This window comes from Gossypium raimondii, chromosome 1 (assembly GCF_025698545.1).
Source record: "Gossypium raimondii isolate GPD5lz chromosome 1, ASM2569854v1, whole genome shotgun sequence".
Classification (NCBI taxonomy): Eukaryota; Viridiplantae; Streptophyta; class Magnoliopsida; order Malvales; family Malvaceae; genus Gossypium; species Gossypium raimondii.
In genome coordinates this window covers 33213785-33285873 of record NC_068565.1, presented here as the reverse complement: position 1 = coordinate 33285873, position 72089 = coordinate 33213785, and the positions used below count along the sequence as shown (strand labels likewise).

Here is a 72089-nt window from a genome sequence, read left to right as displayed (position 1 = left end):
TTATGGTAGATGTGCATATCTTCTTGAGAATTTTTTGTGTGTATGTATGGTTATATGTTCTCTGTGAAGTATTCATATGTAAGCTTTGAAGTGTATGATGTACTACATGAATATGACAATGTGTGGTAAGTATGCATAGGAAGTTATATGTTAGGAAGTATGACTTTGTTAAGATTATGAATGAAATCTGTGTAGATGCATCTATTATGTTATTTGAGTGGTGCATGGCAATGTATGTTGTCGTTAAGGGGGTTCGAGCAGAGTATTGGGAAAACATGATATACAATAATGGACCCCACAGTGGCGCTTTGGTGACATCCGTCGGGATAGTAAACACGAGAAAAGACCAATGTGACAATCATTATCAAAAGACCATGACCATAGCATATTCTGTGAAGCCTTTGTGGTGAACTTTCTATGAAGGCTTGGTGAAAAACTCTCTGTAAAATCTTTGTGGCATATTATTCAAAAAGCCTTAGTGGCGGGATAATCTGCGAAATACTTGTGGCAAGTTTTCTTGAAGGTCTATATTGTTAATTTTGCAACGCCTAAACGACGAGTTGATATTCCACCCCTGTGGCAAGACCTGGGCATGTCTATGAGGCATTATTTGAAAGATTTCTCGATAGTGTACCCATTTAATGATTCCGGCATAGTGATCCGCCATGTTAGGGAACTTTGTGTATTTGGAATATTGGTGGTGCAAGTGTCCGTCAAACTTGAAATTTCTTAAGCTCTGTACTGAATGTCATCTAAGATTCTATTTCTTGAATTAAAAATCTATATTTTTATAAGTTTAGTTGTCTGGACTGATTTGAAAATACGATGTAACTGGTGTTCTGATAATTACTAGATCCTATAAAGGAATCTATCAAGAGTAGCATTAGTTAGGTATCATTCTGAGAAGTGCATTAAACTACTATTTGCAAAGAAATTGTGTAATGGGATTCGGAATATGGGGTGAATTTTGTGATCCGCCAATTGGATGAAATGTGTAAAATATGGTTAAGTGTAGAGATTGACATATGATTATCTGCCAACAAGGAATCAAAAATGTATTCGCCAAGGTCTGAAAGGAAGTCCAAAATCTCAAAGTCAAGGATTTCAACAATAACATTAAAAGGTAATGTTGGTTAAGACTTGTTCAGTTCCATTGAACTTATGAGTGTTTATTTGCAATGCAAGTTATTAAGTCTGAACTAGTTTGCCAGAGGAAACCAAACCAGGAATGTGCCAATGTGGATGATCGAAGAGCGACATTATGCATACAGAGGGACACTTTCGTACAATGTTTTTAAATGGAAAATTGAATTATACGCCACAATTGAGTCTGTTTTAATAAAGTTTTAAGAGATATTGTCTTATACTATCATTGAGAATCAGTTGTAATCAAACAAAAGTTTACTTTCAAAATCTTTGACTTAGAATAAAAATAAATAGGTAAGAAGCAAGTTCAGTGAAGTCTTCTCCTGTAACACCCCTAACCTGTCTCCGTTACTGAAGTAGGGTTACAAAGTGTTACTGTACAAATCAGAATATTTAATATCAAATAGAAACAATTGTACAGATTAAATGATAACATCCAATAATTCATTTTTTACTAAAGTAAAAATGCACTTACGAGCCTTAAATTGAACTTATGGGTTCCTAAAAACAGTTTAAAAACGTTCAGGGATCATTTTGAAACTAAACAGTTTAGAAACAAGGGTCACACAGCCATGTGAGTATTCATGTATGGGACAAACAGTCGTGTCCCAGCCTGTGTCCACCCATATGGGTATTTGAAATAGGGTTACACGGCCCTATCGCAGGCCATGTGCCAGACCATATATACATTTGAAGTTTGGTTACACGACCATGTAACCAGGCCATGTAACTCTCTAAGACCGTGTGGTTCATCCTACACCTAAAATTTAAATGACAGATGGCCGTGTGGGGTGGCCGTGTGTGGTGCACGACCGTGTGGCAGCCCATGTCCCAAGTCATGTACTCCCTATTTAACCCCTAATGCAAGCCAAATCAAGCATCAATTCTTGCACACCAAGACACACCATACCTAGCTTATTTCACATGGTTAAAAACACATTCAAGCGCACCAAGAACATGCCAAAAATCATCCATCCTATGTCTAACCAATATGCCATCAAAAGGCACCACAATTCACATATGAAACTTAATCCAATTCAACATCTCAAGTTCAGTCACTTAACATAAATCATAAATACCAAACAATCATTTCATTTGCTTAGCATACAACCATAATTTAACTACTTTAAACAAAAACATGCACAAACCCAACGTCATCTATTTATATCATCATTTACAAACCAACCACAACTAGGGCATTTAACCACAAATAGGCTTAGCACAAACTCAAAACAACCAAAGGACCAAGATAACATTTTAGCCCTATACATGCCATTTATAATCATTTTCCAATTTAACCAAAAACTACCAAAATGACAGATGGATAATGTGATTGTGCTCCAACGAGATTCCAACCGATCGAGCTTTTCGATGATCTACAAAATAAAGGAAACAACTATATAAGCATTTAGTGCTTAGTAAGCTTGTATAAATGGTAATCAAACTTACCGAACATATTATGATTTAAACCAAGCATAATTTCATTATATCATGAGTAAAATTTTCTTCTCTAATGCTCCACCTCACAAGGTTAGTAGGTGAGTAGATAAGCATATAATTTCATCCCATTTCATGAAACATAACTCAATAAGCAATCATTATACATATCATCCATCATGCGTTCAATTAATACCTTTTTCATTTTAAACACATACACCAACATTTTCCATTCCATCTTATAATAACATAAACCTTTTCATTTACATACATATTCAAATTAAACCTTCATCACCCGTTGAACCAAATAGAATATCATCGGATACTTGAGAAATGCTCACACGAGTTGTGACTGTAACCTGCAATCATATATGCTCACACGGGATGTTAAATGGGTCTTCTCACACGAGCTGTGGGTCAGGATGTTAAGCTATACGATGCTACTCACATGAGCTGTGGAGAATCCACAACAAATGCAGGACCTCAGCCATCGGTAGGACATCCAAGACCTACACTCGAATCCATATAACCTCTAATGGCATGTCATTTGTATCCTAAGTATTCTTGAGGGTCAAACGGGACATATTCCATATTAATTCCTTTAACTTCTTTCCATTATACCTTTTCTAATATAAACATTCATGAAACTCACATTTTTCACAATTATTCATCAATTGAAATGACATTACAATTTAATCCAACTTACTAATTAACAAATTTGTATTCAATAAAAGTTATACAAAGAATAACCTTAAACAATCATCTATCTAAAATGGAAATTAACAAGTTTACCATTATATGAACTTACCTCGCTACAACATTGCAAAAACAGAATCCACAACTAATCCAATACTTTAGCTTTTCATCGATTTAAATCTAATTTTTTATGCTTTTTTATCTAAATAATAATTTCATTTAAATAATACCATTTCAGCACTTAAATAAGAAATTTTACACAATTAAGCCTTTACACGTCATTTTTACAAAATTACCAACTTTTATACAATTTAGTCTCTAAATTCAAACATACAATTTAACCATAATCATTGAAATACCATGCTAAATAATTTTCATAGGGTCCAATACAGTCCATATTTTCATTATTTCACCATATTTTCCTTGAATTTTACCATTCATATAAATAAGTCCCTAAACCTTAAAATCATCAAAAATCACTTAACAAAATAAGTCTATTTAACAACCAAGCTTATAATCCACCATAAAATTTCAAAAACACATCAATGGCATAATCTATAACATTTAACAGTTTTACAAATTGACCCCGGGTTAGCTAGATTAAGTTAATACGAACTCAAAAACATAAAAATTACTAAAAATGGGACAAAATACCATACCATGCATGTGAATTTAACCAAGGCCGAAAGCTGCCCTCCCCTTTCAATGGTGTTTTGGTTCAACAAGGCAAAAATGAGGAAGATGACAACTTAATTTTACTTAATTTACATTTTTATTATCTATTTACCATTTTACCCTTATGTTATTAACTTAATAATTAACAAAAACATGTCCATAATTGTCCACTATCAATATGTATGGTATAATTACCATCTAAGTCCATTAATTTAACATTCTATAATCATTTGACCCTTTTAACTAATAGAAATCAACTTTTATATCTTTTACAATTTAGTTTTTTTACTTAATTAACTAACTAAAAATTAATTTTTTTAACCATATTTAAATACAAATCTAATAAAGACACATAAATATTAAATAATTAATAAAATACTAACTTGCTCATTGGAATCGTGGTCCTGAAACCACTGTTTCTGATACCACTGAAAATGGATTGTTACATCGTCCATTTTAAAATTTTTGTTAAGTGTTTAAGTCTTATGGTATCCTATATTCGACTTCAATAAATTGGGTCGGGTATAGTGTGTTACAAAGAGCTATTTTGGCACTAATCTTTTATTTCATTTCTTCGACCTTTACATTCTTATTAAACCTCATTCCTATTTTCTAACGAGATTCAAATACACAATCAACTACTATTTATGAAATTACTCCCTCAAAATGAACGTATATGAAGAATTGATTATTCATCTTCGATACAATATATATTTTCTCTTATCCTACTAAACACAAATCTTTCCTTATTTTTTCTCTCTTGAACAGATTAAAAAAAAGTTCAACAAAAACCGAAACTCATACAAATGTTTTTGACGGACTAATGGCGTATATATATTGGGTGGTGTCACTCGATGGTGTCACTGGACCATCGGTGCCGCCTAACACACTGACTGCACCAAATTTTTTTTAAATTGACACCAATGTCGCCTAATAGACCGATGACACCCATTAAAAAAATTAGTTTTTCTCTTTTTTTTCCTCCCTGAAGACTCATATTTTAACGGGTATTTTGAAAAATATATACTGATTCCACCTAACACATTGGTGGCAGCCAAAAGTATTTTTTTTTAAAAAAGTCGATGATTGGCTAATGATGAGAGGGAGGTGTCGCCGGTCTATCAGGCAATATTGACGGTCATTGTAGATTTCAAATCATTTTCGTATATCATTTTTCCCTTGAATCATTTTCATAATTAATTAATTAATTTAAGTTATTTAAAAAAAAAAGCGTTTGTACACATTTTGAAAACACATATTCAAGATATCTTGTCCATTTGCAAATAATGACCAAAACAATAATTAGCGAAAAATAAAAAGCCATATAAAACAGACTAATTGATTTTATTTTTGTTGTAAAATTATGGTAGCCAAACCAATTAAGATATAACACAGAATACTACTGGCTCTGCAAAAGGTGTTGGTGGGGTGACGTGAAAAGTCTTAAGGAGTCTATCCAGCAAGGCGAACACGCCGGCGTTGAACCACAACAACGAGGAGATCCCATCTCCGCTGCCAACGTCGCCTTATCAGGGGACTGCTCATAGTAACCGATGGAGCATTTGGAAAGACTGTCTCCATATACCTCCTCGCAATACCACTCCTTGACAACATACAACTGACTCTCTTGATTAAAATAAATAAAAAATTGATTAATATATTTTTAATATTTTTATCTATATTTAACTTTTTTATTAGTTATTGACGTGGCAACAGCATCACTTTAACAATGAATGCATATGAACTATCATGCAGTATTCTAGTCGGCAAATAAAGACATTTCTTTTCATCCAATTCTGATATTTTTATCATAATTCAAGGGTTAGATTAAATAATGCGCGAAAAAACGAAAACATTTTTTTTCTATATATTTTGAGGGCATAATTTTTTCTACCAATAATAAATTATGGGGTTCTTTTTATAGATATATCTATAGACTATATATAAAAAAGCCCAAGTCTCCAGGTGTTACGTTTTTACTTATTAAGTTATTATCTCTATTCAAAGTTATTATAAGATAGCAATTAAATGGTACGTAACAGAAATGGAGAGTTCACCGGAGATAAGAAGGGAAAGAAAGAGAGAAGAACAGGGAAGAAGGAGCAGGAGAGAAGAGATAATTAGATGAGAAATTCAGTCATGTATTTTCATAATCATCCTTGCCATTTGTTTGGGGGCTAAATAGCAAAATAATGGATTCAAGACAACTGTACATTCCAACTAGTACGATCCGTTTCATTAAACTGTCCTAAGGGTTGCAAAATGTATCGTTTTGCACCATAGCCTTCCCCACCCAACCAAAACACCCCGTTTTATTTAAATACATTGAAAAGCACGATTACAATTGAAAAATGCAATTAACAATAATTAATAGAATTTTAAAAGTGGTAGACCGTTGTTTGACTTTCCTTTCGTCCCATAACAATTGCCCACTACTCGAATTAGATCCTTGTCTTCAAGGATCAAAATCTGGAAATTTCCATTGGTGCTCCTGTAGGTTCTCCCAAGTAGAGTCTCCAGCAAAGGTATTACCCCATTCAACTAGTACTTCAGTAGCAGCATGATTCCCCTTTTTCACCATTCCACGGTCTAGAATTCTCACTGGCTCCTTGAGTAGTGCCCCATCAGTACCAATTAAGGGAAGGGTAAGAGAGGAAGGAGCTTTACGAATGTGTTTTTTAAGTTGAGACACATGAAAAGTATGATGAATTCGAGCGCCCACTAGTAGAGCTAATTTATAGGCAATCGTTCCCACTTTAGCTTCCACTAAAAAAGGTCCAAAGAACTCAGGGGAGAGTTTTTGGGTCTTTAACTTTCTCACAGTATGCTGCCTATAGGGTTGTAGCCTTAGATACGCCAAATCACCGCATTAAAATTTTGATTAGACCGCTTTCGATTAGCTATCTGATTCATCCTCTCTTGTGCTCTTTTGAGATGAAATTGCTATAGCTTCCTGGCTTGCTCACAGTTTGGAAGACTTTGATCAACCGTTGCTACTGGTGAGGATCCAACGAGATAGGGAATGTGTAGTGAGGGGCTCTGACCATATAGCGCCTCATAGGGAGTAGTCTGAATAGCCGAGTGATAGGTGGTGTTGTACCACCATTCTGCTAGTGGTAACCACAATAACCATTCCTTAGGGCATTCACCTATCATAAAATGCAAATATCCTTCCAAACAACGATTCAAAACCTCTATCTCTCTATCTGTCTGAGGATGGTAAGCAATTGGTAAATGCAGTCTAGTCCCCATCTGTTTGGACAGTTCTTGCCAAAAATTACTAACAAAAATTTTGTCACCATCTAACAATATAGACTCTAGGGCTTCATGCAATTTGTAAATATGCCTCATATAATCCCGAGCAACAGTCAGTGCTATGAATGGGTTAGCAAAGGCCAAAAAGTGCACATATTTGGTTAACCAATCCACCACTATAAGGATCACATTTTTGCCTTGAGATTTTGGAAGACCTTCTACAAAATCCATACTAAAGGCCTCCCATGCTCAATTCAATATAGGGAGGGGTTGTTAAAGCCTTAGAGAAGCAAACAAATTAGCCTTACAGATATAGGGTTGCGCGCGGACCAAGATCGAGTTACTAAGTTACGGGAAACTCCTACGAAAACCCTAAACAATTAGATCTGAAACGAAACAGAAAATTGAAAGGTTAGAATTTTGAATTTCCAGATCTGAAATAAAATCCCCAAAACAGCAAAGAATCAAATTGAGAATAGAAATAAGTGTTAATAACGGTTCTTGAAACCCTAAAGGAGATTGCGATTCTGCCCAATTGAACACCAAGATAGTTTTCCCCAAATTTCGACAATCTAAATTCACCCAAAAAGAGTATGGAAGAACCCTAGAAATTGGGAGAACCCTAGAAATTGGGGATTTTTGGGTTGATTCCTTAAGATAGAAAAAGGCTGAAAACACAATAAGAACAGAAAATAAATTAGATAAAGATTCAACACAAGCAGAAATAAAGAAAGAATTGACAGCAAGAAATTAAAAGATAAGTCCTAAGAAGCCTTGAAATCCCGAAAGATCTCACAACTCCTTCAAACGGCTCTAATCTCCCTCCAAAGAATATCAATGGCAAGAAGAAGGTCAAGATGGCTCCCACAATCAAAAGATTGTTAAAACAACTTCTAAAGAAAACTCAAGAGAGAATTCTTGGAGAAAAACTCAAAGAGAATTTCGCACTTAAACAAATCGATATTTTGATATAATTGAGAAGTTGTTTACAAGGTGGCTAGCCATGCCTTTAAATAGGCCTTATAACTAGTCCTAATCTAATTAGAAAACTAAAATAAAAAAACTCTTAATTATTTTAATATGGAAATTCACCAAGGGTCTTTATTTGGGACTCGGGACTAAATATTTACGAAAAATTAAACTAAGTAAAATAAATAAATAAATAAATAAATAAAATAAAACTTTACAACTTGGGCCACTTTGACAATTTGGCCCGATTTTCAACTAAGTATGGGTGGATTTCTTGATTGGGCTTGGAATCTTCTTATTGGGCCTTGCATTCAAGAATTTGGGCTTGTGATCCATCTCCCATCGAAATTGAATCGTTGATGCTCGAACGGAGATCCAATGCGCTTTGGCTGCAAGATTTGGTTTCTTGGACCAAGATTCCCAATATTTGAAATCTTGATTTTCCCGTTCTTTCATGTACGCATCTAAGGCCTTGCTAACAAACTCCTGAATGGTCCCATTTAGTTTGGAACGCATTTTTCGGGCCTTTGATCTCGTATCATTCCCCCCTTCCTCAAAAAGATTCGACCTCAAATCTAAAAAATCAAATGGGGACAAGTCAGCCACATTAAAAGTGGAACTTACATTGTACTCACCAGGTAGATCAATTTTATAGGCATTGTCGTTGATCCTCTCGAGTACTTGGAAAGGCCCATACCCCTTGGGTCCAACTTGGTCTTTCTTTTTGTAGGAAATCGTTCTTTACTCATATAGACCCAAAGCTAATCTCCGGGTTCTAGGGCAACCCGTTTGCGCCCCTTGTTTGCTTTGTTGGTGTTGGCATCATTTGTTTTGGCTATTCATTGCCTAGCCTTCTCATGTAAGGATTTCACCAACCCAGCTTTCTGTTCACCATCTAAATTAACAATGTGTTCAAGTGGTAATGGCGCAAGATCAAGTACTGTTAGTGGGTTAAAACCATAAACAAGTTCAAATGGAGAATAACCAGTTGTAGAATGAATAGATCTATTATATGCAAATTCAACAAACGGTAGGCATTCTTCCCAATTTCTAATGTTCTTTCCCACAACAGATCGTAATAAAGTCCCTAAGATCCGATTAACTACTTCGGTTTGGCCATTAGTTTGGGGTGACATGTAGTGGAATAAAGTAATTTAGTACCAAGCTTACCCCACAATACATTCCAAAAGTGGCTAAGGAATTTGACATCTCTGTCAGAAACAATTGTTTTAGGGATGCCATGAAGTCTTACCACCTCTTTAAAGAATAAGTCTGCCACATGTGTAGCATCATCTGTTTTGTGACAAGAAATAAAATGTGCCATCTTTGAAAACCTGTCAACAACAACAAATATATTATCTCTTCCTTTCTTATTTCGAGGCAAACCTAGAATAAAATCCATGGATAAATCTACCCAAGGTGAAGTAGGAATCGGTAAAGGAGTGTAAAGGCCATGAGGCATTACCTTAGATTTTGCTTGTTTGCATGTAATGCACTTGGAACATACCTTTTCGACATCCTTTTTCATATGTGGCCAATGGAAGTGTTCTTGCAAGATGTCTAGTGTTTTGGCCATTCCAAAATGTCCCATCAAACCCCCACTATGGGCCTCATGAATCAATAAGTCTCTCATGGAACACTTTGGTATGCATAACCTGTTTATACGAAAAAAGAAAGCCATCTACAAGATAAAATTTTTCAAAAGTAGTATGTCCACAATTCCTATAGATATGACTGAAATCAGCATCATCATCATATAGCTCCTTAATATATTCAAACCCTAAGACTTTAGCATTCAATGTAGTTATTAAAGTATATCTTCTAGACAAAGCATCTGCAACTACATTATCTTTACCTGTTTTATATTGTATCACATAAGGGAATGTTTCAATGAATTCTACCCATCGGGCATGTCTTTTACTTAACTTACCTTGTCCCTTTAACCATTTAAGGGATTCATGATCTGTGTGTATGACAAACTCATTAGGCAGCAAATAATGTTGCCATACTTGAAGTGCACGAACCAATGCCAAGAGTTCTTTGTCATAAGTTGAATAGTTTAACTGTGCACCATTCAATTTCTCACTAAAATAAGCAATAGGTTGCTTATCTTACATTAAAACGGCGCCGATTCCAATTCCTGAAGCATCACACTCAAGTTCAAAAGTTTTAACAAAATCAGGTGATTTAAGCAAAGGAGCAGAACATAACTTAGCTTTTAGAGTTTGAAAGGCCTTTTCTTGGGTTTCACCCCATTTGAAACCCACTGATTTCTTTATAACCTCTGTCAATGGGGCAGCAATAGTAGAGAAATCTTTCACAAATCGCCTATAAAACTAGCTAAACCATGGAAAGATCTCACCTCGCCATCGATTTAGAGTCGGCCACTCCTTAATTGCCTTGACTTTGTCCTCGTCGACATGAATACCTTGAGCACTAACTATGAAACCTAAGAATATTAGTTTATCACAATAGAATGTGCATTTATCAAGGTTGGCAAATAATTTTTCAGCTCGCAGAATATCCAAAACGGTTCGAACATGGAAAACATGATCATCTAAAGTCTTGGAATAAATTAAGATATCACCAAAGTAAACTACTACAAATTTACCCAAGTATAGCCTTAAAACATGATTCATCAATCTCATAAATGTACTAGGTGCATTAGTAAGGCCGAAAGGCATAACTAACCATTCATACAATCCAAATTTTGTTTTAAAGGCTGTTTTCCATTCATCCCCTTCCCTCATTCGAATTTGATGATAACCGCTTTTTAAATCAATTTTTGTAAATATTATTGAACCATGTAATTCATCAAGCATATCATCAAGTCTAGGAATTGGATGTCGATATTTTACCGTTATCTTGTTGATTGGGCGACAATCAACACACATATGAAACGTACCATCTTTCTTTGGTACCAATAAGACAGGAACAGCATAAGGACTTAGGCTTTCACGAATGTACCCTTTATCTAGTAACTCCTCAACTTGTCTTTGCAATTCCTTTGTCTCCTCGGGATTGCATCTATAGGCTGGTCGATTTGGAATCGAAGCTCCGGGTACTAAGTCAATTTGATGTTCAATCCCTCGTAAAGGTGGTAAACATTTAGGGGCCTCACTAAAAACATCCTCATAATCCTGCAAAAGAGACTGAAACACACTAGGCAAATTTTCGTTAACGTTAGATAAAGATAAATAATTTTGCCTAAACCTCACAAGGATACAAGGCTGTTTGTTGAGTAGGGCTTTCCGCACATCTTTTTTTGTTGCTAAAAGATTTTTTTCGCTCATTTTACCTCTTGAGGATTCACTCACCTTTGGGCTTTTTAAATTGTGACTTTTTTCACTATTAGCCTCTTTTCTCTCTGTCTTTTGTACTTGCCCTTTCTCCCTTTCCCCCTCACAAAATTTCATCATCCTCTGTTGATCTTTGTATACATCAGCTGGATTTAAAGGAGCAAAAGTGAATTTCTTACCTTTAAATACAAGGGAGTATCGATTAAGTTTACCTTGGTGTGTAACATCACGATCAAATTGCCAAGGTCGTCCAAGGAGCAAGTGTGCTGCATGCATTGGGACCATATCACACCAAACTTCATCTTCGTAATTGCCGAGCTTAAAAGTGACCAAGGACTATTTTGTAACTTTTACTTCGGAACATTCATTAAGCCATTGAAGGTGATATGGCTTAGGGTGTTTGGTACAAGGAAACTTTAAAGAATCCACCAAATAGCTACTCACTACATTCGAGCAACTCCCACTATCAATAATGAGTGAACATAAGTTACCTTTAATAAAACACGGAGAATGGAAAATATTGGTCCTTTGGCTATCATCATCTTTTATCTGAATGTTAAGGGTTCGGCGAACTACAAAGCAATGGAAATCAAGAAAGTCCCCTTCCTTTGGTGGTTCGACCAACTCGTCGCCATTATCACCATCATCCACAAGTTCGCATATCCGGATCTCAGATTATCGAGTCGGAAGTGTACTCACCGTTATCTTTTAGAAGAAGCAATCTCGTGTTAGGGCATTCTCTACTATAATGACCACGCCTTTGCACTTAAAGCATTCAATCTCACGAGTCCTCTTCGCACTCGAATCACCTAAATTAATGCTTAGAAGGTGTTTGCGTTTTAGCAGGAGCCCCTTTTTTCCAATCTGATTGCTTACTTCCATTACTCAAAGAAGACTTGTTAGTAACAAAAGGGGATTTCGAACTCTTAAAATTAGAATTGGAGTTGTTACCTCGGTAATATTGTGAAGTCGAGAATGAACCAAACCTTTGTTCCTTTAGTTGTTGCTCGATCTCAATGGCTTTATGAACTGCTTCTTCCAAATCAATGTAAGTTTGTAGCCTCAATGTATTAACTATCGGCCTGTTCAAACCATCAATAAATCGAACCATAGTTGTTTCCTCATCCTCCTCCACATTAGCTCTCTGAATGAGCATCTCCATCTCCTTAAAATATTCATCCACTGTCCTAATACCTTGAATAAGTCTTCTAAGCTTTGTTTTAATCTCCCTATAGTAGTGAGGTGGAACAAATCTTTTTCGCATAATTTGTTTCAACTCCTCCCATGTCGAAATCTCACCTTCATAATTCCGATGACGATTTAACCCAAGTTGAGTCCACCAACTTAATGCATAATCTGAAAATTCCAGCGTTGCTAACGCAACTTTCTCATCATCCGGACATTTATAATACCTAAACATTAGTTCAATCTTAGATTCTCATTCACAATAAGCTTCTGGATCATTCTTACCATGAAATTGGGGAATTGTGAACTTTGGTTTTGTCAAGGAGGGTTGCCCACGATCATGAAAATCAACATCAGTTCTAGGGACACGTCAAGGACCGCGTCTATGAGTAGGAGGTGGGTTATCCCTATCTTCTGTAATTGGATCCCGATAATGAGGATCTTGATTCAATCTCACCTCATTGAAAGCGGTACTCAAGGTGCGAAGTGTGGCGTGTTCATCTAATTGTTGTTGGAGTTTTGAAACATGTCATAGACATCATTATGGTCAATATCACCTTTAGACATTTTCCAAAACCCGCAAAAATAAACACTCAACACTCAAAAATAAAAGTTAGCAAATCTCACCGTTAATCACTCAAAAAGAAAATTCAAATTCTCAATGAGGTAGAATTCAGTCTTGTGAGTCCTTTAGGAGAGTTTATATCAACCAATTAGAGAGTGGATGAACCGATCTACCAAAGAATCCTAATGTGCACTAGGATGCCAAAAACTGACGAGACACCAATTGATTCGTGTTGCACCGAGGAAGAATTGGGCACACGTTTAAATCCTACTAACACAAGAAACAAGAAGGTGTTAGATAGCGTAAAGGAAGAATAAAGGCAAACAAATGAAAACCTACAGCTAAGAATCAATAAAAATTGCTGAAAACAGAAAACCCGAAAAACTGCGGAGTAACTTGACAACTTCATTCGAGATGTTCCTGATCTCTAAAAATCACGAAAATAAATCTGAAATGTCCTTATATATTGAAATTTTGATCTGGAAAGTTTGAGCACCAAATTCAACCCGCTGAATATTTTTTAAAATTTTTATTGGATTTCGTCTTTTTTCGATTTTTTCACTTTTTCGACTAATTTTTTTGCGGGAAATATTTTTTTCTATTCAATAACAGAGCCACAAATATGTATGTAAAATTTCAGATCAATCGGACAACTTTTACCCACTCAAATGAATTTTTTTCAAAAAAATTTTTCTGGGTAAAACTGTTGTTTGTGCTTTAAAAAAATTGAGATCAGTTTAGAAATCAACCAAAAACACCCAAAACGCCCAAAATCTGATACCAAATGATATAGGGTTGCGCGCGGACCAAGATCGAGTTGCCAAGTCACGGGAAACTCCTACGAAAACCTTAAACAATCAGATCTGAAACGAAACAGAAAATTAAAATATTAGAATTTTAAATTTTCAGATCTGAAATAAAATCCCCAAAACAGCAAAGAATCAAATTGAGAATAGAAATAAGTGTTAATAAGGGCTCTTGAAACCTAAAGGAGATTGCGATTCTGCCCAATGGAACACCAAGATAGTTTTCCCCAAATTTCGACAATCTAATTTCACCAAAAAGAGTTTGGAAGAACCCTAGAAATTGGGAGAACCCTAGAAATTGGGGATTTTTGGGTTGATTCCTTAAGATAGAAAAAGGCTGAAAACACAATAAGAACAGAAAATAAATTAGATAAAGATTCAACACAAGCAGAAATAAAGAAAGAATTGACAGCAAGAAATTAAACGATAAGTCCTAAGAAGCCTTGAAATCCCGAAAGATCTCACAACTCCCTTCAAACGGCTCTAATCTCCCCTCCAAAGAATATCAATGGCAAAAAGAAGGCTGAAGATGGCTCCCACAATCAAAAGATTGTTAAAACAACTTCTAAAGAAAACTCAAGAGAGAATTCTTGGAGAAAACTCAAAGAGAATTTCGCACTTAAACAAATCGATATTTTGATATAATTGAGAAGTTGTTTACAAGGTGGCTAGCCATGCCTTTAAATAGGCTTTATAACTAGTCCTAATCTAATTAGAAAACTAAAATAAAAAAAACTCATAATTATTTTAATATGGAAATTCAGCCAAGGGTCTTTATTTGGGACTCTGAGACTAAATATTTACATAAAAATTAAACTAAGTAAAAATAAATAAATAAATAAATAAAAATAAAACTTTACAACTTGGGCCACTTTGACAATTTGGCCTGATTTTCAACTAAGTATGGGTGGATTTCTTGATTGGGCTTGGAATCTTCTTATTGGGCCTTGCCTTCAAGAATTTAGGCTTGTGATCCATCTCCTACTGAAATTGAACCGTTGATGCTCGTAACGGAGATCCAATGCACTTTGGCTGCAAGATTTGGTTTCTTGGACCAAGATTCCCAATATTTGAAATCTTGATTTTCCCGTTCTTTCATGTACGCATCTAAGGCCTTGCTAACAAACTCCTGAATGGTCCCATTTAGTTTGGAACGCATTTGTCGGGCCTTTGATCTCGTATCACTTACACTTTTGACAAGTAAGGTATTCCCTAGTCCACATCTTCACATCCCTGGACAAGCTTTTCTAGTAGACTAATCTTGATAATCGGTGCCTCATAACATGTACACCCGAATGACCTCCCATAAGGCCACTGTGAAAGTACTCTAACAACTTTTTTCTAATATCAGGATCATTACCTACTATTGCCTTCCCTTTCCTTCTAAGCATTTTTCCATCCCATGAGTATTTGGGATGGGAATGGGATTGGGGGTCCCGTTGAAGTTCCTGACATATTTTTACAAGTGTGGATTAGTGAGACATGATTCCTTAATTCGAGTCCACATGTCTGGCCACGATGTGCTGCTGATGCATTGCAAAAACTGCCCTTCATGAACCATTCGAGACAAGGTATCATCCACCCTGTTTTGGCTAACTTTCTTGTAGGATATATAATAATCGTGCCCGAGCATTTTCACTACCCATTTTTGTTGAAATGGCATGATTAGTTGTTTGTCAACCAAAAATTTCAAACTGTGATGATACGTTCTGATCTGGAACCTCCTACCCACCAAGTAAGCATGCCATTTTCTCACTGCCAACAAAACAGTTAGCATCTCTTTATCATAAATGAAGACTGCTTGATGTTTTATCCCTAACCCTTTTGCTAAAAATACTACAAGCCTCCCTTTCTATTGCAAAACTACCCCTATACCCTACTCAGAAGCATCCAAATCAACACAAAATTTTCTTTGAAATTTGGAAGTGAGAGGACTGGTGCTTTACAAACTACTTATTTGAGCATCTCAAAAGTATTGGTAGATGTAGTCCAATTCCAAGGAACGTCCTTCTTGAGTAAATCTATAAGTGGACGAGCTAAAATTTCATAATGTTTGATAAATCATTTATAGTAGCCTGACAACCCAAGGAACCCCATCAACTCCATCATCGGCTTAGGAGTAGGCCAATCAAGAACTCATTCTACCTTAGTTGCGTCCATAGTAACTGATCCCCTAAAAATTACATGCCCAAGCTACTCGATCTGGTGGATACCAAATATGCACTTACTCTACTTTGCAAAGAATTGATTATCCCTTAAGAGTTGTAACACCTCCTTCAAGTGGATCAAATGATTAGACCAGCCATGGGAATATATTAAAATATCGTCAAAGAACACTACTGACTTCCTCAACAACTTCTTGAAGACTGAGTTCATCAGTAACTAAAAGCTTGAGGGAGCATTGGTAAAGCCAATGGGCATAATCAAAAATTCATAATGCCCTTCATGTGTACGAAAAGTTGTCTTAAAAATGTCTGAATCATGCATTTGGATCTGATGATATCCTGATCGTAGGTCCAACTTAGAGAAAACCAGAGCTTGTCCAAGCTCGTCAAGTAACTCCTCTATAACATGTATAGGAAAATGATCATTAATGGTAAGTTGGTTGAACTATCGGTAGTCCAGGCACAGTCTCCAACTCTCATATTTCCTTTTCACCATCACAATAGAATATGCAAAAGGGTTGCTACTATCCCTAATAACCCCTGCCTGGAGCATTTCTTGTATAAGCTTTTCAAACTCTGTCTTTTGAAGGGAAGGGTATCTATAGGGTCTGATATTCACCACCTTAGTCTAATCTTGTAAGGAAATTTTATGGTCTTATAGTCTATTTGGAGGTAACCCCTTGACACTCGGAAAAGATCTTGAAATTCAAGCAGAAGCTGTTGCAAGTCCCCCTGATTGGCACAGGTAACAGACTCAAGGCTATCTGTTGGTCAGAAGTACATAGCATAAAGTAGGGGATGGTTGCATTCATTTGTAAACACTTAGAAAGTTGGTAACCCGAAAGGAGTTGTAACCCTCCTAGAACAACACCATTAAGACTACATTTATGACTTTCATATTCAAATTGCATAGTAAGTGACCTGAAATTCCACACAATTGATTACAAGGTCAACAGCCACTAAATCTCTAAAACTACACCACACCCTTTAACTGGTAAAATCATGAAATCAATAGCAAACTCTTGCCCTACATAATCCTCTAGTAGTTAAGCTCCCACCATTAGCTAGCATGACCTTCAACTGACAAGACTGTTCCACAGACAATTTCAATCTTTTAACCAGCTTGGTATCAACAAAGTTGTGCGTACTACCCAAGTCCACCAAGATAATCACCTCCACTTTTCCCATCTTAACTACTATCATCATGGTGTTATGCCCTTGAAACCCTTTTAATGCATATAAGGACAGTACTAGGTGAATTTTCAAGTTCTTGGTCCAAACTCTCTAATTGTTCAGGACAATCCTAAAATTCCTCCACTATTGGGCCTTTGGGGTCTCCCAAGAGTTCAAGTTGGGGTTCTACTATGAGCTGGTAGAATTGTGATTTGGCACATTTATGTTTTGATGCATACTTGGAGGCACACCAGAAGCATAGGCACTTCCTTCTGCATTCTTCTATTTCAAATTCAGACAATGACTTAACAGGTGGCTTCTTACTATTGGAGATTGAATTAGAACCCACATTAAAGTTTGGTGCAGTTATTGGAGTTGTTACTCAAGAAATGGAAAATAAAGGTCTAGAGTAACCTCCACTACCCCCAAATGCTACCCTTTTCTTTTGAGTAGTGGACATTATCTCCTCCACTTGTTTAGCTAAAGAATACCCTTCCACTGAGGTTTGTAGCTTAAACAACTTAAGATACTATCATATCTCCGATTTAAAGTTGTAAACAAATATGTTCAAAGCATAACTTTCAGGTAAATGTAACTGGTTTAGTATACTCACAAATTGGTCGTGGTGGGCATCCACTGTTCCCTGTTGTTTGAGAGCAACAAGTTCAGTCACAGGGTCGAGGGCTGTGGAAGAACCAAACCTATCCTTGAGGCCTCTAGCATATGTGTCCCAAGTGATCTGGTGAAGGCCCCCATGTTTTTGGAAGAATAAGTGGTGCCAATCCAGAGCCTTTCTATCCATGTGAAGCATAGTTGTTCTGACTTTAGTTTGTTCCTGTAACCTTTTAGCCTCAAAAAATTATTCTAGCTTAGACCACCAGCTTTGAAAATCCTCACCGTCAAACCTCAGACAGCCAAACTTGAGTATTCTCCCAACAGATTCTATGGAACTAGGGTTAGAGAAGAGCCCTAGGTGCCCACTATCCTGCATCGGTGAAAGCACCAGTGATTTTTTGGGTACAAACCCTGAAGGTAAGCCACCTAAAACCCCTTTTCCCTTGTCTAAAAAGTGGCTAGAGGGTGTCGTTGATGTCAGTCCCATATACTGTTCAAAAAGACCCTTCATTTTCGAACGCATTTCTTCATGAAACTCCTTCAATTGTGAATCTATTCTAACGTCCACTTGTGCCAAGTCTGTTTGTAGCTGTGACAATTCCTTCTGCATCTCTCCTATGTCTTTCTGCAACCTAGTAGTTACACCACCGCTAGACATGAGGATCGTTGGACCTCTATACCTTTGGTACGTAACAGAAATATAGAGAAGTTCACAAGAGATAAAGAGGGAAAGTAAGAAAGAAGAATAGGGAAGAAGGAGCACGAGAGAAGAGAGAATTAGTTGAGAAATTCAATCCTGTATTTTCATAACTATCCTTGCCATTTGTCTGGTAGCTAAACAACAAAATAACGGATTCAAGACAATTGTACATTCTAGCTAGTACGATCCATTTCATTAAACTATCTTAAGGGTTGCAAAACATACCATAGCCTTCCCCACCCAGCCAAAACGCCCCGTTTTATTTAAATACATTGAAAAGCACAATTACAATTGAAAATGCAATTAACGATAATTAATAGGATTTTAAAAGTGGTAGACCGCTGTTCAACTTTCCTTCCATCCCATAGCATTAAATTGTAATTTTGATCTTTCTACCATGCTAACCTTTAAGATTTAATCTTTTTGTATTTTAAACTTTTTTTTCTATCATAACATTAATTACTCTAAATAGTTAATACCTTTAATTATTTTTATCAAAATGGTAACGTGTTAACACACCTTTTCTTACACAAAATTAGTCTTTTAAGAAAAAATCAACCCCGATATTTTAACTAAACTAATTAAGGTTATAAAATATTTTAATTGAATAATAATATTATAAAATTAAATTAACCATCAAATTAAAGCATAAATGTAAACATAATAGATTGATTTATGTCTATTACAATTTGGCAAATTGATTTTTCTTTAAAATGCTCAATTAACTTTATAATTAATACAAATAATAATTTCAGTCATTATAATTGGAAATTTTAATAAATATCTAATATATTTAATTATATTAAAAATTGAAGAGCAAAACAATCTAATATAAAATAAATTGTGGGCACCCCTTTCATGAAATCACTAGTCTCAATTATCGGAACTTGAGAAGTTTCGAGTTTCTTAAGAGAAGTTAAATAGAATAAGAAAATTAAGTTTTTTACAATTTTTTTAATAATAGAATAAAATAACAGTGACTACAAGCAGCTTGAAAATAGAAGAAAAAGAAAGGGGGAAAGACCATTTAGAGCTACAATAAAGACAACAATCAATCTCTGAAAAGGCAAAAGAAAAAAAAAACACAAGACTTGATCCAAACCCAATAGATCATCTGAAGTTTCGTCCAACAGTTTAATCACCTATGCTTTTAAGTTTTGTTTTAACAGCTTACCTACGAAGCATGGTTGGTAGCAGCCAATAAAGCTCCCCAAAACAAAGCATCTTTAAATAAATAAATGAATAAGGAATCATAAATTAGGTGCAGACTTACAGTTTCAAAGCAAGGACTCGTCAAAATTGTAAGAAACTGCAGCATTTCTGGATTTTATACCTTGACAGTCAGAAAACACACCTCGGTTAACTTACCCTTCAAGTTTTCGTGTCCCTTCAACATCCCTAATTGTCTTCATACTTAAAACGATGTTGCAGACCTCTAAGCCAGACATTTCTAACCTTTGATATGCAAACTAGAAAATTTCTGAGGAGAAAGACCATTAAGTTTCTTGCACAGTGATTCCCGACAGTCGGCGTACAAAATCAGCATTAAGTGAATGACCACCCTGTATCACGTTCAAAGTTGCCACATCAATTGAATCTCTCTATATATAATACAACTATATTATTAGTTCAGACCGAAAGTGATTTGAGCTAAATGTTTCCAGTTATGACAACAAAATGCCAGCATCAATTCATGACCATATCCACCTCACCACAGTGGCTGTCTAGCTGGTTAGAAGAAGTTTTTTAAGTATCTCAACCTCTGTCTTGCTCTTCAGATGTTGAAGAGGAGAGGTCTCTGTGGCATGAATACTTTGAGACCCCAACTCTTACTGCCAATATTTCACGGAAATTTTACCACCACCAGTCAGAAGTAAAACTACATTTATCTCGAGCATACTAATCAAAAACACTAAAATTTTCATAACCAGTAAATGGCAGGGAGATGACCACAAAAAATCAGAAGGTCTTGAATCTTGCAGTTCTCGCTCACCATAAACCCAAACTAAGTCTTAAGTGCATAGTTGGTTATTTCTCCATAAACCCAAATTAACTACTTCACATGTATAATAGATAATGGTCAACCTTCATTTAAAGAAATAGAAGCAGGATTGGCAACATGGCAAGGAAGTTTTTTGCTCACCCCGGACCCAACCCAACTTCTATGAGTATATTCTGCACTAAGCCGAAACTGATTTTACTTGAGACTTTCACCCCTGACCCGCCCCGCTCCACCCCCACAATTTTACTTAATCTTAATATTATATTAGTCTTACAAGTCTAAACCATAGAACATGTATAGACTTTGGGCATGGCGAAGATATATCTTTAACCTCATTTTACTTGGAAAAATATTTATCAATAATAAAGTAATAAACAGAATATAAATAAAAGAGAGAGGAGTGAGCAAACTCAATTCGATTCGAAAAAAAATTCGATTTTTGAGTTAATTGAATCAAACTATTTGAGTCAACTTGAATAAATAATTCAAGTTCCGAGTTCGAGTTGAGTTTAATTTTACAATTCGAATAACTCGAATAATTTAAATAATTCGAATAACGAATTGGAATAAATACTTTTTGGTCCTTATCAATTTTGAAAATAACATATCAGTCTCTCTCAACAAAAACTACAAAATAATTCAAAATATTTATAAAATTTCAAAATTTATATTTTTAAAAAAATTAAAAACTTTTAAAAATATCTAAAGAATATATAAAGTTAAAATTTAAAATTTTCTAAAATAATTATTTTGGGACCTAAATAAGTTATTTTTTATGATTTTACTTTAAAAAGTTTTCAAATATATATGTTTTCAAATTTGTCTCTAACATGGAAGTAGTTATTTTGTAACAAGATTTTAATTTGACATGTTTAATTCTTTTAATTTAACTTGAACAATTTCACTTGATTCGATTCGACTCGACTAGACTCAAATTTCATTTCACTAGACTCAATTCGAAAAAATTCAAATCAAATTAAGATGATAAAGTAGAACTCGTCAACTCAATTAACTAAAATTTTTTTATTCAATTTGACTCGATTCAATCGAACGCTCACCCCTAGGGAGAGAGAGAGAGCACCTACCTTGAAAGATATTACTCGTGCCATAGGAAATCCTTGACTACCAGACCGTGCAAAAAGGGAAAGGTCACCTATAAGATCCAAGACCTTATGGCGACAAGGTTCATCAGGGAAACGAAGCGGTGGATTCAGCCATCCTTTAGTAGCACTGCAGAAGAAAAAGACTACTAAGTATTCCATTCAACAGAATGAAAATCAACCGATTCCTGGTTTCTAATATTCCACTGTATACAAGTCTTGTCAAGATTTGTTGATGTACAAACAATTTTACAAGATCTGCTGACGTTCAAACTTCAAATGTAAATTGCATAAAATATCAAAGACACCATAATGTTTATCAAGAAACCATTAATTAGTAAATTTGTGTAGAAGTGAATCAAGTGTCTGCTTCAGCATGGCTCAAGATCGTATGGAAAACAGAAACTAAATTCCATCCATGTTGCTCACTGTACATCCAATTCACTCAACCTAGAACTAACAGCATGCTGCATTCATTCTATTCTTTTATATGGTAATAACGAAATTACCCTGCCACTCACCAAAACTACTTGCTTTTCACAATTACCAAGGGGTCACTACTCACTATTACAAAATAGAAAGCTCAATAAAAGATTTCCCAAGATGCAACGTTCTTTGTTTCAGTACAGACTCTAGGAGGCTCAGCATGAAAATTACAACCTAACCCATGCTTCTCATCTATTGTTTAGGAAGAAATTAAGCTTGTTTATGTAGTAAAAATTGTCTTCATATCTGTGGGGTTATGTTTGAATAAATGACACTACATACAGGAATAAGGTGATCAGCCAACTTGACATAAATTTAGCATTCGCATCTCACCTGCATACAATGGCATTGTCTAGGGATCCCCCTTTAATAAGTCCCATACTGCACATATGTTCCACCTGAATGGATTTTACATAGATTTAGCAATAGCAACATAGAAACAATGGCAGCTATTTCCAATACGTTGCGACATGAGAAGGAAAAAAAACACTATAGCCAGCTGAGAAATTAACTGCCTGACATGATTCCATAAAATCATAACCCAATAAAAGTACAGATAATTTTCTTTTTGTTCAGTCAAAGCAGCAGCACAATGTTGATGTGACATCATTATCTGCCAATTTTTTTTTTTAAAAAAGGCTCCCTTTGATACCTTTAGGGGATGAGGAATTTTGAAATTTTGAAATGAAAGCACTTTAAAATGCACAAATTCAAACCTTTTATACTTGCAGAAATAAAAAGTATCTATAGTAGAGAAATATATTAGAGATAAAATAACGAAAATATTGAGAAAAAAGCGTATATGTAATACGGGTAAACATTTCTGGTGCATTAGATTTTAGAACAAAACAATAACCAGAAATGATGATATGAGTTCACATTGGACCTCCTCATAGATGCAGAAAGTTCTAGAACATGCTATGTGCTTTTCATAGGAGTCATCCAGAGCAGCTGAAGAAAACCACTGGCATCCAATTGCAGGCACCTGCAACCATAAAAAAAAGTCAAAAAGGTATTTGAGCATACACCAAAAATGAATGATATGTAAATTTCTGCATAGATCAAAATCAATCCAAAGTAAATTATGCTTAAAGTCGATGCCCAACAAAAGAGAGGCACAGAGGATCAAGGAAAAAGCAATTTGTGCAAAGATAGGTCTGACTTGCTTAACTTGTAAACCTCATTCAATCAAGCAAACCTCATTTATGTTTATCTTGTAAACTTAATGGAATTCTTTTTTTGGAACAAGTCATTTAGGCTCATTTATTCTAAGCTCCTTCAATAAATGAGCCAAATTTGTGCAAAGATAGGTCTGACTTGCTTGGCAGGTGAAAAAAACTCATAATAGCCTTTGGCTTGTGCAGAGGTATGTGCCAACCACCTCTGGGTCCAGCTGGCTGATGAATATTTCTTTTTCCCCATCTAGTTGGTTCTAGTCCAGCATTAGAGCCAGGAGACATGCTTGAAAGCAATATTGTTTCTTTTTCTAACTATAGCAAGCAATTTTGGCATTCAGCTACCTAATCATCTTCATAATAGTATCTAATTCATTTGAATAACTTTATGAAGTAGCCACTTGTTGAACTTGAAGAACTCCCAATGATAGAAATTTTGTATCAATCCAAGCAGCTTATTTCATTACAAAGGGGCAAGCACAAAAGCATTAATGATGTATCTTAGACGGTAAACTCAGAAAATAAAGTGAAAAAATGGAAATAAACTGTTTTCCTATTTCCCCTGAAAAAGAGAAGAAAAGGTAAAGCAGGACAAACGAGACAATTACCATTTGAATTCAATGTGGTTAACAATCAGCATACCAGAGAACAAAAGAATTTACCTTTGGAAAGTCAATTCCACAAGATATGTGAACCTTTGAAGCAGGGAAGGCAACCATAAAAGAATCATTTCTCGAAACATAAAATGGCTCACTCAAATGTGGTGCCAATTTCTCAACATTGTTGCCACACCGATCCAAGGCCTCTTTTCTGCCAACTTGTTCTATTGCCTCTACCCAAGCATTTGCAGACCCATCAAAAAAAGGAACCTGTGTTAGTTAAAATTCCAATCATCACCATCTATAAAATTGTATGAAAAAAGAGACTCAGCAGAATTATTACAGTGTTTGTACATTATATGTTACATTAAACAGTTCTCTCTACAAATTCATTGACTATGTTTAAATCTCATCGCTCATCCCTCAATCCAGAACTCATATCCTACAATATGGCCTTCAAAGGTTCTTTCCGGCTGTTGGATTGCAGCTTCATGCTTTTAGCTTGCTCCAAATTTGTCTTGAAGTGAACAAACAATTGAATATATATTTGTTCCATGTAAATGTAAAATCATGCATTTTATTATCCAACAATACCTTACAGGAAAAGTCGCTTTTCTTGCAAAAAGGAAAGAATGTGACAAAAGTAACAACCAAATGAATAACAAAACTTGCAAATTTAAGCAAATTAAATCAATTTTGATATCCAAACAAAAATTATGGCACTAACCTCGACCTCAGTATCCTCAGAATCGAGACTTTGAATCTGAATTCTACAATTGTCGATGCCCTTAGCTTCCAAAGCCGAAAGCAAATGCTCGACGGTCCGAATCTTGTATCCGTCTTTGCAAAGAGTGGTACACAACAGCGATTCTCGAACAAAATCGATGGATGCAGGAATCAAATTTGAGTGAAACTCAAAGTACCTTCCTTCGCCGGCGAATACCGGCCATATCTTTACCTTCGAAACCTTCCCCGAGTGAAGTGTTTTTCCCGACAGTTCGATGCATCCCGCTAGGGTTTGTTGAAGCTTACCTGTCTGGGATCACAGTAGAAGTTAACGGAAATGGAGATTAGGTTAGAATGTTTTGAGAGTGAGGGAAGGTACCGTTTTCCATGAGATGAGATTGGAGGACTTGAAAGAGTTAATGGCGGCGGAGAGACGCATGTTCCAGAGCGGAATGATACGAGGTTAAACTTACAGCTATGGCTAGACTTTCTTTTGGCGGGTTTTAAAGTTATGAAAATATTAAAAAAGCATTTAACTTTTTCCTTAAAAAAAAAACAAATCCAAAAGCATTGAGTGATAGCTTGGATGACTTCCCTTATTGTTGCAAATTCATAAGTACAAGAGTGATCAAGTACCGTTGGCATTTGAGATTGTTATCGTGTTCGAAGGTGTTTTATCCTCTATTTAAAAACTGGAAAGAGGTCGTAGATAGTTTAGGTATTGTATAAAAATATATATTTATGTGTTATAGCGTGTCACAAATACAATGTGACAATGCATTGTATCATATTATCGTAAATCATCATCAAAGGTTAATTACACTAAACTATACTTAGGAGGACTAAATTAAATAACAAAAATGCATAAATATCAATTCAATAGGGGCAAAAATGGTTGGTTGATATCCATGTTGCTAGTTAATTCTTGGATTAGGGGTCTGAATTACTCAATTTCCTAATTGATTTGATTTTACCTTTCGGTCACCATTTTACCCAATCAGATGATTCAATCCGATTTATCTCTCGAACTCACTAAACTAAATCGGGACAATCAATTGGTTCACAATAGGTTCTCCTCTTGGTCTCACCTATCTAAATGTTTACCGAGAGGCATCAATTCTAGGTTTTAAAGTCTATTCAATTTAGTTCAATTTTTACAATTTAGTCACTGACCCAAAAACTAACCATGCAACATTTCAATCAACCAACCACCATTAGATTTAGTGCATATTCATCATCAACATACAAATATCAACCAAGTTCATGCTTAAATGACTCATCAAAGAAAACATAAAAAAGGCTAAGTTGAGAAGTTCTTGAGGACTCTTGGAAGAGTCTTTGTTAAAGATGATAGGAGCAATAAAAGTGATGAAAGCACAACCAAAGATGAGATTTTTACACTTTTGAAAGTTCACAAAGAGAAAATCTATTAAATACTTTAAAGAGAAATCAAAATAACAAAAGAAAGTTTTGTATCTAATTGTAAGAAAGTTAAAGCTAAAGTAAAAATGAAGAAACTAACAACTACTAATTTACTAAGCTAAGAAAGGAAAAACTGAAAACATAAAAATGGTAAAAGGAATAAAAAGAGAGAAATAAACAGATGATAAAAGGAGGCTCCTCCATGTTTGGCATCATGTATGCCTTTAATATAACCAAGATTACAACCCTAAAATTGGCAAAGATGCCTTTAGAGTGCATGAGTTGACTTGAGTTGGTGTTGGACACAATATTGTCCCTGTAGCATTTTTCACCCTGTTAAACTTCAGTGTCAAGACATCCTCAATAGTAAGCATCATCTTGGCTTGGGGGTTCTCGATGTCGCAACACAACCTAGCTAGTGTCGTGACATCCTTCATAGTGGCCCTGAGATCCTTCACTTCAACCATCAACTTGGAGTCGCAACCTTGAAGGCTTGGAGTCAAGACATTGGAGCTCAGTGTTGGGACACTAGGTGTGTTGCGATGTAACACCATCAACCTGATCTGATTAACCGGATCTGGATCTTAGGTATTACCATTTGAATACAAACACAAGCTTAATCTACTTATTCAATTTACAGATAATTACAACTTAATTACAAAATTTCAAACTAAAATGCCTAAGTAAATACAATGAGTAAATACAACTACAACACATGGTAATTAATTTACAATAATATCTATATTGAAATCTTAATCAATTACAGATACCCTAAATTATAGATCTCTAAGTAACATTTCAGTCTTTGGATACACCGCTAAACTCGCTTAATATGCATAATAATCTGATAGGTTATTTATTTGGCATATTACTAGCATCGTCTCTCCTAGCACAAACCCATATCAATTTACCTGTGACATGACACACACAGATAAGTTCAAGAGAACTTATTGAGAGTTACAAAATTTACCTATGTTTTAAATTTCACATTGCAATTGATGAGCCAAAATGATGATCTTATTGTTCGTGACCTTTAACCTGTCTTTGACGAATACTCTTCTCAAGTTCCATATTTCATACACTATAAATACCATACCTCCTTCAAACGTAACGATTTAAAGTCCTTATGCAATATACACTTCCAAATGACTCTTTCTAACCTTCTAAATTCGGCCTAGACGTTACAGCCGAATCTCGAAGATTACATTGGTCATGCAATGGCTCAGTAAAACGTTTAGAAGCTTTCTCTTAAAAATCGTCATCGCAAAACGTCCTTAAGTCTTATAGTATGTAAAACCAAATTTTAGATGCTATCTTTTAATTTTAGAAAAACTTAAATATTGATAATGTTTTTAAGGAATCATCATAATTCAATTAAAACTATCGCAGCAGACAAATCTTGATATTTAAAATTTATTTGTTATTTTGAAATTGTAGATCTCATAATCATTTCGCAAAATATTAGCTTTGTGAGCAAATATTGTCAAGTTTTGAAAACATAATTTGAATTTTGAAATCATCCTTATTGAGCTTAAACTTGTCATTATTATGAAAAAACCCTTATAATTTATTATTGAAAAGCAAATCATTCAAAGGGTAGTTTTTTTTTTTTAAATCATGAACCATGCATAAAAATCCAAATAAAAAATCCAAAGTCCCAAAACCAAAAACCAACATCCAAACCAAAGTCCATATTAAGTAAACACATCCCAAAATATCAAATACCAATAATAATAGAGTTAAAAGAAAAATGATCGAGAGCACCTCCGTAGCCGAGCCCATCCTAACCTCGATTATCTGAAATATCATAATTTAAAAGAGTGAACTTAAAAAGTCCAGTGTGGATCTCCAATAATAATATTCACAAAATAAATTCATATCGACCTCATTTTTAACAAATCATAACATATAAATTATTTAATCACAAAATTAGATATGGCAGAATGCGTAATGACGATGTTAATGCAACGCTTTTTGGAAAACAATGTAGATTTTAGAAAACAGGTCCTACACAACTCTGCTACACACCATTAAAAGTTCCCCATAACTCATCCATCTAATATCACACCAATAATATGGACTAGCCACCAAATAGTACAGTCGAGCTGTCAGAAACAGAATAGTATGGTCGAACCACCAGATATTGCAGATTTACTACTAGATACAAAATATTGTTGACAAACCACCAAAAAATGCAAATTTACTGCTAGATACTTCCTCCGTACATATTTTTCCCACCTCATGCATGTGATATGGCATACGGAACGGATTTTTAGTGGCATGCTTTACACGCAAATCAGAATATTAGAATATGACATGCTTAACATGTAAATTAGAATATCAGAATATGGCATGTTTAACATGCAAATCAGAATATCGATAATCATATTTCCACATCACTTGTGCATACATTTTCATTAGCCATAAATCACATGACATGAGTACTAGGAATCACACATTGAAATATATTACAAAAATCAACCAAATCACCATTATCAGCATAGATCCTAAAGTTTCGAAAATACTTATTTGATAGCCTTTTTTATCAGATTTTACCGATCTTTATGAACACTTTCATATTCACCCAATATCATATTTTCAAGAATCATATAAACAAAAGCATTATACTTATGCTATTAGTATTATTTATCATTTAATCAATATTAGTCATTATTATTAAGAGAAAGCCCCCACACCTCCGATTGATAAATCTTAATTCCACTTTGAAAGATGAGAGTCCGATTTCTTGAGAAACTACGGTTTCGACCAACACACAAGTTAGTACGAATTTAACAACCATTGTTTAAAAGCGATTACGAATCGGTAGCACTTACGTAAAAAATTACTAAATCACACCCTTCTACAAGTGGAGCGCAAATTCTAGGATTTTCGAGTGGCTCTTCTTGAAGGCACAAAATCAAGTAGTTAGTATCATCCTTAAAAAATATATTAATATGAGATTATAACATAAACGAAACTCCTTTGTACTTACGATTTAGCGAAGGAAAAGGCTCGAGAAAAAATCTTTAAAAGTCTATTAAAGAAGAGGATTCGACTCTATAAAACACAAAATAATAAGTTTAGAAAATGGGATGAAAGATGATCTTTTAATATATAAAAACTGAAATTAAGAGATTATGGAGGTGAGTTTCGAAAAGAAAAGGAGAAAAGAAGAAAAATGAAGAATTCGGTGGCGGCCGACGGCTATCGTGTATGAATACGAAATGTGAATTGGGCAAGTATACACGTCGGATCAAGTAATAAAGTGATGAGTGAGTATCGTTCCTCTGAGGATTGGATTGAGGCAGTAAAGTGGTCAAGTTTTTATAATAAAATGCGATTAATGCTATTGTAAAGCTATGGTAAGTATGCAGTGGCAATTAAAATGAATAATGATGTATGCAATATGTGGAATTAATGAATACTTGAAATTAATGAATACTTGGAAATGTTATGGCAAAACAAAAGTATAAATGTAATGACAATTATGAAAATGATTATATGAATAATATGTAACTGATAAATAAACAACTAAGGATATGGTTGCAAAGATACTACGGCAAAAGATAAGGATTAAGCGATGTTGAGTGGGAAGGTCGAGATTACTAAGAATCTACTTTTCCTGTTAGCAATGCCTCAGCAAAATCATACTTAACCTACTGCTCAGAAGAGTTCTAAAGTGTTCTGTTTCTTTCGAAGGCAGAAACCTCAAGTTACCTTGCCTGTGTCTATAGGCCTTTAATATGGTACACTGCACTATTTCCTTCAGTATGAACATTACTCTATGTCTAAAGTCTACTACAAGTATATGTCAAGTACTTGCTCATATCATTCAACCACGGTCTAACTAATCTAACAATTTCAAACTTTAGATTAATTTAAGGGTATGTTACACAGTCGACTATGTCTAGGGATTGCTCACATACATTTTAAAGAATAAAACAATTGAATGAAATAGTAAAAATAATTCAAATTTATACTTCAGCCATTAAAGATAGTTAAAGTTTCATCAAAGTAATCCTAACCCTTTGAGATTTAACTCATAGGTTGGCAAATAACATTCAAAACCAATATAACATCCAACACCATTTTCATCATTCAATTCATGGAAGAAAAAATTAAAAAATACAGAAGACTTCGGGAAGACAGCTTTCGTCTATCTAGTTTACACTCCAGCAGCACAGTGTCCTGCGATGGCTGAGAGGGACTGCTTTCATCTTTCTCTTTTAATATCTACTCAGCCGCTACCCTCTATCTTTGCCTAAGGATCTCTACTATTGTTCGCCTTTTAGGGTTTCCTCCTTTGGCTTTTTACAACTTTTTCCCTAAGGTAAATCCAACAACCCATGTTTATCTTCTTCTCTTTTTAAATTCTTTTTTCAACAACCCAATATTATATTCTCCTCTTTTTAAATTATTTTTTTATAGGATAAAAACCAACATCCCAAGATTATCTTCTCCTATTTTTTAGGCAGATTTTTTCTGGAACAAATACAGTTGGGCTGAAACTGGTATGCGTTGAGTGTTGACTTAGTCTTCCTAGAATTGCCACAGCATTCATGTTGACAAACTGTCCAACCTTTTGCCATGACAAACCTTCATTTATTTATTTCTTTCTCCTCATCTTGCACTTGCCAAACCACAAAACATAACCCTTCCATATGCAATTAAAAGTAACAAATAATAATATTTAAGCATCGTCCAAGCTTCTTATGCAATGTTCTAAAAATGCTAAAATAATATCCTAAAATGTAACTAAGTAAAGTACAGATAATTGACCCAATCTAAAGGCATGAATTATAACTCTTTTCAAGAGTTATCAGCGGCAGCGATGACGATGGAGGAGAGGTGGTAGTGCAGTGGCCTTGTATGGTGGTGGAGTGGAAGAGAAAAGAGGTAAAAGGGTTTTAAAGGTGGTGAAAATTGAAGAAAAATGAGAAGAAATGGTGGAGGAGGGTGGTGGTGCAGTTAAAGGAGAGGAGGAGAGCAAAAAGAAAAATTAAAAATGAAATGGGGAAGGTTTTAGGTTCTATGGTCGGCCAAGTGAATTCAAAGGGGAAAGATGGTAGGTTTGGGGACAATGGGAGTGAATAGTGGATCATGAGGGAATAAATGAGTGAAAAGGGGGTTTTAGAAGGTATGTTGACTCAACACAAAAGGAAAGAAATCCTCTCTACAAGGCAAGGAGTGTTGGACGACAATAAGGGGTTTGACCTTCTAGAATTGTCAAAAAAATTAAACTAAAAATATAGGAGTGTGAGGGTTTAAACATAGGATCATTAGGATTTAATTAACACTCTTAACCATTAGGCTACTAACTCCCTTGTGACATAAACTAGCGCACGTTAGTAAACAAAAATTAGGGCGTAACAGTCTTAGTTTTATGTGATACTTCACCATATAATCTATGGGTACATTATCCTTACTAGTTTCATAGATTACTGCTGAATATGCCAATTACATAGTGTAGAGCCCGCCACAAAGAACGTCTTTCAAAGTTCTTCATTGAGAGCCTTATTAAGATTCACCATGAGGGCAGTCCATTCAAAGTGCGCCACAAAGCCTATTCTTTTAGAATACGCCACAAAGGTTATTCTTTCATAATACGCCATAAAGTTTATTCTTTTAGACTTTACCACAAAGGCTATTATTTTGTAATACACCACAAAGGCTATTCTTTTAGACTTCGTCACAAAGGCTATCCTTTTTCGATGTGTTTACGATATGTATTTGCCTAAACTCACATTTCGTGAGGTTTGCCATCATTGCCTTGGGACACGCAAATAACCCCATTGGGTAATCATCATTCATAATTCCTTTTTAGAGGGTACCATGCTAAACCTTTAAAACGACAATAGATTATCAGTCCAGGCTAAATCTGTGTCACATGTATCTTCGAGTCCGCAACAAATGTTGGCGCTCGACCTCAACCAGACTTTACATACCTTTCATGTATTGACACAAACTAAGCACAATAATTCTAAAACACCAACATACAACAAAAGTACTCACATCACATAACATACTATCCAGACATACATACATATCCATATTTCATCATCACAGAATCTTATACACCCATCACCACATACTTGAACTTATTAGATTCCATACCAAATTTATATACTATCCTCAACCCATGTTTATAAGATCATAGATATCCTTTAATAATCACCCACAGTCGCATGCTATACCTTTCCTAATCAGTTTCTTACAGATATTCTGGTATGAACAATACACATGAAAGAGTTAGTATAGGGACTCACTTAACAACCACGGATGGAAACTTTAATTCCAGATTCAACATCCAATGAGAAATTGCAGCAACCACTGTTTATACAACATAGGAACCCCATTAAACTCACTCGTATGACTTTTACCATTATCTCAAACCCATATAGCCCTCATACAAAACCCTATTTCTTCATTTTACTATTTATGCACTCTTATTGACTTAATATTTCATAAAATAACATGCAGAGTCATAAATCTTACCTTAACATGGAGTAATTATTGGTAAAGATCTAGATCTACAATTTCAGCTTAAAGGAGAAATGAATACTTTAGGTTTCTTAGGATTCATATAGTAATACTTCTTGAAGAAGGAAGAAGAAAGACTTCCCCTTTCTTTTACTTGAATATCTATTTGTACAATCTAAGTCCTTCTTGGAACTTGACACGTGTTTTCTTCTTTCAACATTACCCCAATAATGGTCTACAGCTATAGAGAAAACATAAAAGAAAATCCAATATTTTTAAATACCTTTGGTTCATCTGTTCCATTAGTTCCTAAGCAAATCATTTACAACATAACTAGCACAGTAACCTAATGAACTTGACGTATACTACCTTTGGCTATAACCCAGTTTACCCAAAAATCCTTATTACTCTTACCAAATTCTCCATCTTTACAACTTAATACATTTTGAGGTAAATCTTTACGTAATATTCTAATGTGTGCTATAAGCCCGATCTATATGCTAAAAACAAACTGGTGGGTACATCTGCATTTCTCAAATTACTTCTCAATCTACGTGCCAAAACTTAGAACCCACCAAACTGAAGTGTCACATGCAACATCCTTGGCAGACTACTCTAGGTTGATTTTTGGTTGAAGTTTTGCTCCCTTGAAGTGATGGAGTGTCAGTATCATGACACACATATATAAATATAGCAAAACCTAAATTAGTTGATGTTAGCCTCAAGGTTTGGCCATAGTCATTTCCCTACACACACTCAAATAAACCATTAGACTCCCAATGACATAGTTTTGCCAATTCAGGTCTTAAAAGGATAAATATGAAAAAAACTACCATAACACTAAAAACTAAAAATCAATAAAAAGCATTGAAAAAACTTGTAAATTGCTTGAGAACAAACTCATCAAGTGTTCGAGAGAGCCTAATTAGACGTATCAATTTATGGTAGATCAGAACACACAAGGTATTCTGATAATTGAACCTAAGGGTCGTTAATTGCTAAACATGCTTGTCAACTTAATTACTAGCTAATCAATTACTAGTCAAATTGATTTAGGAATTATTAGTGCAAACATATTTGCCAAATTAATTACTAGCTAAGTAATTAGTAATCTAATCGATTCTGGAATTATTAGCGCAATCAAAATAGAAAGTCTAAATTAAAAAATTAAAAAATTAATCTAGTTCTGCTTGAACGAAGCAAATGATTAAAACGATTGTCGATTGATTAGTCAATTGCTAGCTAAGCTAATAATTTATCTTGATTATATTATTTTCCACTCTTTGTTAGGAATCCCCTATCAGTCTCATCCTAAACTAAAAGATATCATCTAAGCTCTCATCTTGGTCTAACCTAGGCGTAATAGATCTCCTTTCAGTCTCACTGTTCGACATAAATGTATCAAAAAGTCCTACACGATAAAGTCTCCTCATAGTCTAGTCTATCTAAATCTTCCACTAGAGGCGTCAATTCTATTGTAATATGAAATTCAATGCAATTGAAAAATAAAATAATCAAGAGAAATCTCTCAACTTAGAATAGCAACCAATTTATCAGTCAACCATCAAAATGAATTAGCACATAATCAATTATAATCTCATACAAGCATTTTATCTAACACATGGTAAGCAACATATAAAAAGAAAAAGGGTTGAGAAATGCTCATTTATAAATATGAATCCAATGAAGTGCAAGGTTTTGATCGTTCTCTATTCACAAAGCTTCAACAATAGAGAAAAAAATCTAACAGCAAAAATGATGCGAATCTCAAGGCCCAATTTCAGGCCCTATGGATTTTTTGGGCTTACGCTACCTCAAGACCCAATAACAAGATCAAATGCCAAGCAAATCAAACCAATATTCGATCAAAGACAATATGTGAGGATGAATATTTTTGAGGAAAAAGGGAATGATACATGCACAAAATGGGTGAAATTTATTAAAGTTAATTCAACTAAGCTACTAATTTTAAAGTTGAAAAGATTAGTTAACTTGCGATGAATTTTTGGATAAGATCCATGCATTTCTGGGCTTAGATGTATGCATAGCATTTGAAGATCAACTCTTAACTTCAAATCACTCATTGAATCACTCGATTCGAGTTTGGGAGCCAAGTTATGACCATTTTAATGAAGACTACACGAGCAGAATTTCTAGAAAGGATTATTACAGAAATTACGAGTTTCAGGCTTTTTATTCAAGTTTAAATCATATTGGGTTCAAGTTTCAAGCTTAAATTTTATTATATATGAGTAAAATATTGTATTTATTAAGTTTTATTATTTATTCTGAAATTTGGATAATTTTTAAGTATTTTAAGTTATTTAGGAGTTTTATGTCAACACGAAAGTTTAGCTTAAGAATAATTTTATTAACCAATCTGTTCGAAAAAAATACAAGTGTACTTAGATAAAAAATATTACACTAAGGGCACCAAATCCAACATGTTGTACGGTTGAAAACACATCTATTTCATTAAATGGCCACATCGTATTTGTGCCACGACACCCACAGGGCTATGTCGCGACACCCTCTGGCCTATGCTGTGACATCCTTGGTAGACTATTTCTTGGGTATTATGTTTGTTATGTTGCAACATCCCAGCTCTATGTTGCAACATCAGGACTAGTCCATTGTCTTTTTGCCCTCAAGTGATGTCCTGCACACTCACTGAACATATTAGTTTGTCTTTGGGCCTTCTTCAGCCTACAAGGTCATATAAAATGCCTAAATTGTTCATTTTATTACCTAAGTGTTGACTGTAAACTAAATAAAAACATAAATAAATTATTTTCTAATGAGCTCACTAAGTAAATAAAGTGGTTTAATCTACTACAACGATTTGCGACAGACCAATATTGCGACATTGTAATCCTTTGAAAGGTGGATATCATGATACCCAAAATGGATATTACAATACCACTGTAGATGGTCTTCATCTTAAGCTTGTGAGAGGTGTCATGATATCCATACCTCGATGTCATGATACCCCTATCTTCGATGATGTTTTCACACAATTTCAGGACATCGTTGAGTACCTATATCACTCAATTAGATGTTAGGTCCCCCAATGGCACAATTGGCTGATTTGGGTCTTAAAATGAGTAAAAAGAGGCATTTACACTTATTTAACTGAAAATCTAAAAACTATATTAAACTACAGAAAATATGCTAATTTGCTTTAAAATAAGCTCCTAAAGTATAATGGGGAAGCCTAATTTGACATATCAAATTCGGTAGATCAAGTTAGAGGTAAGTATGCCCTGAAACACATATCGATCTCACCAATATTGTTCAGACCTTCACCATCGAAACCATAATTTTCTGGTTCAACTAGAACCGATTCTAGTTCAGAAAATAATGCAATTTTTGAACCATCTAGCCCAGACTCCCAAATTGGACCGTTGTTAGATCCAGTGCCCTCTTTAATCTCAACTCCTCTTTATTGTACAAGGTTGGATGTCCCTTCGTCGATGCAAATTGTATGGAGTACATCATTTCATCTTGTATACATGTCGTAACAATCTACATCAATTGTGGATTGCCAATTAGTGCAACTTTATGAAGTACTCGTATAAGTGTTTTCGGTGTAGAACATCGGTCTTTAGAAGTTGAAATCGAAAGCACTAATAGAATGTCATGCCAGGGTGTTGAAGTTCTGATTACCTCTAAACCCTGACTAGTGGACGGGCTATTTGCCAAATTTGAAATCTTTGGTTGAAACCAAGGAATATCTTTCTATTAATGATTCTAGGATTTCATAATGAGAGCTTTGTAACAAAGCTTTGAACCTCTGCACAACTATGTGGTTGGACTTCCAACTTCCTATTCTGTTCCGACATTAACTAAAACTATTTTCAAAATTTGACCACCTTCATCGACATCGACAAACTCGATGTTTAACTCAAGTATAGGTCTCAATGTTTAACTCAAGTATAGGTGATCCAATAGCATTATGCATCTGGGCTATCACATTGATCGCCATTGAACCTCTGACATTAAATATCTCATATTTCACGGGGTTTTCTGACGCTAAGTACCTATACTTTAAGGATGATACTTTACAGCTTAGATTGCTAACATTCCAACTAATTCTTGCCTGGAGCTTTGGCAATTGGATGTTCAGGGTGAAAGGCAATTGCGTTGTGTAGGCTGATGAAAAAATGACCCTAATGTCGATGTCACAATTTTCACCATCATAATAAGCAACACCATTAACTCATCTACTCATTTTAACCAAATAACATGTTTCACATGTTTAAAACCAAAACATTATGCAAAAAAACCGAAGTATTGATTATCCATTAACAACAAGAATGAAACTTACTTGGTATAATAACGTGTTTTGGGTGATTTTTGAAAGTTAATTGTTTCACGTAAATATGGTTAACCTTACACAAATCCTATTCTACCAAAAATCTTCTCGATATTTCAAGTTCAAACGTCTCTACTAGAATGGTTGCTAGTTTTATACCAAATACTATCCCGAATATCGAACATAACTTGACATCGGTTAAACACTTTTAAAAATAAAAAATACGTGTTCGTAGAAGTGTTTCCAAAATAGAAAACAACAAACGTGCTTATGGATGTCTAAAAATATCTCGGGAATCCCATGATATCTGAAAAATAGACCAAGATTCTCAGGGTTCAATAAAACTTTTTAGGCGAGTTGAAAGTTGGAGAGTCAAAATGCTCTGCCTAGGGAGCGTTTTCAGTGATGTGGCAGAAAGATGCATTGAAAGCGCAACCTAGGCAGAGCGTTTTCACTCTCCCATTTTCAACTCACCTGAAATTTTTTATTGAACCTTGAGAATCCCGATCCATTTTTCAGATATCATGAGATTCTCGGGATATTTTCAGACATCCATAAGAACATTTTAAAATTTCCTCCCTTTTTTCACTCGTTGCCATTTGCTTCCCTGTATAAAGAGGGTTTTGCTGCCCCTATTGCATCAACTCTCTCGGTCACTTCCCCTCAGCCCTAAAAACCTATCTACACCATTGTTTATATTTTACTTTCAAATTTTAAAATTTTTGACTGAAAGATTTATTTCTGTTTAGAGGAGCCGGTGTGCTAGTTTTAAGGTGTGTTTAAGTCGCGATGATGTGGTGGCACTCTGAGACCCACATATTTCACCTGTCATGTCAAGACAAAACCATTGCATTAGAAGCCCATCTTATTGCAACTCAAGCTCTGAGTTCATGGTGCTTATACGATCATAAATTATAGTCTAACTACGGGTCCTAGTTGATGGACGTTAATGTGAGATCATGGCTTTGAATATGACTCGGGAGACCACTTGATGGTGGTTATGCAATCAGGGGTTCAAGTTCCAACTCACCGAAGAGGATGCTTTGTAAAACCGATACGTAAGTTTGACATAATAATCGTAGGGAAAAACTTAGGGGTTTTTCAATATAATCCACTTATTCTTTTTCTCCATCACTATTAAAGGCATTATCGTCAACCTCCCTCTTGTCTGAAACTAGTGACGAAGTAGGGGCAAGTGCACTGTTAAGGGTGCGAGCGGTTGTCGCATTGGACAAAAGCTAGAGGTTGTTTCAGTTTGATAGCGGTTGTTATGATTAAATCACTGACTAATAACTACAACCGCAACTGCCCCGACTTGATCTCTAACTTCTCTTCATAGCCACTATCGCTCCCCCCTGACAGTGCTCTTTTATCCAACCCTGTCACCATTTCAGACAATTGGGAGGTTATCGATCTTGCTTTTGGTGGAGATGGAGAAAAAAATAAGTTGGTTATATTGGAAAGCCCCTGACTTTTTCCCTACGATTATCATCTCAAACTTCAGCATCGATTTTATAAAACATCCTCTTCTGGTGAGGCGAAACTTGAACTCGTGACCGTATAATCACTGCCAGGTGGACTCCCAAGTTATACTCCAAATCGTGACCCTGCATTAACATCTGCCAACTAGAAGCCCTACTTATACTTCAACTCGTGATAGTATATGCATCATGAACATGGGGGCTGAGTTAGTGAGTTGCATTGTGATAAGCTTCTAAGGTAATGGTTCTATCCTGATGCGATAGATGAAATGTATGGTTCTCTAAGCACTTTCACATCACCATCAAATGGAATATACCTTTGAGATTTCACTATGTCTACTTTAAACACAAACAAAAATAAATCGGCCTCCCATTATTTCCATTCCTAAACCCTTAAAAAACCTAACAAAACCCTAAAATCCAATTACTACCCTCAAAACCCAAAACCTTAACCTAAACAAAAAAACCCTAAAAATAAAAACCTGATCGAGGAGAGAGAGGAAAGCGCGTCCAACTGGATGCACTTTCCTGCTGTGTCAGTAGAAAATACGTTAAGCTAAACGCATTTTCCTCTCTTTCTTCAAAATCGGCCTATTCTGGTAAATATGGTGAAAATCGACCTAATAACTCATTTAACTTTTAAAATCAGAATTCATGCCTAATTTAGCCTCTTTTAATTTTTGATTCAAAGTTCTTTTGAAAAGTAAAGTATTTCTATGGTTTAATTTTTTATGCTGTAAATTGATGCTTTGGAAGTATTGATAACCCAATTTATAGTTAAGCTTACTACTTATATTAATTTGAAAGATTGAATCGGGTGTATGATCGTTGTGTTTTTTTTGTACAAAGAAGGAAACAAGAAAACTAAATTCTAGTTACCCACTCTCCACAAGTGTCCCTTTGGAGTAAAGGTTCAAGGCTCGTCGGAGACGAACCAGACCCCTCTCAAGGTTTTGAGCTAAATTGGCTAAGTGGTCTGTACAACTATTTCCTACATGATAAATGTGTCAAACCTCGGTTACTCATCCTTCATTTATCAAGTTAAGACAACCTTTAAGTAAAGTACCTAGAGAATGGTTCTTCTCAAAAAGTTGTCAAAAGAACTGAACTTCCAGCAGTGCATCTAACTCCACTGCGAGCCGACGAATCGCCAAGGATTTTGTGAGACAAAGACCGACTCGCACCCCATAACTCCACTTGAAGGCTATTCGTTATCCCAATATTCAACATAAATCCTCCATTCTAAGGAGCCTTGCTATCACGGATGAGACCCCCAGTTGAAGCTAAGTATGAGCAAGATTTTATGGGCCCATCTATGTTGAGTATGTAACTTCCTTGAGGTGGTTTTATCCACTTAATCTAGCGTGGGCCTCGAACTAACCTTGATGTGCATGATCGATGTTGCGAATATATAAATTCAAATACATCGATTTAAATCATTATCTTAATAAAATTTGAGGAATTTGAGATCATTCGACAGAATTAATGGTCGATGCCTATTATGTGTGTTTTGATACATATCTTTATAATGAAATTTTGCTAGAATTTAAATTATATTAATATCCACCCAACTATGTTTTTTGTCTCTCAATTATAAAAAGTTACAAAATAATAACTCAATTATTTAATTTTTTCTTTTTGGTCAACCAATTAATTTTTATTTTGGGTGTTTCTATTTTTACGTTAGTCATTGGTGACCAAAACAACAAAATTGAATTGTTGTGTGACCATTTTATAATTTGCTATAGTTGAGTGATAAAAAGAAAAAACCATAGTTAGGTAATCTCTAATGTAGTTTAGCCAATCAATTTATATTATTGTGGTATTATTCATATCCCTACAATAAAATTTAGACAAAAAAATTGAATTGCTATTGTTTATTGTTTAACTAATTATGAAGAAAAGTTAATATTATGTTTGTTTCATTAAAATAAGTTTAAGAGGACAACTTTTATAAAAATTTCAAACAATGAAATTTTTTACACTGAATCAACTAAGCACAAAATATTTTTTACAGAAAATTGGTCTATTTTCCAAAGATCATTTTTCAAATATTGTTCTAAAATTATTTTCCAAATATTGTTTTGAATGAAAGAAATACCCTTAAAGTAGAAAGTAGCAAAATATTCAAGGGTAAACTACACCATTATTCACTAAATTATGAGTAAGTTTTCGTTTTAGTTATTTAACTAAAAAAATTATACTTTGGTCACTGAACTATTCAAAAGTTGTCATTTAAGTCACTAGGCTGTTAAAATTGATGCTATATGGCTTTCTCTGTTTGCACCGCCTGCATCAATCGAAAGCCCTTTTTCCCTTTCTCTTCTATAATTCAAATTTTTCTATGAAACCATTTTTGATGTCATGAATCTGCGAACTAAAATTCAAACAACTTTTTTCTCCAATCTTTGAAACTGATCGTCAGATCGACTTGGTTCTAAGGTATGTTCTTCTACTCATCGAAGGTATTGATCTACTATACTGGTTATTGAATCGTCGCTTGGAGCTCGCTAGGGAAACTTTAAAAAGAAAAAAAACTTAACAGACCAGGGACTTAAATAAAATTTTTTGAATAGTTCAGTGACTTAAATGGAAATTTTTGAATAATTCAGTAACCAAATCGTAACTTCTTTTTAGTTAAGTGACCAAAACAAAAACTTACTCATAGTTTAGTGACTAATGGTGTAGTTTATCCGGTAATCATTTGCTCAATGCTTAAATCGTTAGCTTCTTCTCCCTCTTCCCTCTAGGGTTTAAGATTTATGCCCTTACTTTTCAGGGTTTAACAGCCAATTCAAAAAGGAAAAAAAAAAAACAACAACCCACTCCCCAAGTCCCCATGAATGATAAAAAACAGCTTCAAATTCTTCTCTCACCTGAAGAAGAAGAAGAAAGCCTCGAAAAATTTCCCAGAATCCATTTCTTACAGAACATTATCAGACTCCTACTTTGGCTCACCCCTCCAGTTCTTCTCTGACTTGAAGAAAACTTCAAAGTACCCAGACCCCTATTCCTTCAACAAGCTTCTCCACAAGCTTACAGCTTCCGACTGTGGCGCACTTTCTCTCAAGTTACTGTCTTTTTTCCTCTCCAAAGGGTACACCCCTCACCCTTCTTCTTTCAATTCAACCATCTCCTTTTTTTGTAAGTTGGGACAGTCTTCTTATGCTCAAAAGCTTGTAAATTTGATGCCTTTGTATGGGTGTGAGCCGGATATTGCAACTTATAATTCTTTGATTGATGGGTATTTTAAATGTGGTGAAGTTGTTAAGGCTTGTTTGATTGTGAATGAAATTAGGGTAGATAAATGTAAGCCCGATTTGGTTACGTTTAATGTGTTGTTTAATGGGTTCTGTAAGATGAGGAAGAAGAAAGAGGCTTTTGTTTATATGGGTTTGATGTGGAAATGCTGTTTGCCCAACGTGGTTACCTATAGTACATGGATTGATATGTTTTGTAAAGTGGGGGATTTGAATATGGGGGTTAAGGTGTTTAGGGATATGAAGAAAGATAAGGTGTTGTTGAATTCCATTGTGTTCACCTGTTTGATCGATGGCTACTGTAAGGTTGGTGATTTTGAGGCTGCGTTTGAATTGTGTAAGGAAATGAAACTGGTCAAGCTTGCAGTAAATGTCGTTACCTATACTGCACTCATTGACGGTCTTTGCAAGAAGGGGATGCTGGAAAGGGCTGAGTGCTTGTTTTTCAGAATGTTGAAAGATAAGGTTAAGCCTAATTCTGTTGTTTATACTTCAATCATTGATGCTCATTTCAAAAAGAGTAATGTAACTGATGCCCTGAAATATTTAGGTAAGATGTATGTTCAGGGACTTGAGTTTGACATGGCAGCATATGGGGTAATAATAGCTGGCCTTTGCAACACTGGTATGTTTGACAAAGCATCAATATATATGGAAAATATGGTTAAGAGTGGACTGCGGCCTGATAAATTGATGTTAACCACGATAATGGATGCCCATTTTAAGGCTGGGAATGTAAAAGCTGCATTGAATGTCTATGGTGAAATTTTGGCCCGTGGTTTTGACCCCGATGTTATCGTTCTTACAAGCTTAATGGATGGCCTCTGCAAGCATGGTTGTCTAAATGAAGCTGAAAGTTATTTTTGCAGGGGAAAGGCTAATAAAATATCTTATACGGTACTCATTAATGGGTTGGCTAAGAAAGGGGATTTTACTGAACTTAATAGGGTTTTTAGGGAGATGTTGGAGGCAGGGTTCACTGCAGACAAATATGTATATACTTCTTGGATTGCCGGGCTTTGTGAGCAAGGAAATTTGATAGAGGCCTTTAGAGTAAAGAATAGAATGGTTCAAGAGGGTTTTCAACCTGATCTTTTAACTTATAGCTCCCTTATTTTTGGTTTAGCAAATAAGGGTCTAATGATTGAAGCAAAGCAAATATTTGAGGATATGTTGAAAAGGCAAATTACTCCTGATGCTGCAGTTTATGAAATTATGATCAGAGGGTATCTACGACAGGATAATGAAGCTGCCGTTACTGGTTTGCTTGAGGAAATGGAAAAGAGAGGTTTTTCAAAAGCAACATGCAAAGTAGGTGGAAATGAATTTCAATGACACATGCTGCTTTTGATTCGACTTTGATCAAGCTTGTCTGACCATTATCTGAAATTGAAAAAGAACCCCCTTCAATCTGGTTTGCTTGCTAGATAATGGAACACGAGATGCTTTCATAGTAGGACTCCATTCCCCAGTTTCAGGTCCATGCACTTTAAGTAAATAGAATACTTTTTGGATTGCTACCAAAGTGAAAGATTATTGACTGCCTTGCTGTTTTATGCGACACTGATGAACAAAATGGAGGCGATCAATTTGATATTTTCTGTCACTGAGTAGTACAGCCTTTGTTGTCACCTGAAGTCCTAATTTGGGTTTTTGGCAGTGGATCTTAGCTTTCAGAATACATACCACCATATTGAAACCCAACTGTAGAAGGAACCCAAGATGCATGCCTTTCAGAATCATCACATGTGATGGAAAAACAAATATTGGTAATATATTTTATTTTCTTAATTTAATTTAAGTTTTTGATTTTCTGTCATCTTACTAATTATCTTGCTTCTTAAAATTGGGGGATGTGTTCTAAACTCAAAATGCATTATAAATGTTTGCTAGCTTGAAACTGATAGGTTAGAATTATCAACATACATATTTCTATCCGGGGAGCACGTGCTGTTGATGTTGCTTCCTTGAACTTTCAAGTGGGCCTGCTTACTGGAAGTTTTATGATTACTCTAAGTCCCTCACAATAACTATATTTGTCTGAATCAGAAAATTTACTGTGCTCTTGCTTTGTTTTACTTTTGGTTGGGACGAAATCATTCACTATACTTCTAATAGTCGATTACTTTGTACTTTTCATGTCTTGACACCTTCAGATAATTCCATTTATGTTAATATTCTGATTGGCAGGCTTATGATCCTTGTTGACATTTTTACTCACTTTTATACCTAATGCATTTGCATCAAATAAATTCTGTATTATAGTTTCCCTGAACAACTACAGATTCATCAGCTATCTTTCAGTTCTCCTACAGATGCCAAAGGAACGTTGGATCTTGTCAAATTCCTCTTCCCTAAGCATGCCTTGGTGAGAACCTGAAATGGCTATTCTTAAAGAAACGATCCAGTCTGAAGTCAGAATCCAGTGTTATTCTCCTGCAAACAGTGAAACAATGACCATTCTTTCAACACATAATGGGAAAGCAGAAGCTTACATTGGTTCAAAAGCTGCTTTTATCCAAACTTGAAGTGCTCAACATGTTGTTCAGTGGATAAATCTTACTTGGGTTCGAATCGACTCAAAGGCTGTTTCAAGGCTGCAGGTAAGTGATGGAAGAATTGCTGAATGTAATCTTAGTAGTGGATGGAAAAGGTTATACACCAGGATGAGCTTTTGCTCCGTATTGGGAGAAAAACAGTGGGCTTTGGACATGCCCTCCCTGGTAATTCTCTCTGCTGTCCCGAGAAATGCGCTTGGATTAGTCGATTTTGAATCTTTGATAATCTTTTTGGAGAAAAACAATTGCCTTGATAGAAATATTTGATAATCTTTTAGAATGATGATGAATCACTGTTATTTTCTTGCTATAAGCCAGTGGCCGATGGAAAACTTGCATCTAAAATAATTTCTTCCAAATAAAAAATAAAAGTTATACAATTATCTTCTACTTGAAGGTCTTCTATGGGCTCCTCACTTGTATATGCTTCAATTTTATACATAAAAATCAAACTTTTTCATGGAAAGAAAGAAAGGCTAATGTTTTTTTTTTTAAAACATAAATCCAAACATTTGATATAATTGAAAGAGAGGAAAATGGATGAATTAAATATGTTGATGTCCACGCCCTGCCCCAAATAACTCTCCTGTTTTTCATTTGCCAGAATTTATACTGGGTTGGATGCCAAACCTCATTTGAACAATGTAAAACGGCGAAATCTTAAATAAATTAAGATGATATTTAATTAATGTAGATTTCCTTTTCTGAATTTATTAAGCACTGATTGTGGGAAGTAGAGGAGCTTTTACAATATATTCAAATAAAAAATTATATACACTTTTATATGTAATTATATTAATAGTTTTTATTATTTAAACGGTAATCCAATTAGATTAGATCCACTCATATTACTATAAACTTGGATGTTATTTGACATTAAAAAATAAAAGGTTGAAAGAGTAAGATTGAATCTATATTATAAAATTATTTGAAATATTAGTAAAAGTTAGTACATAATATGTTATATTGCATTTTTGTCAATATTTTTATATTGTTTGATAATAGTAAATCTTAAATATTAAAAATGATTTATTTCAAAATTTTAATATTATTAATATTGTTGTATTCCCATACCTCCCAGACATGTGGCACTACGAGAAGCTACTTAAAATATATCCGAGGATGGCCTTCCACCTTGCATCACTTGACTAGCTTCGCATCTGAAGATTACTTGGACAATCTCATGTTGTTAATCACTTGCATGTAATGTTACTGAAATCGAATCGGACCAACCAATCGAATTAGTTGCATCGAGGATCGATCGATATACCAATTCAAAAGAAACAACTAGCTAGGCTGAGAATCGTTTTGAACTGCAAATTGAAAAAAATCGATAAAAAATCGGTGCAACCGAAAAAATAAAAACAAAACCATGGCCCAAAGCCCTTAAAAACTAGCCTAAACCCTTAAAGATTATTAAACCCAACACAACCCATAATAAAACAAATAAATAAATACTAAAGAAAAACTAAAACAACCCCCAAAAGTAAAAACCTAATGTGGAAAAATAAAAGCAAGCTGTTGCTGAGTGCTGCCATCTGTCCTTCTTCTCTTCTTTTCAGTCTACACGTCTCTCAAGTTTTTTTTTTGTTTTTCCAACTCTCAAGTCTCAAGCTTTATTCTTACCAGGGAGGAAATTAAAATTCAAAACAAAAAAGTAAAATGAACAGTGAAAACTGAAAAATTAAAGAGAGAAAAGAGGAGGGAAGTCAGGAACATAATTTTAGTTTGCCTTTTAGATGAAAAGATTGAAGGAAGTATGATGGATTTGGAGAAAGAGAGAAGTGTGATTATAGGGAGAATTAGAGAGATGAAAAGATAGGGAGGAAAAAAAAATTTTAGTTTTTACTTTTCAAACCTGCTTAAAAAAATATTTTCAAGTATATGTTGATTCCCAATAAAGTAAATAAATAATAATTTAATGTTAAATCAGTTTAACAATTTAATGTTGAATGGTTTTTACTTGGTTGAACTAGTTAGATTAGAAGTTGGTGGTCTGACCGGTTCTGAAAATATTACCCGCATGCCTCGCTCACCAAGCCACCTGCTTTTAAGGGGAATGCACTCATCTACAAGAAGAGACCACTGAGGCGTAACAACCTCGTACTACCTCAGCTAAGGGAATGTCAGAGCAGTACCACACTTGAGGACAATCCGCCTACCACCTGGTCGACCACACGAGTAGGCCTTCCCTTATAAATACCTAGAAGAACAATGAGGAAGGAAACTTTTTACCCGCTCAGCAACCTTAAACGCTTATCTAAAGCATTCAATTTTTCTTGCCTTCACAACCACTTTACTCTTCTTCGACTCTCCTCCTTTTTCGTCTCTTTGCCTGTCTAGACGAATTGATCTCCTTAGCTCCTCCCTTGTTGTACACTTGTATCAACAATTGGTGCGTTAAGTGTAGACCGAACCATGGCCTCCTCTTAGAATGATGATTCCCTCAGCACTGCAAACTCTACCAACCAAGAGCTCCTTCAAACCAAACATGAACCTCGCCAGTTGCATCCACTCAGCTAGTTGCAACCCTCGACCAGACTGCCACACGCCAGTCATAGCCTTTACCTGGGATCTCCTCCTCCTTTTTAAGAGATATTCCTACACAACTCTACCAATATATCCACCCTTCTTGGTTGTTCTATTCGACTTCTCAAGTTATTAATGCTACCATCCTTGTAGACCAAGTTTCTCACCATTAACACTTTGGTTCCTAGCAGAGAGTCATAGAGATGCAAGAGAAAATGTGTCACATGGAAGAATAACTTTTTGAGCATCAGCATCGGTTTCAATAAGAACAAAGCTTAGGGTAGCTAAGGATGTTTCCAAGAGAGATAACTAACCTTAGGCGGATGACATCACTTAATATAACCTTAGCAAATAACATGACTTCTGGTAGTAGAACGACCCCCTATTAACAACGACCCCCTATTGACAACAATTTTTTGGTTGGCTCCCAAGACCAAGGTTTTTGAGGTAATAATGTTTCCTTGGAAGAATAGATGTTGTTGGATCTAATTCCCTTAGTGCAGTATTATTGTCTAAGTATACTTGTACTTTTTGAACAAATTGGTTTAATAAAATATTCATTAATTATATTAACATCCTTTGTATAATTTTCTTTAATGGTTTTTGCACGCAAAGCAAAATCGAAGTAAATATTGGCTAATTGATTATCTAACATTTAACTAATACTAAGTGGTATTACGTGGTCAGATTATAATACGAAAAGACAACTTATATTAGTAGATAATCTAAATATGTCCTTAGTCTAATCGAAGACTAGCAGATCGATTGAAGGATTAATATAATACTATCAAGTCTAATTGGGGAGATATCTCGTCTTGGATTCAGAGCGGGTGACTCCTAAAAGATGAAGACATAGATGTGACTAACTGGACTGATAGTACATTAGACAAGACCTAAGTAGAATAGATCCTAGATCCATTTGTGGATTTATTCACTTGTGATCTTTATAGGGTAGCATACCTTAATCGTGAGTGGATGATGGACTATTTGTGCGTGACTTGTATACTTTCATGTAAATGAAGCCTAAGTTCAAATAGATAAGGAATTGAAAGCTAGTATGCTGGGTATATGACTTCTGTAGTATATAGCATCGTTCTACAATAGTGGAATTCATAGCCCAACTAAAAGGAAAATGATATCCTCTCATCAGCATTACATGATAAATGAAAAGTAAACATGACCATGTGTTATTTGTCTTTGTGATAAATGATTTAATTACTATTTGATAGTAATTGACTTTTCATGAAGGAAGATGAAATGGTTACCATGAGATAAAATAGGATCATATTGGGAGAACGAATTTAACCTAAAGAATTTAAGGATATCTTATGAGGGTAACACACTTATGACAAGGTCATTGGACGAACACTTATTAAGTAGCTTTTGCAATGGTATATAATAAGGGAAAGCTTAGTTACGATACTTTAGTGGAATAATTTTGTGACTAAATAATGTTATAATTAATAGATGAAAAGTTGAAACTTACTTATAAATTATTTGATCCCTGATTATATATTAAGCTCGATAATCACCAAGAGGGGGTGAATTGGCGTTTTAACAACTTTAGGGAAATATGGCAATCAAATGAGACTCAAGAATTTATAGTGGTTCAGCCCCAATTGCCTACCTCCACTACCTTATCTTACCACAACTAAGGATTTCCCAAATTCACAATATTTGAACTTTTCATGGATGTGGTTTAACCTTTACAAAACACTATCTTTTTACTATGTAAGATAAAGCCATTTCCCTTAAGATTTTCCACCCCAAAACCTTAAGCAATCCCTTACAAAGATGAAAAATAAGAAAAAGGATTAAAGACACCTCTCAAAGGTACAATGATAAAGCTCACTCAGTGACAATGCAACACTTGAAAAGAATACAAGAAATGGTTGCCCAAGTGTCTATATGAAGAACAAAGAGAATATCAATGAAAATATTGGATTATTATGCAATTGACTTTACAAGCTTCTTTCTTATCTTTAATATGGAGCTATTGACTTGTATTCATGCCTTCCAACAACCTTGGGGATGTTTGGAGATGTTGAGAATCAAGTAGATCCGTTGTTGCAATTGATTCCAGACTATAGACCACTTGTATTGGTACAAGTGGACTTATGCTGATAGAAGTCTTCAAAATTATGATCGTTGGATCCCAATATATTGATAAAAGTCCACTTGTATCGATAAAAGTATGAAGGTTTCATGGGTTTCAACTCATACCGATAGTTGTATCAATAGAAGGTGCAGGGGAACCCTAAAATTACTCACTAACTTACTTGTTTCGGTAGAAGTCTCCTTAAGTATTGGTAGAAGTCTGATTCTTTGCTTGGAATGCTTTCTAACTTACTTCTACTAGTATAACACCTTCCAAGTATCAATACAACTAGGGATGAATCAATAGAAGCGACCCCGAGTATCGTTAAAAGTCTGGAAAATTTCTTAGGGTGCTCTCTGACTTGGTTCTACTGATACATTTATACACTTGTGTCGATAGAAGTTTCCCAGAGTTGTAAAATTTGACTTGAAACATTATTTTTCAAAGGCATTTTATAAGTTTAATCATTTGATGAGTTTGTAAACACTGGAAAATAATCTTACAAGTGCTTTTACAATTGATAGCAAATTTGACTAAAGATAATTTTCAATTTGACTTTTTATATTAAAACATTTGAAAAACTAGGGCTAACAATTTCCCCTTTTCTATATAACAAAACCATTAAAAAATTCTAACTCCTTCTTACTCAAACATTATTTTCAAGTTTAACTCCCTTTAAAAATATTTGATGCAGACATTTATAAAAGTTTTGAATTAATTTTCAACTTTAATAATGAAGGCATATTTTAGAAATGGTTGAAAAATAATTTCTTTTTGTTTTAAACTATTAGCTTATATAACAATATATTTGTTTGCAAATTTTACTTTTCTTCTCCCCTTTTGTAATATAAGAAACTAGACATTTGAAAAACTAAGGAGAATTAAAAGATTATATAGATCATGATAAAAGGATATAAAAGAAAAGAAAATAAAGCAGATAAGAACATGGAAATGAGAAAGAAAAAATAAAAGCATAAGACAAGGAATTTAGTGCAAAGCATCCAAAGCATATTAGCTAAATATGGTAGCAAAAATAAAAGGAAAAACATCCAAAGTTTCATGCTTCAAATATTAAAACATAGCAAGTATCATCCAAAGTAGAAATAAAAGAAAGCAAAAGCAAGCAAAGTAGCGCATATCCCAACCAAGCAACTAGGACAAGTTTAAGCCAACAAAATAAACTAGGCGTCTGAAGGCGAATGAATCGAGAGGCAGGATCTGAGATGCACTAATCCAAAAGATTGTACCGATCATTAACATATGCTGTTAGTGTATCAAAATGAGCATCAACACGCAAAGAAAACCCATGTATCACATCAAGAAGAGTGAGGATATGAGGTTGGAGGAGGTGCCAAAGTAGGAATATCTTCTTGTTGAGGAACATCTTCTTGTGGTATGCCTTCCCATTGATGATCGACGATAGCTTGTTGAACTTGATGAGCTTGATGAGCACGCTCGGGATTGCGAATTTATTTACCATCACATTTGATCCAACCACAACTATGAGCGGTCAATATATCGAGATAGGAAGTAATGGCTCGATCAAGTTCAACATTAACGTTTAACTTAATGACTCAAAATATATGAGAAAGGTATGTAACAACCCGTTTTTAGTGAAATCAGAATAGTGGTTTCAGGACCAAAAATCTGAAATTCAAACAAATTATTTTAATATATACCGCATGATAGTATTATAGTATAAAAATTTCGTTAAGAAATTTTACCGTTTGTATGCTCAATTTGTGAAAAAGGACTAAATCGCGTAAAGTGCAAAAGTTGTGTTCTATTAGCTAAAGGTGTTAAATAGCTATATAATTTTAAATTGGAGGTCCTTATATGGTAATTAGACCATTAAAGGTGATAGTGGATGTGCATGGTGTAATACCTAAAAAAAAATTACGACAGTAAGAAAGTAAGATAATATTCGTGATATAGTAAAATAAGGAAATAAAGTGATAAAAAAGGGTAGTTTTGAGTTATGTCAACATTGGGATGTATATTATGACATATTAATTCAAGAAATTATTAAATTGCAAAAGTGAAAAAGTTTTATGTCCCAAGAGTAAATACTCAAAATTTAAGGTGTTAAAGTGCAAATATGAAAAGTTAAAGGACCAATAGTGCAAATATTTTAAGGGTAGAATAATATAGAAACCAAGGAAAATGGATGAATTAGGACCAAATTGAAAAGGTGAAGAATTTTGAGAGACTAAATCGTAATTTTACCAAATTAAGTGATGACTCAAGGATGGAATTTTAAAAGAACATAAAGCGCAAAATGGTCAATTAGAAGAGAGAGAAATCTAAAAGGCAATGATGATGTTGGTGATATTTTATATTAAATAAATAAATAAATATTAGTTTATTAATATTTTAAATTGATTTTTAAATGATATTTTATTATTTTATTATTAATTTATTTAGTATATATATATGATGAAAGAAAGATGAAAAGCAACCAACCCATCATCTTCCATGCATCCAACGTGAGGAGAAGAGAGAAAGAATGAAAGTTTTGCTTTCTTTACAATTTGGTCCTTCCTCCAAAAACTTACCATTTTCACCTAGAAATCAAAAGAATTTCCATATCCATCAAGAGAGAAAGATAACAAGGAGACTATGGGGAGCTATAATATCAAGTTCGATTCAAGAAATTGAAGCTGGAGGAGAGAGAAAATCAAGTTAAAGATTGAAATCAATAGGACGAAGTAAGAACATTGAGATTTCAATATAATTTTAAGTTTGATATTATTGAAATAGCATGGAAAAGATGTTATAGGAGAGTTTTCTTATATAAAGTCTTATGTTCTTGATATATTAGTGAAGAGAAATAAGTGAAAGTGATAGGAAATATTATAGAGAAAGGGAATAAGGAAGTTATAAACTTAGTAATTAACATTTTGCACTAAAACAGTTTTGGACGCAGTAGTAGGTTAACTTTGAAAAATCACCATAAATTGTGGAAATGAAATTAGAGAATGAAAAAAATATGGAATTAAATCTTACTGAGTCTAGTTTCTCATAGAAGAAACGGTGTAAGTAATGGAATTGTAAATCACAAGATATAATAGATTTTGTGAGACAAGGTCAGAATGATTTCTGGTTCCCCTATTATGACTTTGGAAAATCATAAAAATTTGTACAAAAATAATTATGGGTTATAATTTATATTTTAAAATCCTTAAATAGTCTATTTTCAATATAAATAAACAAGGATATCATTCAAATTTTTTACAAGGATATAATTAAGTTTTAGTGAAGAAGGGTCGGAACTGTCAAATAGCAGAACAGAGGTGACTTTAAAGAACAAAATGTACTTATTGGCTATACAAAAAATTCTGAAAATTTTATGGTAAGAAGATATGTGAGTCTAGTTTCACAAAAAATTAACAGATCTCAATTTGGAGTTCTTTAGCTAAAGATATAAATAATTTAGTGTCTATGACTCAAGTGGACAACTTTGAATGAATATATAAATAAATGGTGAAATTATAGATAATGTTACATATAAGCATGTTATATACATTAAGGATGTGGAATGGAGAGGAGGAGGAGGAGGAAAATATATGATTATTCAACTAGCATGAGTTTTCATTAAAAATGACCAATTTACATGTTTTAGGTTCAGGGACTAAATTGAACAAATGTGAAACTTTAAGGGTAAATTTGTAAAAACGTCAAAAAGTGACCAAATTGCATGAAATGGATTGTTTTATTATTTAAATTAGTAAATTGAATGAAATATTAATTTAGATCAAGATTGGGTGGAAATTCGAGAAAAATAGAAATTTTCCAAAATGTCCTTGAATTTTGCTATTTCTGCAATTTAGCCTGGTAAGTTCGTATGAACTATATTTTGTATAATTTTAATAGAAGTGAATGCTATTTGGTAATGAATATTATATATATGTGTGTTTTATTATTGAAATTTAATTATTATTGGTAATAAGTATAATTATTAGATTTTTGAAATGATTATCGGAAGCTCGATTGGGTTGGAAGCTTGTTGGAGATATATCACATTATCCATTGGTTGGTTCTATTGGTAATTTTGGATGATTTGATTCTGGTTATAATGACTTGTATAAGTTAAATTGGTTAATGTTAGCTCATAAATGTTTTGATTTTGATTGGTTATAAATATGAATGCTTGATGAAATGAAATGTCTGAAAATTAATTTGTAAACTCCAGTAATGCTCTATAACCCTATTCTGGAGAAGGATACAGGTTAGGGGTGTTACACATGGCTTGACAATTTTTTTATTTTTAAAGTTAGGTAAGGTTAAAATGGTAAATAGTAAATTAATGAATAAATTAAATAAAACAAAAAACCATCATCTTTCTTTCTTCAACCTATCAAAATTTTTGGCAAATATTGAAGTTTTTGAAGCTTAAAAATTCAACCAAGAGAAGTCCTTGCATGTAAGTGAATTTGGTGTTTGTTTTTGTTGATTTTTATGTTTTTGGAATCGTTGTTACTTAACTTAGCTAACTAGGGGACTAATGTGAATGCTAGGGTTTTGAAGTTTAATGGAAGAAAATGAATCTTTGTTGTTAGTTAAACAACTTTTATTAAGGGATTTTTAATGAAATTGCCAATTAGGGGCTAAATTGTAAAATGTATTGTATGGTAAATGTGTTAAATTGTGAAATGTATGAGCTGCTATGAACATATATGATATTTGGGTAGGCTTGTGTAAGGATGAAATTGCATGAATTTCATTTTACGAGCTTAGGGACTAAATTGTAAAAAAGGTCAAAAGTATAGGGGTAAAATAGTAATTTTTCCAAAACATGAATTTTGGATTAAATTGAATAGAATAAAGATTAAAGTGGTTAAATTTGATTATATAGATCAAGAAAAGCAACGTACGGAATTAGATCGGGGGAAAGACAAATTTATCGATTAAACGATCGTTTTTCGTCATACGAGTTCGAGGTAAGTTCCTGTAATTAAATTGTGTATTTATATGTTTTAATTGGAATATATGTATGTAAATGGTTTAATTATTATGTAAAATTATCGAGAGCATAACCGACGACATACGAAGAATATCGAGCCCCGTTTGAACCTTAGAAATTCGTAGGATACAAATGACATGTCATTAGGGTTACCGATTTGGTTAAGGTCCTGTATGTGTTGCGGACCCACCACAGCTCGTATGAGCTTACCGATTTACAACTCGTGAGAGTTTACCGAATCTCAGCTCGTATGAGCTTACCGTTGTTCAGCTCGGAAGAGCTTATCGATTATGGCTCGTAAGAGCATACATGTATAGGAATTGACGGATTACAGTCCAGTACCCCTCATGTGTACTACCTGCGTATCTAATGGTATTCTAAGTGGTTCAACAGGCATAATGTTATTACGAGATTATACAAATTCAATACGAACTAGTACAAGTATTTACATAGAAATGGTTTACATACGATATACGGTATAGATGCTACATATACATAAAATTTATTAATTCTTGAATTCATACATGATTCTCGGTTTTTATATGAATACATGGCTAACTTGGTTAATGATTATGTGATAGGCTTTGGCCAAATTGAATTATGTTATGCTTAGAGCTACTTACCTAAATTATGGTTAAATGGTAAGTTTAATTCTGTGTTCTACGAACTTACTAAGCTTATTTGCTTACTCTGTTTATTTTTCCATGTTTTTAGTGATTCAGAAGCTTGTTCGGATTGGAAGCTGTCAGGGATCTCGTCACACTATCAAATGTTATTTTGGTACTTTTGGACTTTATATTTTGGGTTAAATGACATGTATAGGTCGTTTTGGCTAATCGTGGCCTATATGTTTTGTTGGGTATTTAGCCATTTGATTTGGCTTGAATTTGGTGCATTTTGTAATGTAAATTTGTAAATAGCCTTATTGTATATGATGTATAGTTGCCATGTGAATGTTTTGGTAGTGAATTGGTACTTAGGATACCAAATGGTTGAAATTGAGAATTGGAATGCATGTAAAGTTTAGGCACAATGTCTCATATATGGGATTGACCATTTAGGTAGAAATTGGTTATATAATTGGTAAGTTTTACAGTAGCTAATTGAGATACCTACTAGTATCATACTTGTATATATTGATATTACATGTTATAAGCTTGATATTGGTTGGCTTTGAATGCCTATTTATGCCATGGTTGTTATGCAAATTGTGTGTGTAAGTTGGTACCAATTTTGGTGAGAAATGTGGCTTGGAAGATGACCTATTTTTGTCCACACGGGTAGAGACATGGGCGTGTGTCTCAGCCGTGTATGACACATGGCCAGGTGACACGGCCGTGTGTCCCTTGATACTTCTATAGAAATCAAGTCAGTAGCTTCACACGACCCAACACAAGGGTGTGTGGCTTGCCGTGTGGCACAAGTCAGTATACCCTTCAGTTTTCACACGGCCTAGCACACGGGCGTGTGAGGCCATTTCAAATAGTACACGGCTTGGCACACGGGCATGTGGTCTGGCTGTATGACCCAAGTCAGTGAGTTACACGTAGTTGGACAAGGGCGTGTGGCCCCATTTCGAATGCCCACACGGCCTGAGACACGGGTATGTCTTTCGGCCGTGTGAGACATACGGCCTGGCCACATGGGCATGTGTCCACCTTTGAAACTTTTACATGTTTTCATAAAAAAATTTCTTGAGTACTCGGTTTAGTCCTGAATCATTTTTAATGTTCATTTTAGGCCTCGAAGGATCGTATTAGGGACCATATGAATGTTTATGAATGGGTTTTGATTTAAATGATAAATGTACGTGAAATGTTTGATTGATTGAGTTATAAGTCCGGTAATACTCTGTAACCCTGTTCCGGCGTCAGATACGGGTTAGAGGTGTTACAAGGTAGGTGCCATACCTAAGAGTTTTGTTACTAAGCATAGGAAGACAAACAATCTTGACAATGTAAAGGAAAATGATTGAGGCAAGGTTAAGGCAATGATTTGTATGAAAGCAATGTCACATCTAATAATCCGGATTACAAAATCCGGAATGCTTGTTGGTAGGGGCCACTATCCAAGAAAAAATAAGATGGATGATCCTATCATGCAAATCTAGGTCACTTAAATAGTTTTTAGGGGTGATAAGGTCGTGAGGGAATAAACCATGGTTGTTAATGTTACCCTCATTTGGAATGGAGAGATGTCTCGCAAGGGAAGAGATAGAGACCTCAACCTCTTCACATATGACATAAGAAGTGACAAAAATGATGGTTCAACCGTTGCCACCATAGGTAAATTTGGCATTGCGGTAAAAGGCTTTAATGAGGTTTTCATAGAAAATACCCTTAATTTGGAGACAATGTAACTGACCTCAATCATGATGTTGGTCAAGGTACTTAAACTTGAATTGGTCCGAGAAACAAGTTAAGGACTAAGGGACAAGATATTTGGATGTTGCAGGTGGAAAGTACGTGTTAAAGTTTTCAAGGGCATCATTGTCCTTAAAACAATTGGCTAGGGATGGGGTTGTGTTTGTACTAGAGGATTCACCCCTAGCACGCTTCTTAATGGAACGCTTAGTAGAGCTACAGGGAGGCATGATTGGCTGAAGGGTAAACTTAGGGTAAAGGGGACAGATAAAAAGTAGGTACTTGCAAAAATAAAGCATATCGAAGCAATTTATATCCCTAATGGCAGTAGTTTAGATGCAAATAATGTTATTTTAGAAACTATGCAATTGTATGAAAGTGTCAAAACATATAAAAATAGATAAATATTAATAGAACTTGCAAAAATATGCATATATACATATAATATAAATAAAAGAAGTATATATAGTTAATAGTATAAAAATATAGACATAACACATAAATAAGTAATCAAGAGTGTAACTAAATAAATATACATAATAGTGATAAAAACTAAACTAAAGTATATTTATATATGACAATTTAGATAATAAAAAACAATCTAAAGATATAGAATAATTAAAAAATAAAATTAGGTGTATATATATAAGCTGTAAATATATATAATAACATTTATAAAAATAAATCCATATTTATGTGTAATCTATATAAACATATACTATAAAAATAATATATATAGATGAGTAGAAGATTGTATATCCTTTTGTTTTTTTTTTAAATAAAACCAACATGCAAGAATGAAAATCAAAGCCTAGATAGTCTAGGTCCTAATAAAGATTTATTAAAACTAGCATGATTTAGAAAGAAAATAAAAAAAATGAAAAGAGAATAAGTTAGGGTTTACCTTTTAAAAATGGAGAAAAGTGAGTGAAAGAGTGTAGATTGTTGTGGCAAATATGCTGAAAAAGTGTTGAGAGCATGTGTGAGGAAAGATTTGCAAGAAATTTGAGTAAAAAATGAAAGATGTGGGGTAGGAGAGGAAGGGGGACCGAACGGGAGAGAATAAGGAAAAGAGGGAAAAAAAATTTAACTGGTTTGAAGAGTTATATACAAAAATAAAATGTTGTTAGGGTATTTAAATGCCCGAAACTACTGAGTTTTGGGCACTTGTACCTACAAAAGTGCCTAAGTATCGGTAGAACTCCCTTTCTACCGATACTAGATGAACAACAAGCCTAGAAAACCAAATTTGCATATTTCTACCGATACTTATAATACTTCTATCGAAACAAGTTTGTATAAAATGGAAAAAAATACTTAAAAACATAAAAGAAGAAGAAGAAGAAAATAACATAATTTGTATCATTCAATAGTAAAATTAAAAGTGTATATACAAGAAAATCAAACAAAACATGCTTTGAAATAGACAATCAATGTGAGACAAATTTACTAAGATACTTAAAATTGAAGTTTTAAGCAAAATACATAACAATATAGCTAATTTGACCACAAAAATTATTTTAAACATGTTTGAATAAAGAGAATCAAATAAATAACATAACAAAGAATATGAACATAAAATTTTGCCAAGCATGCATAAAACAAACAAAATATCAAGAATGTCAAAAGAGTAACACAAGTTCTTATCAAGGTAAGTTCATAAGTCCTAGCTCTCCCCTAATTTTTTGAAACATCTCTATATCTAGAGGCTTAGTAAAAAAATATTGGTGATGCAAATTATCTAAAAACTCTAGAACTATATCTCCTTTTTGCACATTATCTCTAATAAAATGGTGTCTAATCTTTATGTGCTTTGTTCTAGAGTGTTGGATGAGATTTTAGTCAAGCATTGTCACATCCCAAATCTGGGTGACCCGAATTTGAGGCGTGTAGATGAAAAGATGTTTGTTCTCGTGCACTCCGGAAGTTAGTTCACCAAATTGTAGCTTCTGGCAAACTAATGTTTTGGGCGAATTGAGTATCCCCCAGGGATGTATATTAGGATTCAGTCTTCACGTGTTCTTAAGTAAAGAAAGAGGACAACATAGGAAGAATAAGCTTTGTGTAGGTCAACGCCAAATGTATGTTACGCCTAGTTTGTTCAAGTACTGTAAAGGACAAGTCTTAGTAACTAAATCTGGTTATAAACCAACTAGACTAATTGGATGAATGGATTATGGAAAAGATTTTCATTTATGTTTTCTTCAGATTTTGTAGGCCATTATGAAAGACATATTTTGAAATTCCAAGACACTTGTCAAATTCCACTACAAAGGAAGTAGATTATATATATGTGTGAGAAAGGTTCGTGATAAGGTTTTCTTTTACTTCAGAGTAATTCCTTAATTCTTTCTTTTCTTAAGTATTAAATGTTATTGCTAGTTGCTCTTCTTATGTGATCTGGAAGCTAAGAATTCTTAGATAAAATCGGGGTGTTCTATCTTTTGGTAAGTCTGATCATTTTTCATGTTAAGAATAAGAATGCTATGAAGTATGTGGGTAGTAAGTTACGAATGAGAAGACCTACATGTAAGGCCCCGAAAATAGGTCTAGTAGTTTTGAGTAAGTTTACCGAGTTATGAATGAAAATTAAGAATTAATCTGGTTAATTAGCGAATTATATTCTTAATTAGTTAGCTTAATTTCATCTAAAATCGGTAAATAATATTCCGAAAATAAAAATATTTTAGAAAAATTAATTTTATGATTTTAAAAATTTTGGGTAAAAATAAATATTTTGGGTTAAATTGGAATTTAAAAATAATTTAAAATGAGGGTTTAATTGGGTGATTTAAAATATTAATTAAATGGGACTAATTTGAAAAACAAGGGGAATGTGTAAGAGGTTTTATAAAAAATAAACCATATTACTGAATTTTGGAGGTCAAAGAGTAAATTATAAAACAAGGGAAAATGGGGAGTGGCCTAATGGCAAATTCCCCAACATTTGAAAATCAGGCGGGGGTTTTCAGTTTCAAAAACTCTACTACTACCTCGCTTTTCACTCATTTTTCACTCGAATTGAGAGCTTTTTCTCTCGTTCTCTTGTTTTCATAAATCAAATATCAGAGAATAGATCTAAACATTTTCTCTCCCAAAATTCTCTCTAAAATCTCTCAAAATAATTTTCAAAGTTGGGCAAAAAGTCGTCCGAATTTCTTCAAGCATTTTGATTCAAACTTCCAAATCAATGATTTGAGTTCAATTGAAGGTAATCCTCATCTCTAAACTTGTTTTTCAGTTGATCTCAATCATTATTTGTTACTTAAAGTGATTATAATGGATTTTCAACTTTAATTTCTTCTTTCTTGAACTTGAGGATCAATAATGGTGGATCTTTAGTTTTGAGTTGTAATCTAAATATTAATGGATGTCTAAGCTCAAAATAGGTCTAATAAGAGGTTTGTAATCTTAAACCAAAAGGGCAAACACATTTTATGAATCAATTTTGAGAAATTTGAATTTCATCAAGAACATGGATGATTTTTCTGGAAAATTATGAAATGGATTAAATGATGAAATTAACACTTAGAATTCATGTTATTAGACTAGGAATGAAGATTAGATGTGGTTTGAGGTGCTGAAAAGGGAGTTTAGTTGAGGAATTCCTATTTCGGCTTAGTTGTGTAACATCGATAAGGTAGTTTAGAGAAATGATTTAAATTCGTATAATTTTATTAAATTTCGTGTTTCTTACTGCTATTGTTATTTTGTAATGCATACTTTGTCTCTGTTAAAGCTCCACATCAAGAGGAGGAATGTGCAAATCAGAATTGAAACTCAAACTTGCTTATTTGAACACTTTTTTTGTTTAAAGAATAAGTGTGAAGGTGAGTGATATTAAGGGCAATTTGGTAAATTGGCCAGATTATGTGTTAAATTAAAGGTTTAATTGGTGTTATTAATGACTTAATTGCATATTGGAAGGTTGGATTTGCAAAAATAGGTTTTATTTTATAAAAGAGCAGAATGGCAATTGGTTTGGTAAGTTGTTTATTATGCTTTTAGTATGATTAAATTGTGTAGAATAAATTGATATTTGGAGAATGAATTGCTGATTTATTGAACATTTGATAAAGGTGTTCTAATTGGTATATGAATATTGGGAAAATGATATTTTCTGTGCTTAATTTTATTGATGTTAAAATTGCTTAGCAACATGCTTTTACTTGCAGTTTAACATCCTAAATTAAGTTATTAAACAACAGATTTTAAGCCTTATATGGATGATTACATTGGCAACATTGCATGGTGTATCCATTGGATATAGTTTGCAAGCCATAGAATTTGTGAGTACCCACCATTATTTGTGATATTGTGAGCATATAGCTCTTGGTGGACTAATTTGTTTGGAGTAGATAAGGGAGTGTTGAGCTTGAGTCTCCACTCATCGGGTTATTTGAGGTGCTATAAGGGAGCGTGTGGCTTCGGCCCGCTCAATTTGAAGGACTGTATTTGATTTGTGGGAGTTCGGAGATCCGTTTATCCAATGTATGATCACACGTTTACTTATTGCCATAGATGTATTATGCCAATATAATTAATTGATTGATTGTGCCAATATAATTGAATGTTTATGTGTTAAAAGATGATTTTACATGCCATGGAAAAATTTATTCTTAATTCTTGAAATATAACATGTGATGTTATGGTGAAATATTAACATGTTGTACGTGAAAATTTAATGCTTAATTGCTTTGAATTATGCATGATTGGGTGCAAATTACTTGATGTTTTTACTATCATTCACTGAGCTTTTTAAGCTCACACTCTCACATTTCGTGCAGAGAATTTTCAGGCGTAAGGAGTTAAGAAGTGAATGCAAGGGCGATCCAAGAATAAGGCTCGATAGTGGCTTAAGAAATTTACTTTAGAGATTGTATAGGGGCATTGTGATGCTTTTAGGACTAGTGTTATTTTACTTGTAGTGGACATTGAACATTAAATTTTGGACTTTAATTTTGGTGATTTTATAATTGATTTAATACATAATTTTATGTCTAATTGATATTTGGTTTATGGTATGTTGATGAGTGTTCGTAGGGTGGTTGATAACACGATATATGAAGCACGTATTTTATACTACCAATGTTTAATTGAAGCTTACCATGGAGTGGATTGCTTGCGACTAAGGTATGTAGCTTGTGTGAATTAATTTGTGTTTGCTAAGCGTGTAATTGGGTGTTAAATTTTGATTAATTTTTGCATATTTGTTGTAAATAAATGAAATTGGAGATGTGTGGATGTTTATGGTAATTAATTGTAGCTATTTCAAGTTTAATGGGTAAGTAAAATATGTAAAATCGGGTAATTAAAATTTTTTTTGACAAAATAGGTGCAATGGTTTGCACACGAGCATGTGGGTTTTGGGGGGTTTGATTTTTAGTTTTTGTAATCTAGTATTCTAATTTGCTTAATTTATAATTTAGTCCTAAAACTTGATTAGATTAATTGAAGCCTTTAATGATAGGGAAACTTGGTATTATTTTAGGATTAGACTTGTAACTGTCAATATTTGGTAGAAACACTCTTATTTTTTAATTTGGAAAATGAACTAAAAGTTTGTAAAAGTTACGATTTAGTCCCTAATAATAAAACTTGAATTAGACATAGTAAATAAACTCGAATTAAGCTAAAATTTTTAGGGGTTGCATAATTGGACTAAAAGAAGGTCTGTAAATATTTAAAAATAAAATTAGAATATTTTAAATTTAGGTGGTAAATGACCAAAATACCCTTAATTTTAAATACATAGAAAAATTTTAAAAATGGTTCACAAATTGCTTTCGCATTAATAAATGATAGTTAATTAGTCATAAATGAGGTGCTATAAGGTTGGGGTGTGCGTCGAGTGGTTGTTAGTTGGAAAGCCACTTTAGTGGCTAATGTAATGATTCGAATTCGGGATGATCCGTCCTGGTCGAGTTTGGGGTGTCACACTACATGGGGATTTTTAGTAATTGAAATGTTAGCAATCTATCTATAAATGGGTTTAATGGTGAAATCATGTTCTTTAAGTAGTGTTGTTGCTGGTTTGAATTGGATGTTTGAAGTCTAAAGCTGGTAGCTGCAATAGGTGAGTCTCAGATGAGTCTCTACTATTGAATCTTATAAGTTCTTCTAAAATAATATCTAGTGAATGAAGTTCTAGAAAAAAATGAATGAGTGCATGAATAATTTCTAAAAATAAGTATGTATGCTTGAAATAGGTCTTTGTGAGTCTAGAGTATAATTAATTGTGTGTATGGGTGTATGTGATTTTGTTGAGCAACTAAGCGTATGTGCTTGGAATGTTTACCGTGGGATACGACTGTGTTGATGTGTGTGAAGCATGTGATGAAGTATGCTTTGGTTAAGAAGATGAGTTAGTCTACCTGAATGTGTAATATAAGATTGGAAATTATTTGGGAAATGGTGGTGAATCTGAGTGTGGTGAGGTTGAGTTGTGAGTTGGTCACTACGGTGGTATACGATGAAGTCCGTCGTGACAGTAAACACGAATTATATTATGCAAGTTTTGAAGAAAGTCAATGGCCATGGCATATTCTAGAAAGGGCGGATGAGTCTTAATTATCGATAGGGGTGCTCTACGTGTCCGAGGACGATGATGGGCAAACCTCACGCGGTGTGAGTTTAGACAAATCCATATCGCAAACACGACAGTTATGGGGCACCTGGGTGGCATTGTAACAACCCGTTTTTAAGGTTAATCGGGACAGTGGTTTCGGGACCACAAATCTAAAGTCAAAATATTTATTTTATTATTTTATTATGGTTTACAGCATAGAATTATTGTGTGAAATTTTCGTAAAGAAATTTTACCGTTTAAAGGCTTAATTCGGTAAAAAGAACTAAATCGCATAAAGTGTAAAACTTGCACTCTATTAGAAAAAGGTGTCTAATAGCTATGGATTATTAAAGTAAAGACCTTAAGTGGTAATTAGTCCACTAATAAGATAGTGGAAGTTAGTAGCATGTCATTTAGAGTAGTTATTAAAGTTTTTAAAGGTTAATTTTGTAAATTGGTAAATAAAGGCTAAATAAAATAAAACAAAATAATTTCTTCTCCATTCATCTTTTCTAGCCAAAAGTTGCTAAAGAAAAACAACCATGGGAGCTTGAAAATTCAGCCATCTCAAGCTTTAATTATTGAGATAAACGAGATTTGGATCTAGAACAGGGGAAAACAAAGTATCGAATTAGTGGACCTAATTCGTCGTTACAACGAACGAGGTAAGTTCGTATGTTTAATAAGCATTAAATTATACAGGTTTAAATGCTTAATTAAGATAATTATGGTGAATGCTTTAATATTGAAATCAATTGTGATTATAATGCTTTGGAAATGTTCGACGGAGATTCGATAAAGTAAAAGTCCTAGTTGAACCTTAGGAATAGATAGGATACAAATGTCATGACATTAGGGTTGCCGAGATTACGTGTAAGTGGAACGACAGAAATGTGCAAGTGTACACAATCGCAACAAGTAATAAAGTGACAAGTAAATGTCGAGTTATCTACCCACAGGGACTGTGAAAAGAATTATTTATGAATGCTATTTAAAACAATTTGGTGAAGAAAAATACTTTGTTTGAAGAGGGTGATTAAAAACTAAGATTTTAAACTAAGTAAACTAAATAAATAAATCTCAAATGCACGATTTCAAAATACGATTTTAATCAAGATGACATAATTGTGTTAGATTAATTACATTTCTTAACTTAGAATTATTAAACTCATGTTTATATTGTTACGAATAAGTTCACAGCAACTCGGTAATTTGCTAACTAATGAACATACTCACCTACCAAAATCCATTTATCTCTTGACTATATCCCTATGTCAATTCAACCGATTAAACAAATCTTAATAGGCAAATATGTTATTGCACATACATACTTATTAAATCAAAATAATCTCTTGTACATATCCCTATGTCAATTCAAACAATTAACTCGATTTAATAAGCACATAAAAGACTATGTGAGGTAACAAAGCATCCTTACCTTGAAACAATTTAATCACAATCATCTTGCAAGTTATGCAAGGTAAGTGTATCGTCAGATACCGTTGCTAATCTAACCCTCAGCTACCTTAGATGATTAAACATGCATCGATTAAGTACTGTGTCCATTAATTACAATTTCAATCCGTTTAAATAATTAATTCATTAGTTACCTAACAATTGTAATGCAAGAATAATTTAGTCATGATTTTACTTAATTAAGCATCTTACCGAGGCCTATAACAATATAAACACAATTTCAATAATTTTAACAAACGAAATGCAATCAACCTAATACAAATTAGATTCAAGCTAAATTGATTAAATTAACCATTCCAACAACATAAATATTCATAGATATGTTCAGCATAACAACAACAGAAATTAAAGAGATAAGGAACAGGAATCAAATCCAGTGCTTTTTCGTGGCTTAACTAGTTGCTCCGTTCTTCCTTCTCCGCTGTCCTCGTTGACCAAGGCTGCTATGAATAATTAATTGCAGCTCCAAATAGCTGATGAATGCCCCTTTCCCAAGAGGAGAAATCGACAAGAGAGCAAGGGAATTTTGGAATGGAAAAGAAGAGAGAAAGTGGAGAGAAGAGAGGTAAGATGTGAATGCTTAAGGTGTGTTTTTCAAATGACAAGTCTAAGGTGGTTTTTATAGCTGAGGAGGGCTACTAAAAATAGCTAAAATTATCAGCCAAAGAGCCCTCCCTTGGTCGGCCACACATGTGGCAAGGTTGATAGTTTCAACTTTGCTAATTTAGGCTTTGGGCAAATCTATAAAGCCACCAATTGTTGAGGGGTTTGAATGCAACTTGAACAAGTCTTTAAGGGCCTCTTTCCAAGCTTAAATAATCAGCTAATAAGCTGATTTGGGTTAGCTCTTGGGACGGTTTTTGGGCTGTTTCTTGGTCGGTTTAGTTCAACTGGACCACTTTTTCATAATTAATTAATAATATAATTTATTAACCCAAATTAAATTGGATATAAATTAAAATTAATTATATTATGAATTAATACATATAATTTTGGACCATCTTAGGCTAAAATTTTGTCCACCTCAATACTTCAAATTGCTTCTCGGTTTTGCGCTTCTAGTTGTGCCTGCCGAGCCATTTTTCGCCATTTGTGCAAATCTGTTGAAAATAACCGAAATTCATCAAAATTAATTATAAAATTAACTAAAATTCAACATGTTCATATTTTAAATGCACTTTATTTATTCTGTAAAAATTAATTATTTTTTCGACAATAATTTTATCGAAATTAGATGATTTTAAAAAAAAGGTATGTAAAAATGTGTAGATTTCTGTATTTCCACACCCCCAAACTTAATTCATTGCTCGTCCCGAGTAATGCAAAAAATAAAAAGAATTACTTAGAAAACACCTTTGAAAAATTTCTTGAATAACATTCTTCCCGAATTATGAATTTAATATACTTATGCTCAAAAACAAGAAATTTTATAGTTATGCTACTTAAGTATACATATCGTTCAAATTAATCTCAACAACTATTATGATAGCACAATTAGACTAAATGCTTCTTTAACAAGACATGTTAACCCTTACCAATTTGATTTTATTTCCTTATTCAAGATTAAGCTGCAATCATGAAGTTTATCTTATGCCTTCATTTGTTGAACATAGCAATTTCTCTCTACTAATGTAGGTAGCATAGAAAACTTCAATCAACAGGTCTTTAAAAAGGTTATAATGTAGCTAGCCTAGAGGTAGGTAAAAGATAGATAAATTTAGTCTTTTAAACCCTAGACTCAGCTTCAATCAGACCTTTGAAATAATTTCCCTCAATACACCAACTTACTTTGCTTTCACATGCTCATTTGTACATCTATTTTCTTTCAAGTAGATGTGCTCTTTTTTTTTAGCATTTTACTGTATGTACTACAATTTTTAGAGCATTTGATACTTCTTTCTACTCCCCCAGACTTATTTTTAAATAATATTCTAAATTGTACTGAGTCTAGTGTTTGGGACAATTTAAAGATAATTAAGAGAGAAATGATGGCTAAATATTGCAAGGGTTCAAATAAAATTAGGCCATATAGTCTCAAAGTTGGGTTTCAAAGGATAAAATTTCATCAAGATTGGCTTGAAAGGCTCAAACGGTCCAAACAAGAGTTGCCTAAATCATTTTCAACATTCCATGCTTCCTAGGATTTCGCCTCAAGAAACTACTAAGTCAATTCTAAAGACTTAAACTTTCATGCATGACTACCTTTCTTAAGGAACTAAAAATTTTATGGTACGATTTGTATGCTTTATTAAAAATTCATTTGTATCATTATTCAACTAACATAACAATTTATTGAAATAATAGAACTTTATTTATACTAAATTTTAGCATACTTAACAAAATTTCAAATTACTGAACAAAATATATCCTAATCATAATTAAAAGAACTATTTATTCTGAGTGGAAATAATTTTAATTTTTCGGTCCCTCTACTTAAAATGAACAATGTCCTCATTGTTTAAAGTGAATAGATACTATACACAAGGTAGGATTCTAGAAAAGAGGAGGTAAGTCAATTTGATTGCTTAAGTACCAAGCTCTTTCTAAATCCAATCCTAGACATGTATATATCTATTGCCACACTTTATACTTCGCGACTTCTTCAATTTTATTAATGATTTCCATCTCTTGTTTTGTTATGCAAAAATTCCTAATTAAATTTATCCTAAAATAACCTAAGAACTAAAATAAAATAAAGTCGAGATCCCCCCCTTTATTTATTTGTAGATCCTTCCGAATTCGACTCATCTTTTGTTCCATCATTATTGTCTTTGCATCAGTCGCTTCATTCCTTTTTCGATAATGGGCTCCATGGTTCAAATATGTAATCTAGAAACTCAGGAAAAAAAATAAATAGGTCATTGTAAATTTTTGTAAGAGCATTTCTTATCTAGTCATCCCTTATTTTTGAGTATTTCCAGTAAGTTTGTTGCTGCCACTGCATATGTTGCATTATGCCCATTAACTTTGACAGCTTATTTCGAAGATCTGGGTGAGGCGGTTGAGCTTTGAACATTGAAGTCTCGATATCAGGTTCAGCTTATGGTTCCATTAGTTCCACCTTATCAGGGACTTCAGCCGATTGCACTGGCTCGATCTCTGTGGGATCTTCTTCTTCTTTTTTGGGATCCTCACTTTTATCAACTCGTTGCTATAGAACAGAGTCTCCAACTATTCGCTAGAGGTCTCAATCTGTGATTGTGCCTTGGCTATAGCCTGTCTTCTTTACGTTTGCAAGAATTTTAACTTTCAAGTACATAATTATTATCGTAAAGGGAAAGTAAGCTGGGCTAGAACATGAATGTCTAACGACACAATTTTGTATTTCCCTTAAGATGATTTTTCCCACATCAATGGTCTTCCCAGTTAAAATCGAGTATAATAAGACCATTTGCTCTAATGAGAATGTAGTCCCATGTGAGCTAGGCATAAAGCTGAATCGGATGAAGTAGAACCATACCTTTGCGAGTGGTGTCAAATATTCTCTTCGACAAGTGTGGATTCCTTGCTTTGACATAGTCCACTTAGAACCTGGAACTTGATTCAGCGAACTGGAACTTCCGTCAACTAGCTTGAGGTTAAATTCGCATAGAATTCACGTACTAACTCCTCATCCACAGTAGGTCTCTTCTCATAAAACAACTCCCAATTGAGAGTTTCAGCAACCTGACGAATATGTGCCATAAAGCCAATATAGTTTTTTTCTTTCAATGTGAAACCTTTCTCTGGACGCATGTTGATTCTTAAAGATACTCTCGTATCTTGCTTTGGCTTCTTCACAGTGGAACTTGTTTTGTGATTCGTCAATTTGGACAGATGCACGAGTTCTCTTGCGAGGCATGATTAACCTGATCATAAGATGGTAACAATTAGTTTCTCAAAAATTTAATTAATATAAAATATTAATAATTTAATAAATATAAAAAGTAGATAATTAAATTAAAATTTAGGAGAAAAATTGGTCGTACCACCTTTTTTGTAAAAATTAAGACTTAAGAGAAATAATTTTGAATCAAAAGATGGCAAATTAAAAAAAGTTAAGGGGTTTTTGGCTAAGAATGGGTGAAAGGGTGGTGTGCCACTTGGGTATGCAAGGCAGCAGCGCGCAGTAGGGGATGGATGTGAGCAGTGTGTAGATCGTTGAGCAGGCCTGGTGTGGGCGAGCGCGGGGTGCTACTGACTGATCAGCTGGGCGATGCTGTGGCTAGGGAATTATTAGGAGGTTTCAGCACTTAAGGGTTTTGGTGTTTTTGGAGGGAATGGTGTATGAATGAAAAAAAATAAGAATAGATGGGTGGAATTTATAGTGAAAGGAGTAGGAGATAGAGTACAATTCTTAAAAATTCTAAGTTATAATTCTACTCAAAGTAAATAACAATTAATAATTAATATAATGCATATTAAATTATTATTTACTATTAATTTATTAAGATAAAAACTTATCAAATAAAATATGATTAAATTAAAACTAATCCTAACTCTAAATAAAGTCGATAATAATCAATATATATTATAATGGATGTAATTATATATTAATAATTATCATCTTTTTTATTGAACTAAAACATTTATTCTAGATGTTTTTAAAAATATTTACAAAAAAGGCATCTAATTTTAATATTTACAAAAAGAGCAACCAAACTTTTAAAAATAATTCAATTAAGTTCCTAGACTTAATGAAAATTCAAAATTGAGTTGCAACATAAAACTTGGATCAAAATTGACCCTTTTATTTGAAAAAATAAAAATTTATTTTTCCATTTAGGGAATAATTTCTTGGGAAATTATGTTAAAATCAATTTTCAGGAAAGATTGGAGAGGACACAAGCGGTCTGGCTTAAGTTCCAATCTCCTAGACAGAATTTATTTAAACATACTAATCCTGAAAATATACTCTAAATCATTTATTCAAATAGAAGAACAAGAAAAATTAAATATTTGATAAAGTGAACAAGATTTGATTCCGTTCAATTTTATCTCCCCAATAATGTTTCAAGCGTCGAGCATTAACTCAAAAATTACCTCCCTTACCTTGAAGTTCAACAACTCCATATGGATAGACTCGATGAATCATAAATGGACCAGACCAACATGATTTTAACTTACCTGGAAATAACCTTAATTTGGAATTGAATAACAAGACTTGCTGTAACACCCCAAACTCGGCCTAGACGTTATGGTCGAATCTGGCGTGCCAAATTGAAGTGTCTTTCAAAAATTGGACTTGTTGGTAAACATTCGTTTCTAAGTTTAAAAAAACCCCTTTATTATTATTTAAAAAATCATCTAGTTAAAATGTTTGCCTTGTTATCTGCTATTGTTATAATATGTTGATCTAAAATCGCGGAAGCTTTTGAAAACTCTTATGTTTAAATTTCGTGTCTTTGAAAATAGTAGTTATTTTGAAAATTTGTCTTCTACTAAATTAGCAGTTTAAAATAAGTAAGCAAAAGCCCAATTAAAAATTTAAACAAACATAAATGGCCTTATTACATAAACAAAACCCAACGCAAACTTTAAATCTAAATAAAAGAAAGTGTAGAACAACTGCAGTTGTGTGGCCACCTCCGAGTCCCTCCCAGCACCGACCCGCCTACAACTAGGGATTACCTGTACAGATTAAACAGAAGTGGTGAGTTTATGTAAACTCAGTGTGTAATCCCTTAATAAGTAAACAGTCAATTAAATAATAGATAAATACAGTTTGGGCCTGAGCCCGTTACAGTAACAGTCCAGTTTAGTGTGGGCCTAAGCCTTTTCCCGTAATAGTAAACTATTGGGCTTAAGCCCGTCACAATGCCAGTAATCAGTAGGGCCTTTGCCCAATTTCAGTAATAGTATCATAGGGGCCTTGGCCCAAAACAGCAACATATATCAGTCATGTAGTGATCAGTATGTAATATCATTAATCGATGCAGTAACAGTACAAAATCATTAATCAGTGCAGATATGTAGTTAGAAATCCTACCCAATCCAGCCTCTACACACCACTCCGTCCCGCCAAACACACCATGTGGGGATAAAATCGACCCACCCAGCCAGACACACCAAGATTAGCACCGGTTGTGACACTAAACAGTATTGCAACAAAGCTGCCAGTAAAATAAATGGCATATAGCCATCAGTTGGTCTACAGTCATCTTGGGCAACTCGTGCAACCTTATCAGTAGGGTACACTTCCTCCAAATATAACAACCCATCCCCATGCAATATATCATGACATAATATCATACGTGTATGCACAATGTCATACTCAATCATAGTCATATATATCATAGAGCAAATCAGTCATACATAACACAAGGCCATAACAGTCATTTAATCTCCTAGGGGTATAACAATCATTTTACTCTATAAGGGTATTTCGGTCATTTTACCCTATTGGGGTATTTCGATCATTCTACCCTATGAGGGTATTTCAGTTATTTACCCTATGGGGGTATTTCGTTCATTTTACATTATAGGGGTATTTCAGTCATTTTACCCTATAGGGGTATTTCGATCATTTTACGTTATAAGGGTATTTTGGTCATTTTGCCTATTTTGGAGTCTCGGTGTAGATATCGACCTCTTGAAAGGTCCACAGTCGCCTCGAGCGACTCAGGTAACCTAAATGGTCATAACAGTGTAAATGGGCCTAAGGCCAATTACTCGGCCCAAGTAGGCCCACACGCTCATGTAGCCCGTTCAGCCCATATTTCATCACGGCTATGAGATCTACATAGCCCAGTCCAGTATTTGCCACAAATCGTGGATTTCATTCGTGTGGGGCCTATGAGCCCATTGAGCCCACACGACCCATTTTGGCCTAACGTGGCCCATTACGGCCTAAGCCCATGCAAATGCTTATGGAGGCCTCCACAGTCTATCGCTCATGATGCGTGGGTTTGGCTTACTAGACGAGCGATCGCACACTCGTATGGTCTCAAACGCTATATTGTCGACTTTTTGTCTTTTGCCGTTCTACAGTTACAGTAGGGAGTTTACACACCCGATTCCGCTAGTACTTAAACCACACTCCGAAAACTCCAAAATTGAAATCCATCAAAATTGCCCACCCAATTCCTTGAAGATGCACCAACCAACTCTTGGTCTCCACCTAAAATAAGAGTCGCAAACCTTCTCGTTAAACCCCTAGTCGAATTTCACTTTAAACTTCACTTAAACCATACTTACCGATCAAGCACAACCGACTGTTGTTAGAGAAAAACCCCAGCTGAAAAGAACCGTAGAAGGAGAGTGTAAGGGAGGAGTCGATATTTCCCTTGCTGGGAGGAGAGGAAATTGAAAAGAAACACAATCAATTAAAAACCCCATGAATACAAGTATAACCCTTCATTCAGTAACTTATAAAACGAGACAACAAAACATCTAAATCACTTACCAAAATGATGACAGAGCAGAGTGCAATATAGCAACGCAAGCACGAACAAACCGCAAAAGGGAACCAATTACTGAAAGAGGCAAAATAGAGGAGGTGACAATGAGAAGAAGAAAAAGAAAACGATGGGAAGAGAAATGTGAAAAGCCGAAAAGGAACAAAAGATACAACAGAAATTTGCCAAGCAAAATTCGACAAAGGGAGGAGCAAAATGGCGAACGGTAGACTTGAGGGAAAAAGGAACTAATGTCAAAAATTTTGGGAACAATATGGGGAACCGATTTTTTTTTTTGAAAAAAAGAATCACAAGAATCAAACTAAAATCAATAATAATATGATAATATGAGAATTCCCTTATTTTGCTCCTCAATCCCATAATTTCCTCCAAAAATCACTCCAACCTTCCCACTACTCAGAAATT

At 34.2% G+C, this 72089-nt stretch overlaps 2 protein-coding genes across 7 annotated transcripts; one reads left to right on the top strand and one right to left on the bottom strand.

The window, feature by feature from the left end:
* Nucleotides 1-19588: 19588 nt before the first annotated feature.
* LOC105785625 (probable UDP-3-O-acyl-N-acetylglucosamine deacetylase 1, mitochondrial) lies at nucleotides 19589-25292 on the bottom strand. 4 transcript variants are annotated; one of them, XM_012611740.2, is made up of 8 exons: nucleotides 25154-25292; nucleotides 24776-25084; nucleotides 24112-24318; nucleotides 23161-23259; nucleotides 22608-22672; nucleotides 21774-21918; nucleotides 20142-20248; nucleotides 19589-20019 (listed from the first exon to the last, which is right to left on the bottom strand). In XM_012611740.2, the coding sequence occupies exons 1-7, from the start codon at nucleotides 25211-25213 to the stop codon at nucleotides 20183-20185; spliced, it is 951 nt and encodes a 316-aa protein (XP_012467194.2). In that variant the 5' UTR covers nucleotides 25214-25292; the 3' UTR covers nucleotides 19589-20019; nucleotides 20142-20182. The 4 variants fall into 4 exon arrangements, with proteins under 4 accessions (XP_012467194.2, XP_012467193.2, XP_052489259.1 ...); XM_012611739.2 differs by having other exon boundaries at nucleotides 19589-20248; XM_052633299.1 differs by having other exon boundaries at nucleotides 19589-20248; nucleotides 24112-24279.
* A 15934-nt stretch (nucleotides 25293-41226) lies between these two features.
* On the top strand, nucleotides 41227-44680 carry LOC105785624 (pentatricopeptide repeat-containing protein At2g01740). Of its 3 annotated transcripts, none has more exons than XM_012611737.2 (2): nucleotides 41227-43501; nucleotides 44048-44680. In XM_012611737.2, exon 1 carries the CDS (start codon nucleotides 41316-41318, stop codon nucleotides 43065-43067), a length of 1752 nt encoding a protein of 583 aa, XP_012467191.1. In that variant the 5' UTR covers nucleotides 41227-41315; the 3' UTR covers nucleotides 43068-43501; nucleotides 44048-44680. The 3 variants fall into 3 exon arrangements, with proteins under 3 accessions (XP_012467191.1, XP_012467190.1, XP_052489254.1); XM_012611736.2 differs by having other exon boundaries at nucleotides 44037-44680; XM_052633294.1 differs by having other exon boundaries at nucleotides 43998-44680.
* Nucleotides 44681-72089: the final 27409 nt, after the last annotated feature.

Coding starts and splice junctions, on each gene's coding strand:
- LOC105785625 (XM_012611739.2), bottom strand. CDS start 25,213: ATGCGTCTCTCCGCCGCCATTAACTCTTTCAAGTCCTCCAATCTCATC. Junction 24,319..24,775: donor CTGAGGATACTGAGGTCGAG/GTTAGTGCCATA, acceptor TAACTAACACAG/GTTCCTTTTTTTGATGGGTC. Junction 20,249..21,773: donor CACGAGTAATATCTTTCAAG/GTAGGTGCTCTC, acceptor AACGTGATACAG/GGTGGTCATTCACTTAATGC.
- LOC105785624 (XM_012611737.2), top strand. CDS start 41,316: ATGATAAAAAACAGCTTCAAATTCTTCTCTCACCTGAAGAAGAAGAAG.